The sequence below is a fragment of the Canis aureus genome, chromosome 27 (genome assembly GCF_053574225.1).
Source record: "Canis aureus isolate CA01 chromosome 27, VMU_Caureus_v.1.0, whole genome shotgun sequence".
Classification (NCBI taxonomy): Eukaryota; Metazoa; Chordata; class Mammalia; order Carnivora; family Canidae; genus Canis; species Canis aureus.
In genome coordinates, this window is record NC_135637.1 from 22,337,242 (window position 1) to 22,409,330 (window position 72,089).

Sequence of the window (72,089 nt, forward strand, 5' to 3'; positions counted from 1 at the left end):
GGGGACTCTGCTTGGGATTCTCTCTCTCCCTCTCCCTCTGCCCCTCCTCCCCCACACACTGACACAAACATGTGCTCTCATTCTCTCTGTCTCAAAAATAAATAAATAAGGGGCACTTGGGTGGCTCAGTTGGCTAAGCATCTGCTTTGGGGCCAGGTCATGATCTCAGGGTCCTGGGGTCAAACCTCACATCAGGCTCTCTGCTCAGTGGTGAGTCTGCTTCTCCCTCTCCTTCTCCCTCTGTGTTCTTTTTTTTTTTTTTTAAGACAGAGAGAGAGAGAGGGCGAGGCAGAGACACAGGCAGAGGGAGAAGCAGGCTCCATGCAGGGAGCCTGATGTGGGACTCGATCCCGGGTCTCCAGGATCACACCCCAGGCTGCAGGCGGTGCTAAACCACTGCGCCACCGGGGCTGCCCCTCCCTCTGTGTTCTCTCTCGCTCTTGATCTCTCTTAAACAAACAAATCTTTTTAAAAAACCCTAACTCCTACCCCTTTAAGTAGCTAATAATAATTTCCATTTTATAGATAAGGAAACAGAGCTAGAAAGAATTGGAATGAGGATGTGAAGTCAGGTAGCAAAGACTCTTACCTATGATCCCTGGGGAGAGGGTTGGAATGAGTGGTGTCTACTAGAGTCTGGTGACACTCTTCGTGCTTAGCAACAGGGAAGGGGCTTGAAAGGGTTCCACATATTGGGAAGATGATAAGGTTCTCAGTCCACCATCTAAGCATTTATTTTTCACTCACATATCTGAGAGTTATTTGGGGTTTGGCTGACCCAGGCTGGGCTCAGCAGGGTTTGGCTCAGGTCAGATTGGATCCCCATCTGCTCCATGTGTGCCTCATCCTCCCTGGCCTACAGTCTGACTCAAGAGTCATGTTCTACGCATGCTAAAGCGGGAGCATAAGCGGACAAACCGCACAAATGCGTTTCAAGTCATTTTGCATCATGCCCTCTAATGTCCTGTTGGCCAAACAATATGGCCAGACCCAAGGCAAGGGGTGGGATACAGAGCACTCCTTACAGATGCACGAGGGAACAGATACTTGCTGAATGATGGTCTAACATGCTACATCTTCCTTGTGGGATTTCCTCCTTCTGAGTACCTTATGATCATCTGGCCATTTGTAGGGTGGAAACCATTTCCCTGGCACAGACTAGGTCGGGGCACCTAATTATTGGTGCAAGCTTTCCCATTTCAGTTGTAAACTTTGGTCTGCTGTCTCCAGCTATAAGGTGAGTTCCTCCTCTGAATTACAGTTCTCTAAATGGGAAGCCCCTTCCTTACTGAGGAGTCCTTATTCTTGGGAGGCAATGCTCTCTAGGCTGCTCAGCAGGTGTAACCCCCTGAGGGCCCGGTGACTGTGCCTGCCCCTGACTTTGACTGAAGGGCCTCTCACACCTGGAACCTGTCTGTCCACCAGTGACCCCTCTAAGCTGATCTCTTTCTCTCTAGCTTGCGGTCTGGGACAACTCCATGGGAACATGGATTACTCACTCAGCCTTAACTTGCTGGTTTAATAAAAATCCTTAATTGGCTACTCCCTGCAGGTAAGCTCCTCTTCTTGGCTTTTCTCGGGTCCTTTGATGTGCTTCTCTCAGGCTATCCCTGTGGCCCCATGACAATGAGAGATCCACTCTGTTTCCTGATCTGCAAACACGTATGCTTTCTTCAAAAGGCTTCTTCATTTTTCTGTTTTTCTTCTTCCTTGAGTTCAAATATCCATTTCTCAGCATGTAGTGCTTGCAGCCAGGTGACTTCATTGGGTCTTCACACGGCCCCTCTCAGCAACCCAGTAACTGTGTTGGATATTTGCGGGCCCCGAAGTTTCCCTCCGGGCGTGGCAATCCCCCTAGATTGTTCCACGGGATCTAGCAGGGATCAGGCTCTATTTCCCCATCTTTCCCAGTCACCATCATCTCTCCCACTGGCCCACCAGGAGCCTATTCCAATGAGCTTAATTTCCCTAGCTGATGTTATCCATTAATCCGGGATGAAGAGCAGGGCATGAATGCCTTCTCCCCCTTCCAGTACACCCTATCAGAGGGATCTCAGTGCTACTGCTTGGCTCTCAAGCTTCAAGAAGCTGCTCCCTTGCTTCACCCTGTGACACATGTATTCAGGCGGCTGGCCTGGGTTGGGGATGCATTTGAGCAACGCTCATAATATCATAATCTTTCTACTCAGAATCCCTTTGTCCCTATGACAACTTGAGCTCTGCAGTTGGAATAATGTCATCATGCCAGACGTTTCTTCCCTTAGGGGGAGTTCTCTCCCAGAGTGATGGCAGGGGTCACACTCTAGGTTCAAGCCCAACCCCTCCTTGTCAATCAAATTCAAATCCTTGTTTACAGGAAATCATTTTGTTTATAGGAAAATAAGTTATGAATCAATCCCAGGCATGACCAAGGGGAGGGGATGTCAGGGAATTTGAGCTGGAAACAGACCCGCTTCTGCCTCAACCAGACCCCTAGCACATCCCCAATGGCCCTGAAAAGTCAATCTTTCCATGATTCGTGATTAGATTTCCATTCGGAGTTAACATCTTTCCGACTGCTGAGATCTAAAAAGGCCTCTGGCCCAAGCAGCAGGAAGATGGGAACCATTAGCATCATTATGAATGCCCTGTATGTAATTTCAAGAGAAAATGGTCAGAAATTGGTGGTGAGGAAGGAGGGGGCCACACAAACTAAAATGCCCCTGTCCTTTGCCCATGGCTGTAGCTGGTGATGTCCTTGGGTTGAAAGCGTCCCGAGCATGCCACCTCTCTAGGGCCACCATCTATCTTCCTGCCTGCATGAGCCAGTGGGTACATTCACAGGAAACCGAGGTGATTAGCACAAAACTGAAAAATATCCCTTCTGAGGTAAGAGCAAAACCTGCAATTGCACTGTACTTAACTGGCTCCGGCCTGGGAACCCACTGACTTTGCACTCACCACTATGTTCTGCTACAGAACATTCCAGCTCCATCTGGCCACTGAGCCATAAATACTATTCTCTACCACCTGACCAGAAGTCCCCGGGAGGTCATGGAATTCCAGATGGAAGGCTCAGATGATGGACAGACTGTGTCCTTCTCAGGGTCCCAGGAATCAGGGACAAATGAGGGAGCCATGATCAGAGGGGAGCCATGTCCCATGAATGGACAGAATTTTCAGGAAACCATGGGTCACCTGAGCAGCCATTTCTCAGCATGTAGTGCTTGCAGCCAGGTGACTTCAAGGCGAGGTGCGTGGAGGGGTGGGGGGCATTCCCCTTTGGGTTTCAAACAATAGTAGAAAATCATTCCCTTTACAATTAATTGCCTTTCATCTTTCATTGGTCTCTAAACTCTAACACCTGCTAATCTGTCCTGATTTAACTAAGAGCTACCAAGCCCCCGGGAAAGACCCTCAGGTTGGCAATGGTTTCCAGCCAAAGTTCGGCAACTCTTTCGTTTAAGACTTACACCTGGAAGTGGCATAGCATTGCCTCTGCCACAGGCTATTGGTCAGAGGAGCCCCAGGGCCAGCCAGATGGCACGGGAGAGAACACCGCAAAGGTGAGAATATTGGGAGCCCGGTTCCCTGGCGGCTGCTAATATGTACACATCCGCTGTGTACTCGAGTCTGAACTGCTCACTTCATGATAGGGCCATTTTTAAAGACTGTATTTTGTTTGTTTCAGATATTCCTTTAAGCAACACACATCAGCTCAGGTCCACTTTGTGCGGGGTCTGGAAATCACTGAGGCACAGTCTCATAGAAGGTTGCCAAGGCCGAGCCCCTGGGCTTGCTCTGTGTCTGGTCCCCACCGGCCCCAACCTGGCCCCAGACACCGAGCAGTGTCTCTGGGCTCAGCTGGCGCTCAGCGACAGAGGGAAGAAAGTCAGAGGAAGGAAGCAAGAGGGGCCAAGGCCCCCACATGTGGGCTGGCTGCCTTCTGAGTCAATAGCCACAGTGGTGAGGTGGGGCGGTGACAATGACAATAAGAATAGCTACGGTTCTAGAGTTCTTCTGACATGGCCAGCCTCCATCCTTGTATCATATGCCTTTATTCATTTAGTACTGGGAGATAGGTGTTCTTCAGAGGAGGAAACCAGCTCATGGGGGTGAGGTGGCTTTCCTGAGGACACAGGGTGATTAAATCAAGTAGATAGGACCCCAGCTCAAGCTTGTCTGGATCCAATGACCAAATCTCTAAATACCCTCATACACCAGGGGGATTTCTCTGACTTTCAGACCACCCCTGCCCTCCGGCCCCGCCACCTCTCCTCTGGGTTCCAGTTGGCCTGATTAGGTCCTCATTGGGTGTGAAAGGCAGAAACACTAATTTAGAAGTCCCTTCTCGGGGGTCTCAGAGCTCCCTCCCACCTCCATCCCTTGGTGTGGTTATTGCCTATTTACCTGTCCATGATCCTGCCAGGACACGGGCTCCCAAGGAGAGGACTGCATCTACTGGACCCCCAGCTCCCAGCATAGCCGCAAAAGGCAATCCAGTCACACACCTGCTGAATGGGTGAGTGAGTGAGCGTGCTCAGCTTTGCACCGGGCACACTGAGGAGTGAACACTTAGTATAAGTTCCCTTGCCTGCCTTCAAGGAAGTTCAGTTTTAGCACAAAGTTCTAGAGTAGTCAGGAATACTAGCAGCGGGTCAGGAGACTGAGTGGTGAGTCCCGCCACCCCCTTCCACCCCTGTGCCCACAGGTCAGTTAGCAGGCTGCAAGCTCCACATCCCCATCTGTAAAATGGGGAATGATGTTTCCTGGTCAGGGTCTTGTGGGTTCCAGCATGACAGCAAATGGAAGCATTTACTGCAAGCGGCCGACAGAATGAATGCATTAGTGAAAGGGGGTGAGTGAACAAAGGAACATACCCCACATTGCTCAGGGGCCAAGCACTGGGCAGAGGGCAAGGGGTTACAGAGTCGAGGGGCTAAGAGTTTGAACCCTAGTGTCAGACTATATAGGTCTGAGTCACTCTGCAGCTCACTTGCTGCATGACCTCTCCAGCTCTGTTACTTCCTCTGGAAAATGAAAGTAAGAGAGCACCACCTTCCCAGCCTGCAGTAAGCGTCAGCTGTCATCAGAGATCGGGGCAGTGGGGAGCCAGCCCTGAGCCCCTGTTTTCCTGCCCCCAGGGCGCTGGCCTTGAGAGGCTGTGAATGCCCCTGTCTTGGCAGCTACTAGTTCTGGAAGGTCTCCAAGCGTAACTCAGACCCCGCAGAGAGAATCTGCAAATGAGGCCTCCCGTAAATCACAGTTGACCACTCCAATCAGGCGCCTTGTGCCGCTTTCAGTTCCAATAAAGCCAGGCCCTGTCGCCCGACGCACGACTCCATCCCCTCTCCATGATCAGTGACCCTGGAAGGGAGATGGCTCTGGGGCTGATGTCCTGAGACCCTGTCCTTGCAGTCTGCGCAAGTGAGTTGTGAAGACCTCATGAGTCTCCACACCACTGCCACCGTGAGCCCCCGTCCTCCGCCTCCCCATCCACTTAGACTGGTTGATTCATCTCCTCGATTTAATAAAAATAGTGTCTTCCCGGGTTCCCTCCAAGGCCCGAGACAGGCAGGAGCCCTCCAAAGTTTAAACCAGGCCAGCCCTTAATTAGTCGGCAACATCAATATCACTTTTTCCCCGTGATTTGCATTTCAAAGTAAATTCCGCATCTTGGGCTGTCAGCGTCCAGGAGCCTGGCGGAAGGTTGTTATGTGCAGCAGGAAAAAAAATCCCGCCACGGAGTGCCTGGGATTTCAGAAACTCAGCGACTTTGCTGAGGCCTCTTCCCTCAGCGGCTAGATTTCGTGCCAAGGCCACTGATTGGCTCCATTTTCCCCTATTCTGTCCCTGGGGCTGATTTGCCCTCCAAGGCCTGGGTGGACTACAGGTCATACAAACCACTTAGACTAGTAAATGGAGGGCTGACTCCCCCAGTGGATGCGTTTGTGTTGTCTAGACCAAAAAAAAAAAAAAAAAAAGGTACGCAAAAACCTCCATTTCTGGCTTCTGGAAAATGCAAGATGTGGCCACGCCTAGCTCACCTTTGCTCCTGTGGCAGCATCAATGGGAGCTGAGCAGCACCTGCTGCTTTGAGATGGGCTCGGACACACCAGTTTGTCCCAGTCCTCACCAGTCCCTACTGTCTCATGCCTGGCCCTCCCATCTGCTATGGACTTGGCCCCTGTGAAAACTCAAGTGTTTGTCCCTTCTTAAAGAGGCTGGATTGGAGGAGGCAGGATTGGTTAGAGAGGTGTCAGAGGGAGAGGCAGGAAATTATCTATGGCCCATAGACCATTCAGGGGTGAGATCAAAGGGGTTGCCCCTTGAGAAGAGGAGGGGAATGGAGACGGGGTGAGGAAAGCCTCCTGGGGTGTGAAGGAAAAGCCCGGCAGACAGATGGCATAGGACACATTTAAGCTGTCCCCTTACCCTGCAACCCCAGCCTCTCCCTCCCCCCAGCTCAGACCTGGAGCTGCGAGAATCTCCAAGAGTGGAGGTGGAGTAGAATGCACACCTGGATGAGTGATAGGATAAATGGGTCCCTGCCCAGAGCTGTCACAAACCTGATTGGTCACCATGGACAAATTTCTCTGGCCTTTGGTTTCCACTTCTGGAAAATTAAGTACCCCAGCATTGGGGTACTGACCTCTGAGCTTCCTCCTTCCCCACCTCCTTGTCACTGTCCTAAGGAGGAGGCTGAGTAACCAGAGGGTCTCTGAGCTCTGAAGAGAGACAGAGTGGCCCTCCCCAGTAGACTTAAACACCTCTCCCTCCCACAATCTCCATCATCTGCCTCCACTTCTGAATTTTAGGTAAAGGGCTTTGCCCATCATGTAGCCTTGCCCCCAGCACATGGTTCCTGGTGAATGGTACCGCTAAGCCCTTCCCAGAGAGAAATTCTGGCATTAACGCTGAGCCTGCTGGGGGCTTGGATCTCTGCTCTTCATCCTGCCTGTCTACCAATAATTCACTTTTCATTCAACACATATGTATTAAGTTTGTTTTAAGTGGCTTTTATGTGCCAGAAACTATGTAGGACCCCAGGGCTTTGATGTCTAAGGAAACTGTAGAGAGAATTCTGTTGCTGACACCACTCCCTCACCGCTACCCTCTGCCATCCCCACCCACCCAGTGTTCCCCACAGGCAGAGGAGAGAATGGAGGTAATGATCATTTATTGAGTACCTGGGGTGTGCCAGGTGCTTGACTCATTCAATCTTCCATTGACTTTCCACAACAGATCTACATAGATGCTATTACCATCCCCATTTTGCAGATGAGGAAAGTAAGGCTCAGAGACGTGAACCCTCTTAACTGCACTTCACCTCACTACCAAACAATAGGAAATGAGTCTGTCCTGTAAGGTCCTTACTCTTGGGTACTAAACTGTGCTGGATCCCATTATGGTAAATAAATAAATAAATAAATAAATAAATAAATAACATCAGAATGGTAAGAGTCAGTGTTTCTCTCTGGTTCCACTGTGCTTGGAACATAAGAATATTTAGCACATTTTAAAAAATAATCTCTGCACCTAACATGGGGCTTGAACTCATAACCCCAAGATCCAGAATTACATGTTCTACTGACTAAGCTAGCCAGGTGCCCCTCACAGTGACTGTTTATAAGTCACTTTCAAATCCTTAAGAGTAAAAATGGGTGCTTATTCATGTATGAAACCCTAGAACCCAGTAAAATGTCCAGGACATAGTAAGTGCTTAAAACAAGTTGGATAAAGCATACCTGGTTGGCTCAGTCAGTGGAGCATGCAACTCTTGGTCTTGGGGTTGTGAGTTTGAGCCACACATTGGGTGTAGAGATTACTTAAAAAAATAAAGTCTTTTTTAAAAATTTTTATTTATTTATGATAGTCACACGCACACACAGAGAGAGAGAGGCAGAGACACAGGCAGAGGGAGAAGCAGGCTCCGTGCACTGGGAGCCCGACGTGGGATTTGATCCCGGGTCTCCAGGATCGCGCCCTGGGCCAAAGACAGGCACCAAACCGCTGCGCCACCCAGTGATCCCCAAAGTCTTTTTTTTTTTTATTTCTCTTCCTCTTTATTTTTTTATTATTTTTTAAAATTTTTTTAATTTATTTTTTATTGGTGTTCAATTTATAATAAATTTATTTTTTATTGGTGTTCAAGTTGCCAACATACATAACAACACCCAGTGCTCATCCCGTCAAGTGCCCCCCCTCAGTGCCCGTCACTCATTCACCCCCACCCCCCACCCTCCTCCCCTTCCACCACCCCCAGTTCGCTTCCCAGCATTAGGAGTCCTTATGTTCTGTCTCCCTTTCTGATATCCCCTACCCATTTCTTCTCCCTTCCCTTCTATTCCCCTTCACTATTACTTATATTCCCCAAATGAATGAGAACATACAATGTTTGTCCTTCTCCGATTGACTCATTTAACTCAGCATAATACCCTCCAGTTCCATCCACGATGAAGCAAATGGTGGGTATTTGTCATTTCTAATGGCTGAGTAATATTCCATTGTATACATAAACCACATGAATGGATAAAGAAAAATAAAGTCTTTAAAACAACAACAATCAAAGTTGGATGAATTGAGTTGTATTGAATCTAACTGAATAGTCAATGGAATAAAATGGGATTGAATGGAATGCAATTGAATTGAATTGAATTGAACCGAATCAAATTCTTGCCAAGTAGGTGGAGACTGAGGAGTATAGAGCAGAGAGGCCACAGAAAATACTATAACCTCTTGCGTTTTGCACCTATAATCAGCCAGGATTCTTTTGACTTGTAAGTGATAGCCAACCCAAAATAACATCAACAAAAATTAGAATATACTGGCTCATGAAATTGGAATTCCAGATTGACCTTTGAGATTCAGACATAGCTGGATCCAAGAGTTCAAATTGGACTCTGTCAGGAAACTCTGAGTCTTCATCTTTCTTCTGTTTGGCTCTCATGATGTGATGAAAGAACCATTGGCAATGCTGGATTCGTACTGTTCTGTTAAGCTACCTCAATGGGAAACCCATCTTTCCCAAGAGCTCTGTTAAAAAATCCTAGGAAGGGCTCTGGTTGGACAGCCTGGTTCATGAACTCCCCCTCAAACTGATCACTGTGACTAGAAGGAGGAGATACTTGATAAGAACACATAGCTAGAGGCCCATAGCTATGGCTGGCCAAAGTTGGGGATAGCCCCACCAAGCCACATGAAGTCCACCCCCACCACCCCAGATAGAAGAGTTTGGACTCCAGAAGAAAGTTTGGAAGCTACCAGCAGGAGCACATCACAAAATTTCACTTTTCAGACCTTCTCCACAGATGTGGGTGACCTCACTGTACACCCCTTTCCAGCAGCTACTTGAAATACAAACTCCACCTTTCCTGGGGCTTGCTGAGCCCATCTGTCTTTGGTCACTTTCTTCTATCTAGGCATGTCAGTACTGTGTTAAACTGACACTGAATAGAGACAAGATTGTGAAGCCTCTTCCCTCCCAAGCAGGTGCCAAAGGAAAATGATTTATTTTCATTCATCTAGAGGCCCAAACCAGGACATTGCTTCAGTTCCAATTCTTCACAGGAGGGAACAGAGGAGGGGCATGCTTCCTTCTGCCTCTCTGGAAGCCAGCGGCCATGGTTGGGAAACTGCCTTTGGATTTTTCCAGAATTTTTTCCCTAGTTTGCAAATACCCATCCATATCCTTCACAATCAGTGAGGATTCCTGACAGCTCCCTACACAGCTGTGGGCCTGCCCATGGGCACACGCTTTCTGCAAGGTGCTCTGTCCAAAAATAACAAAGCTTTAAAAATTTAAGTGTGATGGAGGAAAAATGTCTTCTTTTTAAAGATTTATTTGTGTGTGGGTGTGTGAGAGAGAGGGATGGAGAGGGAGTGCATGAGCAGGGGAAGAGGAAGAAGCAGATTCTCCACTGAGCTCGATCCCAGGATGCTGAGATCTTGACCTGAGCCAAAGGCAGATGCTTAAGCAACTGAGCTACCCAGGCACTCCAGAAAAATAATTTAATATTTGATTGCTTACATCTTTTAACCCTCCTCCACCTACTAAAGATAATTCTGTGGTTGCCTATTTAGCTCTCCCTCTTCTTCCCCCACACCAGTAGAAAGAATTCTGTGTTAACCATCTGGGTTCCTGAGCTTTCACAGTGCAGAATTGGGTATAAAAAGAACTGGATGAATAAGGAGGGATTCTTACTCTTGTAAGAGAAAAAGAATAAAAGTGGAAGGAAACAAGGAGGAGGAGGAGAGGCAGGATCCTCAGGTGGTTGAGTGTCAGTGGAAAGGGAGTGGTTCAGGGGTAAATATCAGGAAAATCATAAGGATGCAAGAAAATAAAAATGGAGAAAGAGGACTTTTTGAAGAGTTACTAAGGATTACAAAATGGAATCCTCTTTGATCTTCTCTAAGAATTCCGATAAATATTTGTACTGCTTTCAGGGTATATATATATATATATATATATATATATATATATATATAGAGAGAGAGAGAGAGAGAGAGAGAGAGGGAGAGAGAGATCAGGATTATACATAGTATAATAGTAGTCCCCCATACCTCTGTTTATCTAACCAATTTTCCCTATTGCTGGAAATTTGGGTTCTTTTCATTTATCGATTTTATAAATAACACTGTGATGAATATCCTTGTAACTAAATATCTGTGTGCATCCAAGATGATTTCCTTAGGGTTATTCATTGGGTCCACATTTGGTCTAAGGAAGCCATATAAAAAGCCAAGGCCTGAGGGACTCAGCCCCAGTATTTCCTAAGAATGTGACTTTATGAAATCTATTTAACCTGAGCCTCAGTTTTCTTATCTGGGAAATGGGGCTGTTCATTCCTTCTTCATGGGGTCATTTTGAGGAGCAAATAAGGTAACATGTAAAATTGCTTTGGTGGTCTAAAGCAAGTTCTACAGGTGCAAGCATCTCTTCTCCCCACTTCCCTACATTATTTGGATGCTCAGACTAAGTTCATGAATTGTTTTGATGAAAAGAGAAATTAAATATCTATTTTTTTAAGATTTTATTTATTTATTCATGACACACACACACACACACACAGAGAGAGAGAGAGAGAGAGAGAGAGAGAGAGGCAGAGACACAGGCAGAGGGAGAAGCAGGCTCCACACAGGGAGCCCGATGTGGGACTCAATCCCGGGTCTCCAGGATCACACCCTGGAGGCAGGCACTAAACCACGGAGCCACCCAGGGATCTCCTAAATGTCTGTTTAAAAGTCTGCATTGTATATTTGCATTCTCTACTAAAAAATTAATCTGAAAAATCAGGCAACTTCTCAATTTCCACCAAATTCTCCTGTTTTATTCTCTTTAAAGCCCTTATCACCACCTTAGGTTTTTTTTTTTTTTTTTAATTATTATTTACCTGATTTTTAATCTTCACTCTAGAGTTTTATCAGGTCTTTTGAGAGCAGGCACCTCTTTAGTCATATTCTCTGCCATATCCCCAGGCCTAGCACACACTTGGCACATGTTCCATAAATACTTGGTGATATATGTACAGAGATAGAGGGATTAAGAGAGGGATGGATGGATGGATGGATGGAGAGAGGGAGGAACTCCACAGATCAAGTTCTTAATCACCTCCTTGACCTTCGTATTTCCTTTTCTCTTGCTCTCTCGTCTCTCTTATCCTATCTTCTTCTCCCACCCTTTCCATGCCCTGCAAGTTGATTGAGCAGAAGAGTTCAGACCAGAGACCTGTATTGCTGCCCTTGCCCTCACTGCTCTTCGGCTCCACTTTCTGGGATCACGGACCCCTCCGCCCTGACCTTCTGGCTCCATGTGTCCACTCAGGGCTGCCAGGGGCCCCTGCTGGTCCAGCCCCTGCCCTATGGAACAGAGCCCCCAAGTGTCAGGCCAGCGCCTCTCCCATTAAGAAGCCCACTCACCCTTTACCATGGGGACCTCTACATTCCGAGATGAGTGGGAGGGAGAGCGGAAGGATAGTGAAATTGAGGATGCTTTGGGGACCTCAGCAATGGCTGGGCTGCTACTGGAGAAGGCATTCTCTTTCCTCCTTCCAGGCTCCAAGCACTGTTCTGGGCATATTGGCTTTGGCATCTGCAGGAAGCTGGCAGCAAGCAAGGACCTCAAAAGGCTGCTGGGGGATAGGGCCAACAGGTAGCTACTTTCCAAGTGAGCCCAGCTCCTGCTTGCCAGCCCAGAGTCACCTGAGGGAGGGGCTTCTCTTGCTCTTGAAAGGCAGCAGACTATACCACCCCCCAAAATGCAGTCTGTTTTAGGCTGTGTCAAAAAGAAAACCACAGGCCCCAAATGGCATCACTTCCCTTAAGGTCTTATATCAGCAAACGAAGACTTAAACACCTAACTGTGGTTTCAATTTTACAGGAATGTGACCTTTAACCAGTCAACCTGGAATTTCCTGATTAGCACTGGGAAATTTGCTGGTCCTTAGGAGGCCAACCTTACCTAAAACAACGCATTCTTTGCTACTATTTTACTATCCCTCCCTGCCCTGCCTCTCTACCTTTACAAACCTTTCCTTTTCTACAGCTCAGGGGAGCTCCTTTCTATTTACTAGATGGGACTGACTGATTCAGGAATCATTTAATAAAGCCAATTAGATCTTCGAAGTTACTCAGTTGCATTTTTGTTATTTAACAGTTGATTATTTTTCAGAAACAGCAGACATAGGAAAAACTCTGAAAACCGAGTAAAGTAGAGGTTACTCTTCATAGGAGACATGGACACAAAGGAAATCTCCATTTGTAAGAGTATCTCCCTCTCAGTAACAGGAGGAGAAAGGTGACTCGAAATTTCTAGAAACCCCTATCAATGGAAAAAGCAGATTTAAATCTGCACAACCACCTCATCCTTGTTTACTGTGTTTTTTCTGGTCACCTCCTGTAACTGGCCTCCCTCCCATCACCATTTGTGTTTAGCTGGAGATGTTATTTAAGGTGGCGGTATGGGCCACTTGGGGGAGTTACTTAGTTTTCCTGGGTCTCTCCAGTGTATATAGGAGGTATGCATGTTATTAAAGTTCCGTGTTTTTCAATTTTTTTATTTAAATTCAATTTAGTTAACATCTAATATATTATTAGTTTTAGGGGTAGAATTTAGTGATTCATCAGTTGCGTATAACACCCAGTGCTCATTATATCACATGCCCCCCTTAATGCCCATCACCCGGTTACCCCAGCCCCGCCACCTCTTCCCCCTCCAATGACCTTCAGTTTGTTTCCTAGAATTAAGAGTCTCTTATGGTTTGTCTCCCTCTCTGTTTTTATCTTATTTTATTTTTCCTTCCCTTCCCCAATGTTCATCTGTTTTGTTTCTTAAATTTCCCATATAAGGGAAATCATATGGTATTTGTCTTTCTCTGGCTGATTTATTTCGCTTAGCATAATACATCTAGTTCCATCCATGTTGTTACAAATGGCAAGATCTCATTCTTTCGGATGGCTGAGTAATAGTCCATTGTGTATATATACCACATCTTTATCTATTCATCTGTTGGTGGACATCTGGGCTCTTTCCATATTTTGGCTATTGTGGACATTGGTACTGTAAACACTGGGGTTTGTTTTTCTCCTGGTAACTTGTCTTTCATTCAGGGGGCATCTCAGTCAAAAATCTAGAAGGGTAGAGGAAAAATTATGCTTCCTCCCCCACATTCTCCCCAAGCATCTCTACACTCTGGTCAGCATCTCTCCTTCTCCTCTCCTGTCTCTTATTATCTCTGATCTCTCTCCCTCTCCTCTTCCCACGTCTTCCCCATCTCACATTCTCTTCCACAAGGTGGTATAATGTGGCCCAACAATCTGAGAAACCTCCAGGTCAGGAGATACCCTCCCCAGCATCTTGGGGAGGCCACCTGGTTAAAGTCTCAGTTCACTATGTTCCTTAGACAAATACAAACGGATTTGGGGGATCTGTGAATATCATCCCCCTATATGATACATACATTTTTCTAGGGAAAGGCCTGGAAAAATTTACCAAAGGAGACAGTCTTTGATGAATTAATGAATTACTTGGGATGAGGGCTCTTATCCCCAACCAAGCCTCAGTTTCCTCTTCCATAAATTAGTGGTAATGACTTTCAAAGTCTACTTTTTAGAGCTCCACGCTCCTAGGTATCTGTTCAGATGAGAAGATGGTTCTGGGTCCGGGAGTCCAGATCCCCACTTCTACTTCTACCTCAGGGCTCTGTGTCCATCTGAAGTACACACAGGGGACTGCCAAGACAGGTTTCAGTGGCACAAATGATTCTAAAGCTTTACAAAAATGCTCAAGTATTTAGTACTGATGTCTGAAACTTAATTTGAAATGCATCATAAATGGGAGACATGATAATGTAAGCACAGTAAGGTGCTAATGGTAGATTCTAGGTGGTGGGTTTACTCCTGGTGGTTCATTGATTTCTCTTCTCTCCTGGGACTCCTGACTCAGAGAGAAATAACAAAAAGGACATGCCTGGCTCTGGCACATTGAGGGATCAAGTGTGGGCTGGAATGCAAACCAACATGGTAACTGAAGTGGTCACCAAAAAAACCCAGGCTTTCCATCACCAAGACCTTTTAGGGTCAAGAGACAATGTCCAATGAGATACCCAGCCCATATCTGAACCAGGAAAGACAGCTCTGTGGGTCTGTAGGATACCTTCATTGATCTTATTCTGTCTCCTGTGCTCCACTTGGACAAGAATGCTGCTTTTCATGTGTGATTCCACAATCCCTGGCTACCATGCCTCCTCCACTGGTGACAACCACGTAATCATGAATAATGAGCAGTACCCCTAGTGGGTAACAGCCATGCTAAACTCTCTAGAGACCTTCAACTATTTCATTTGCTGAATAGTCAATCAGCCAGATATTATTGTTCTATCAAATTCACACCATTTACTCACTGTGTGATATAGGCAATTTAGTTAGTCCCTCTGAACCTCAGTTTCCCCACCTGTAAAATGGGAATAATAAAAGATATCTGCCTCCTGGGTTGTTGAGGGAATTTTCCATGCATGCAAAGGGCTTGGCCCAAAGCATGGCTCATGGAGGTGGAGGCTGACTTTTCAGAGAGGTTAGGTGATTTGTTCAGGGACACACAGCCAGCATTAGGGCCCAGGTTTTCCTGCTCCTAAAACAAGTGCTCTCAATTAGTATGCAATGCTTAAAAATCAGAGCTCTCTGCAGCTGAAAGCACCAGGGGAAAATCTTTGCCTTCCCTTAATTAGATTAAAAGATCCATCATGAGCATGTAAACCAGCGAGCCATAATCCACGGACGCTGTTGCATTTTAAACAGAAAGTCAGAGCAAGCGGTTCAGATGGGACTGAGCAGCTGGTGGCTGCTGACAGCACACACCGTGTTGTTAACCAGCAAATCATTCCTCCCTTTGAGAGTGAGGGCTGACGGGTGTTGGCAGCAGGGTGGTCAGGAGTGGGCTGGAGGCTTAGTAAGGCCACCTCCAAGCTGGTGAGCCACCTTGTGTGGTAGGTGCAAACCACATCTCTTAATGTTCACTCTGATTTTGAAAGCAGGGGGAAAACAGGTGAATCTCTCAGCTCCATGCTTCCTAAATCTGGCTGGGTATCACTACACTTGGAGACTTGACAAAAGTGGATGTTGTTTGGCCCCACCATCAGATGTGGTGATTCGGATGCTTCAGCACGGGACTTGAAGATCTGTATTTCAAGAGCATCATCCTGAAACATGTCTGAGGCAGCTGAAAACCACCACGTCCTTGAATTCTCATAATGATTCTAAGGATTTGGAATTTTAAAATCTATTTTGTTGATGAGATACTGAGACTGGGAGAGATTGAGGACATTTGCTCCAGGCCATACAACTAGTATATCAGGATTCATTCTACCCTGAGAAGGAGAAAATTCAAAATTTAAAGATGGCTTAAACATGATGAGAGCATCTTTCTCATTCACAGAATCAAAAACTGCAGTGAAGGAGTTCAGGTGCCCGGATTCCTTCCGGCATGTTACTCAGTCACCTCAACACCAGGCTTCCTCCTCATGGTTCAAAATGGTTGCTCCAGCTCCAGTTATCAAGCCCACCTTCTAGCTTCCAGGAAGAAGGAAAAAGAAGGTTCTTTCTACTCTAGACACCATGGAGCTTCAGTTGCTTATGACATATGGATGGGGGAGAAAGGATACAGGATGAGGTTGAGGAATAGACAGAAAAACAGAGTTTGGCTTGTTTTGTTCTGTAAGCCTTCTGTAAATAGTCATTTTTTCAGACAAATATTTATTTTGGGATTTAGTCATTTAATTTATAAAATAGCCATTCATCTTTCGTTGGACACCGAGGCTCCTTCCACAGTTTGGCTATCGTGGCCATTGCTGCTATAAACATCGGGGTGCAGGTGTCCCGGCGTTTCATTGCATCTGTATCTTTGGGGTAAATCCCCAACAGTGCAATTGCTGGGTCGTAGGGCAGGTCTATTTTTAACTGTTTGAGGAACCTCCACACAGTTTTCCAGAGTGGCTGCACCAGTTCACATTCCCACTGGGGGTTATTCTGTATGTTAGTAAATTGAACACCAATAAAAAATAAATTAAAAAAAATAAATAAAATTAAATTAAAAAAATAAAAAAATAATAATTTATAAAATAGCATTGTAGATTTTTATGCCTTTTTGAAAAGAAATGTGTGTTTATTATAGAAAAACTTTAAAATATCATCGGGCACTAAGAATGAAAAAAAAACCCACTCATCATCCATATACCATAATAGCCACCCTGTTTTGATCTTTATCCTTTTATTTCTATATTATACATTAAAACATTTTTTGATTGCAAAAATGAAATCATAGAGTGTCTACTGTTTTTAACTTTTTAGTTTTTAAAACATTTTATTTATTTATTTGAGAGAGAGACAGAGAGAGACAGAGAGAGACAGAGAGAGACAGAGAGCACAAGCAGGGAGCAGAGGGAAAAGCAAGTTCCCTGCTCAGCAGGGAGCCCAACATGATGCGGCCCGATCCCAGAACTCTAGGATCACAGTCCAAACTGAAGGCAGCTGCTTAACCAACTAAGCCACCCAGGCACCCCGTGTCCACGGTTTTATAGCCTGATTTTAAAAATTAAATGTGACTTGAATTTATTTTTTTTAAATTTTTTATTTATTTATGATAGTCACAGAGAGAGAGAGAGGCAGAGACACAGGCAGAGGGAGAAGCAGGCTCCATGCACCGGGAGCCCGATGTGGGATTCGATCCCGGGTCTCCAGGATCGCGCCCTGGGCCAAAGGCAGGCGCCAAACCGCTGCGCCACCCAGGGATCCCCTGTGACTTGAATTTAAATAAGAAAATTAAATGTGGATATGATTTAAAAAAAGAAAAAAAAAGGTGTTTCTTAGAAGTTCAAGGCACCAGAGGCTCTTACCGTACCATACTCACATGGCCATGTCCAGCTACAAGGGAGATTGGGAAAATATGGTCCTTACTCCCCATTGCAAAATCGAGAGTAGGAATTTCAAGTACCAACTGGCTTGTGTTCTGTTTTCTCATCGTAATCTTACTAACACTCAACGAGACAGGTGCTATCATCTCTGCTCTGGTGATGAAGACACTGACACTCAGAAGAGTTAGTAGCTTGCTCCAAGCAGATGGCTCCCCCATGGCAGAGAGTTAGGTTTAAACTGGATGGGCTTACTCTGAAATCTCGGACTTCCCCTTCTGGTCGTGACCCTGCAACACCAGCAGAAGGCAGCAGAGGGAACCCCCTGTTAAACAAGACTTCCCCATGGGAAAGATGCCTTCTTCCAACTGAGCATCTGGGGGAGGACATCACAGCTTCCCTATCACCCGGGCTCAGGAAGTCACGGAGGCAAGCTGGTCTGTAATGTGAGCCAACCGCTGGCAATAACCAGGGGAACGCCAAGGCGCCGTGTGTGTCCCCCAGCCCTCTGGGACACATAGGCTTGGCTGCTATGGATGAGACACCCTCTGGCTTCCCCCCTCAGCCCCTGGGAGGGCTATTGCTCATCGGGTATGGTCTCCACAACCTGAAAATAAGGAGCCACGTTGAGAGGCAAAGGAGCATTTATTTTAATTCAGGGAGCACAGATTCAGGTAGATCCCCGGATAGTGCTCCCACCTGGAGGATGGAGGCAAGAAGTTTTTATGAGGAAAAGGAAGAGGGTGGGTGATTAGGTGAGTTAAGGGGGAAACAATTGTCAGCCGGTACTACAGGCTGAGCCGCTTTGGGTCACACATTGATGGACTCCTCTGGCTTAACTGGTGTTAAACAAGCAAAAAAGGATTCCTGGTCTGTGTTAGCTAACTGTTTTGTCTTCAGAAAGTCTGCAACCAACAGTGTTATGATCAGGATATTCACGGTCCTGAAGACTTTTTTAAAAAAAATTTATTCATTTATTTGAGACAGAGAGGACTTGAGCAGGAGGAGGGGCAGAGGGACAAGCAGACTCCCCTGTGACTGCAGACCACCCCCCTAGGTGGGGCTGATCCCAGGACCCTGAGGCCATGACCTGAGCCAAAATCAAGAGACAGATGCTTAACCCACTGAGCCACCCAGGCGCAGTTGACTTTGTCCTGCCCCCCCCTTTTTTTTTTAAAAAAAAGATGTTATTCATTCATTCATGAGAGACACAGAGAGAGAGAGGCAGAGACACAGGCAGAGGGAGAAGCAGGCTCCATGCAGGGAGCCCAAGGCGGGACCCGATCCCAGGACCCCAGGATCACACCCCAGGCCGAAGGCAGGCACTAAACCGCTGAACGACCCAGGGATCCCCAACCTTGTCCTGTCCTGTTGACTTTTACAAACGATTGTCACTTTGCCCAGTCCAGAGGTTCTGGCGCAGTTCAGACAAGGCAGGTAAGGCAGTTTCTCTACGGTGGCTTCCCTGACTCCATTTCAGAATGGTTCCAGTAACGTCAATTTTTTATGATCTGAAGAGGCCGTCCCTGTATTGTCTGTAACAATACTTCTCTATGGATGCCAAGACCTTCTGCTCCCTTGAAAGGGACATTCCTTCCCACAGACAGCCCTGTGTGCTCGCTTATGAGACATTTTCAGCTTTTCTCCTTCACCTCTCCCCCTCCTCCTTTTTCCCTCCATACAGTGGCCTGGATGATGCATATTCCCAGGGGATTTGACTCGTCACCTGCTTCCACAAAAGGCAAAGGGCAAGACAGAGAAGGCAGACATCATTGTCTAGCACGGGGTTGTGCAAACTTTATCTGTAAAGGATCAGACCGAAAATACTGAGGCTCTCTAGGCCACCAGGTTTCTGTTAGGATTATTTGACTCTGCCATTGTGACATGAAACAGCCATAGACAATATATCAATGAATGGCTGTGTTCTGATAAAACTTTATTTACAAAATCAGGTGAGGGGCTGATTTAACCCATGGGCCATAGTTTGCTGACCTCTGACCTAGTAGGTACAGGCAGATTGACATCCATCAACACTTCCTGCAAATCCTGTCTTCTGGGGTGGATGGGAATTATTTGACTAGTCTACTTGGGCCTCAATTCTCTCATCTCTCAAATGGGAATAAATAGACCTGCCTCCTGAAATCATGGTAATAAATTTTCTGTTCCCCAAACAGGCCAAGCTTGCTCTGGCCTCAGGGCCTTTGCACTTGCCTTGTTAGCTTTTCTACCCCTAAGTGCCCTTCCTTCTAGCAATTGCATGCTGGTTCCATTTCATCATTCAGTCTCTTAACTCACCGCAGAGTCTTCCCTGGCACCCCTGTACAAAGCAGTGAATCTCCCAGCCTGGCAGGTAGCAGATGCAGAAGCTGACTTGTTTAAAGTATGTTGATTCTTATTTGGATGAGAAAAGGATTGGATTTTTGCAGCCCAGGAATTTCTGTGCACTGGGAATGCTGCATTTTCCCCTTTTCCAGAATCTTTAGAGAAGGTCACATGTGAGATCAAAAACTCAAGGCAAGGGCAGCCCGTGTGGCTCAGTGGTTTAGCGCTGCCTTGAGCCCAGGGTGTGATCTTGGAGACCTGGGATCAAGTCCCACGTCAGGCTCCCTGCATGGAGGCTGCTTCTCCCTCTGCCTGTGTCTCTGCCTCTTTCTCTCATGTCTCTCATGAATAAATAAGTAAAATCTTAAAAAAAAAAACACTCAAGGCAAGAAGAATCAACACCCCATTTTCCAGCCTGTACTTTTCAACCCTGGGTACTCCCTCCTTCAATTGGAATCACTGTCTGGACTAGCAGATTAAAGAAAATGAAGAAGTGACCTTTGAGGCCCTTCATCCAAAGCAGGAGTATAGAGTTTGACTACCTGGTGACCCATCTCCACCCTGCTGATGGGCCTTCATGAGTCACTCAGAATTTTCCACCTAGATTTATGAAATTCATTTTCCCTGAGACAGACTAAGCAGTTTATAGAGAACCAATATCATTAAGTTAATGATTCCCCATAAATTATTACCCACGCAGCCCAGTTAATCCCACAGATGGGGCATTAATGGTGGAGGGTCAGTGGCTGGCTTTTCAGAGTTCCCTGGCATGACCTTGGCTCAGGCAGATGGCACACCGTAAGAAAGGCTTGTGTCCTCCAAATCCTGGGTTGAATCCCCACTCTGTAATAATCTTCCATCAGCTGCTTCAGGGCTCCCACTGCAGCCTGGGTGCGATGCCCCAAATGAGCATCATAGAATAGGAATGATTTTCTGTCTCGTTTCATCCTTGGCCATGACTTTTCATTTCCCACTGATGTCTGATTTATTTATCTGTTTATGAAGCGACCCGTTTGGCTTGAAGCGACAGCAATAGGCATTTGATCAAATAGAGCTGCAAATCTCATCTTCCACCATCCTGAATTTTTATTCCATCATTACTTAACAAAATAGAATTAAGTTGGGGAGAAAGTGAGCTCCTGCATTATGCATTGGCCTCATTTCATTGGTCTTTATGCTCTCTCTTAGGGTTGCAGTGTTTTCATGTTACCCAGCAATCCCAGAGGGAAGTGATTCCATCTCCAATGACCGAAGACTATCGTTCTTCACTCCGATTTGCCTGGGTTCAGAAAGTTGGCAGAGCTGTCTAAGGAACATGGATTTCACAAGCATCTGATTGTCTTTAGCCAAGGTGGTTCCCATGGGGCAGCACTCTAGAACGGTTTTCTGTAGACTAACAGAGCTCCCCAAATTCTAACCTTTCTTAGAATCAAGCCTGTGTTTTCAATTCATCCCATATACCCGGCTATTCCTCACCCAAGCAAGTGTGGAATCACATAGGACAGACAATATTAATATCATCATCATTATTAAAATTATCAGAAACTCATTACTGAGGTCCTGGCCAGGTGTCAGACATGGTTTTTATGTTCTATAGATGAGGAAACTGAACAAGAGACAGACCTAGGATACACTTCTCATCTACCTCCCACCAGAGCCAGGTTCTTAATAACCATAGGATCTGAATTCATGAAGAGCAACTTCCTTTTTTGCCAAGGAGGAAGGGAAACTAATTAATATCTACTGGGCACCGCCCCCCCGGACTAGGCACCTTTCTGCATTATCTCATTTAATTCTTAAAGTCCCCCATGACATATGCATTAATCCATCTCACAGGCAAGAAAACTGGAGCTTAAAAATCTGAAGATAATCTGATTCTAAATCCAGGATAGCAATGGTATCCAGCCAAATCAGGGGTCTTTGAAGGAAAGGTATCATGCTGTAATTTTTACCGCAGAGGGCTAAGTCCTGAGATGACCTTCAGGGCTCTCACAAATCTTACCATGTGCATGTGTGCATGAGAGTATTTTGTAAGGAAAGCTCCATAGCTCTGATCAGACACTTGACAGAGTTCAAACCCAAAATAGGTTAAGGGCTGGGCTAGAAGATGGGAAGCTACACAAAATACAACTTTATTTTTATTTATTTAAAGATATTTATTTATTTATTTATTTATTTATTTATTTATTTATTTAAGAGAGCATGAGCAGGAGGGGCAGAGGGAGAAGGAGAAGCAGACTCCCCTCCACCCTGCCATGCTGAGCAGGGAGCCCAATGCGGGGTTGGATCCCAGGGCCCCAGGATCATGACTTGAGCTGAAGGCAGTTGCTTGACTGACTGAGCCACCAGGTGCCCTTATTTCTTTTTATTTTTAAGTAATTAATCTCTACACCCAACTTCGGGCTGGAAATCACAACTCCAAAATCAAGAGTTGCGTGCTCCACCAGCAGAGCTATCCAGTCGCCCCCCGAATACGACTTTAAATCCTTGTTGACTTCAAGCAATCAGCCATCAGCACACATATTTTCAGTACTTACTCTTCACAGATGCCAAAAAATACAAAGATTGAGATCCATCTACGTCTCCAAGGAAACAAATAACAGGTGGAACGAGATCAGGTCTGGTCATTTTTCTGCTTAAACCCTTCACTGGTTCTCCATCCATTGAGAAGAGAATCCAGACTTTGGGTCACTGTGACCCACAAGTTAGACTCATAGAATACTTCTTCTTATCCCCCTGGACTTGGAATGAAGGTCACTTCACAAAGACCCTCCTTAAATTCATGTGATTCTAGCATATGCTGGGATCCCTCTTAGTTTCTACCACAGTCTGTGATCATTTTGTCTGTGTGTTTACTTATTCATTGTCTCCCCAGCAAGAAGAAAGCTCACAGGGGCTGGGGCTTGTCTATCCTGTTCACCATCTGCTGGACCTGCCACCATGCCTGGAAGAGTCAGTGACCAACAATATTGAATGAATGAATGAATGAATGGGCATATCACTTACCCTCTATGAGTCCCAGTTTCACTACACATAAGATGAAGTCTTAGACTATGAGTCCCCAGGTCTCATATGCCTCCCCAAAGTGCCTCAAGACCCTGTAGGAAAAAAGGGGTATTCATGGTGGTGTTCCTAGTCTCCTAACCACACCCATCTATGTATTTTAAATATTATCACTTGGAATAGGATTTCATTGGAATGAAAAAGAATTTTTAGCTCAAATGTAAAGTTTTAAGCTGTTGGATGCTAAGCATCTTTCCAGCTCTAAGTCTATGACCTGTGACAATCAACCACTATGAGTGTCACAGAGAAAGAACCTTAGCATGTGGGAGACGAAAAAGGTGCCACCTGGCTGGGCCATCAGGAAACCATCAAAGAAGGACTTGAATTAGACCTTGAAGGACAAGTTGGGAAAACTGGAACAGGCAAGCATGGCATTCTGGACCATGGCAGTGAACAGCAACTAGAGGGGCTATTAAGCAAGAATAGTTCTAAGACCATGGTCTCAAAGGATGGTCCATGCATCAGCAGCATCAATGTCTCCTGGAATTTGTTAGAGATGCAAATTCTCAGGCTCCACCCTTCACCTACTAAACCAGAAACTCTGGGTGGTGGGACCCAGAAATCTGTATTTTAGTAAGTCCTCTGGATGATTTTATGCATCCTCAAGTCCTAAGGTCATAAGGTAAGGCAAGAAGGGTGAGAGGTCTGCCCAAATCCAACTACAGAGCAATCATGACACAATCCTCAGGGATAACTTTCTTCATCTTAATTTTCTCAGCCCTGGCTACACATTACAATCACCTAGAAAGATTTTCAAACTCCTGATGCCCGGGCCCCATGAAGAACACTTAAACTAGAATCGCTAGGGTTGGAGCCAAGGCTTCTGTATCTTTTTAAACCTCCTCCATGCAATTCCACTATACAGACGTGGTTGAGGAGCATGGCATCTATATGTTTTTGTAGAATGGGTGGCAAGGGTAGCCAGGACGCAGTATACCTGGAAATTCTGTCAATAATTAGCTTGCTGGGGTTCACCGAGCTGCAGAGAGTTGATGGTGGTACTGCTCAGGAGGGGGAATTAATGTATTTCAAAGGGAAGAATGTATTGAGTTAATTAAAGTGGTAAATGTACCTCATAAGTAGTTCTGTGTGAGACAGAGAGAAAGAGGGGGCAGGAGGAGAGGAGAGGTATAATTGTGTGGTTGTGTAAGTTATCTCTTGTTGCTAGAAATAGAATATATTGGATCAGTAGAATTAGATGAAAAGTCTTAATGATAAAAAATAGATGAACACCAAGGACATCCTACGAAAATGGGTTTCAAGTAGAATTTGGGAGGATGTTATGCAGAAGATAAGGAAAGATCAAACCTGTATCATAGAGGTCAGGACTCTGAGATCTGGGGTTCAAAAGCCATCTCACCCATTTCACAGCTATGTGACTCCAGGCACATCACTTTACCTCTCTATTCCAGTGTGTTTGTAAAATAGGGGTAACAATAATTTCTATCTTATGGGGTTTTTGTGATGAGTAAATGGGTTAACCTATGCAACGTGTTTACAGCAGAGCCCAGTACTCAGCAATGGTTGCTGTATTTATTGTTGTTTTTGTTTAGAGGGTTCTGAATAAAAAGGGATGCACTGAACCAAGAGCTGGAGGATTTGTGGTTTGGGATATGCTCCTTTTCTTCCCCCAATAACATGGCTGTGACTCTTGCAAATAAGCCATGTGTACATGAATCCATGCCATCGCAAGTGTTCTATCTATGTTGATTTCTTTTTTTTTTTAATTTATGATAGTCACAGAGAGAGAGAGAGAGAGGCAGAGACACAGGCAGAGGGAGAAGCAGGCTCCATGCACCGGGAGCCCGATGTGGGACTCGATCCCGGGTCTCCAGGATCGCGCCCTGGGCCAAAGGCAGGCGCCAAACCGCTGCGCCACCCAGGGATCCCCTCTATGTTGATTTCTTAACAGGTGCAATGATCATTGCTTCAACTACTGTCCAGCTTCTGGCCATCATCAAAGAGTGTCAGATCAGCCCCAAGGGTGTAGGAACAGCTCAGAGACTGCCAGCCAACATAGAAGCTGAGTTGACATCAGAACCCTCTCAACACTCCAGGGACATAGGAATGCAGGATAAAATATAACATCAAAAGCTTCAAATACATAGCTTGGATCAAAAAATAAACATAAAGGAAAAGAGAATCCCAGGTGCCAGAAAGGATGAGCAAAACTAAATGAGCCATACGGTCCATGTGATATCAAAACTACATACACCTAGAAAGTCATAATATCAATGCCTGGAGAGCAGAGTTGCATCCATAAGATAGGAGCTAGTAATGCCCAAAGCAGGAAATCATAAAGGACTTTCCATCCATGAAAGGGGCAATAAAAACCTCTACCCACTGGCTTGAGCACATGGCTTCTAGGCAAGTTGGCAATCCCAGGCCACAGGTGGTAAAAGATTCTCAGGGATAAATTTAAAAATCAAGCCTGTGCCAAGAGCTTCCCCAATCTTGGCCCCTGGTAACCTCAAAGAAAAATTTCCCACCAAAGATGAGTTCACAGTTAGAAATCATAAAGCACATAGATAACCAAGCCCCATGAGAGTCCGAAGATACAACTAATTAAGGAACTCAAACCATAGAAATTACATGCATGAGACTGTTCAAACGTCTCTTTGAGGGTATTCGAGGATACAATCAATAAAATAAAGGGAAGAAATAGAGTTGCAGTGGCTACAGATCATTAATCATAAGACACAAAGTCTGTATGAAGGAATTTTATATGGTGAGCCTTGGATGGTCTTCTGTTCCATCTTTGCCTGGTGGCTTCAAGGAGATGAGGCAGGGGAGTGAGAAAAGGACATTCATACCCATGTAGGCTGATACAGTCTTTCCACATAAGGCAAGTTACCAATATGGATCAGAAGCCTTACATTTTTTGCACTCACTTTGGAGAGATTCACTTTTAGGGATTTGTTCTAAAAAAATAAAGATTGATATGAGCAAAGATTAGCTATAAGGATCTTTTTTTCAGTGATGAAAAAAATGGAAACATTCTATATGTCCAGCAGCAAAAGATTTGTCAAATAAATGAGGATATATCCAGATGTTGGGATTCTAGGCAGGCATTATAATGGATGCTGTAGAAGAATGTTTAATGGCATGGAAAGACGTTCATAACATTGTAAGCAAAAAGGCAGGCTTTGTTGTGACTGCGTGGGCAATGCAAATTCCATTTTTATAAATACAAGATAAATACTGTGGTTTAATATTTAATTGTGGAAACTCAAATTATGAAAAATAGATGTAATACTGGAAACAAAAGTCACAAACAGGATTATCTTTGAGTGGTAATACATTATGTTGAGTTGTAATACATTATGTTGTTGATAGACACCACTGGCCCAGCTGAAAAACAAAAATTGCCTTTAGTAGGAAAAGACACAGAAACTGTGGAGATGTTACACGAAGCAGAAAATAACAGAGCCACTCACAGACAGACAGAGATTTCCAGTTTTCCTGAGGTTCTCCCTGAGGATGACAGCTGTCAATAATGTGTATGAAGTCTCTCCCTGTGCGCTGCTCCAATTTATCCTCTCATCTGCCTATTCTGGAGACTCTGGTTTCCTGCCTGTGTGAAATCTGGTGATAATCACTGATTCAAAAGGGCCCAGCACATTCCTGGGATCCCTGGGTGGCGCAGCGGTTTGGCGCCTGCCTTTGGCCCAGGGCGCGATCCTGGAGACCCGGGGTCGAATCCCATGTCGGGCTCCCGGTGCATGGAGCCTGCTTCTCCCTCGGCCTGTGTCTCTGCCTCTCTCTCTCTCTCTCTCTCTCTCTCTCTCTCTGACTATCATAAATAAATAAAAATAAAAAAAAACAAAAGAAAAGGGCCCAGCACATTCCTGATAGTTCATTGAAGGGTTCGATTAAGAGATGGAGTCTTCAAGAACATTCCATAGAGTACCATGGCCACCTGAAGTCCGGTAGGACTATAGATTTTTTTATATTTGCCAAATATATTACTCTGTGAATTAGTTATGACAAGCTCTAGGGGAACAAAATAACCCTTAAATCAGTAGCTTGGTACAATAACTTTTCTTTTTCTAAACTAAAACCCGATGCCATCTTGTAACTATGCCATTTAGGATACACAGCTCTGAAGGGTGAGGCAGCAGGAAAGAGAGGGCATAGAGGTGCCACACCTGTCCCTAAATACTTTAGGACAGAAGACTCAGGTGTCATTTCAGCTTACCCTTTATTGGTTGAATTAATCATGTGGCAAGGCACTGGGAAGTATGTTCTTCACTTGTATTGCATAGTCTACTAAACCACATATAGAGGACTTTGGTAATCCTGATCATCCTCTCTAATGAATAGCATTTTTAACACACTCACCAGGGTGGGGGAAATGGTCCCACTAGAATTAATCTATGAAGAAAATTATGTGCTATCTGTACAGGGAACCATTCACAAAGGTCATTGGCTTTTGTAAAATAAGTGGGTTACAGGTCTTGGGAAGCTCTCAGCAATCTCTTTGCCAGCCTCCTCCCACAGATACCTAAACTTTCCCATTCTGGAAGAAAGAGAATTGAGGGCACAAATCCCTGTATTATGCAATGGAGACAGGCTGGTTAGCCCCAAAGCACAATAGGGTCACCTTGATCCCAGGTGCTTCCGTCCTTTTACACTGCCACTGTCCTTGTGTGGCCTCAGGATGGCTGCTCCTGCCTGAGATGTTGGCCTTACAGAATTTCATCCAAAGGCAGAATGAGACTTTTCTCTAGTGCAACAACTTTTATCAAGAAAGGACACCTTTTCCCACGATCTTCACACTCAGCACACTTGCCTTACATTAGCCAAGACCACATACATGAGTACACTTAAACCAATCACTGGCCCAAGTTGTGGAATTACCACTGGTTATATTTAAATAACTAACATCCATTCCCCTGGAACTGGGAAAGGGCCATGTATCTAGATCAAATTGGGGTTCCATTAGCAAGAAAGAAGGGATAAGGGGCTGTTGAGTGGAAAATCAACAGTCTTCTATGGATAGAATAGGCAATGCCTGTTGTAGGTCAGGTTTCATCTATATATTCACTCCACAAACATTTCTACTTGGTCTCAAGTGTCATGATTAGCATTCTGGAATTAGAGAGGAACTAGACACAGCCCCTACCTTCAGTGGATTTTCAGTTCAGGAGAATTGGTCAGACATGTAATTAAATAATCAAAACAGATTGTGATAAATACAAAGATTAATGCCTAAGATATATGTAGAAATATGAAAGAGAGCATGGAGGAGAAACTTGAAGGCAGTCAAGGAAGGCTTCTCAGAGGAGGTGACATTTGAGTTGGACTTTAAAGGCTGACGATATGCAAAAAGCAGTCCAGGGAAAGGTGGAAATGAATGAACAAATGAATGGATTACATTAATTAAAAAGACAACAGGAGAAGATTTTTCAAAAAGAGGATAGTGTCAGCTTTGGAAAGGCCTTTGAGAATGTCAAGAGGAGTCTGTGGGTTTTAGTATCCATGATTATATGCACTACTGACTGTATAACTTCAGAGTAATTGCAGGGAAAGAAAATGCAGTACATTCAAATATAGGAAGACACATTCAGCAGAAGTAATAAATCTGAAAACCCTTCCAAACACAAACCTTTATGAGTATGAAGTATCTTAGGAACAGCTAAAATCAGGTACAATGGAGCTACGCATCCTAATGCAGTGGAACCTGGGAACCACTTCTCTCTCATTTTGGATCTTTCCAAAGAGTTCACTCTTGGTGGCCAGTCCTCTTTCAGGCTAGGGGAGAGACTGGAGAGGTTTAATCAAACCAAATGGGAAAAGTTGGATGACAAAGATGGCCAGTCCCCATGGAGAGTATGTCCTTATTTACATGTCACCCTGGGACTCTGGAAATGTGTGGCCACAATGTATTGCCACACTGGGGGCTCCTCTGGCCTATGATATTTACTTGCTTTTTTTAAGAGTAGGAAGGGGCACAGGGAGAAGGAGAATCCATGCCCAGCATGGAGCCCAATGCAGGGCTCAATCTCACAACCCTGAGATCATAACTTGAGCTGAAATCAAGAGTCAGACACTCAACCAACTGATCTACCCAGGTGCCTCTCCCTGTCTTTTTCTTCCTTTTTTTCTGAAAATGATAATTAGCTGTCTTCAATGATTAATATACAGGCTCACCAGGAGGGAGGGGGATAGACAATTTGACCTCTTAAGCCCTTCCTTCAGCCTTTTATTGCAGGAGACAGCATGGTAGAGGGAATGTGCTATAATAAAGGACATATATGCTTTGGTCTAGGTTCCTGGCTCTCCTTCAAAAACTTTTGGAATTTCCTGAGTGATAGGAATATATTTTGTTATTCATGATGAGCCCTCTTGTGGGGCTGGGAAGTACAAGAAGGGGAGAGCTAGATAGCTTCAGGAGACAGAGGGCTGGTTTCCAGAAGAAACTTCCAAGTGATTAGAGGGTTGAACCTTTCAGCCCCACACCCCATCTCTGGAGAGGGGACAGGGGCTGGAGATTGAGTTCAACCACATGGTTTAAATTAAATCAATAATTTAATTAATTCTTCCTAAAGCTCTTGGGTGCCAAAGCTTAGGGGAGCTTCCAGGTTGGAGAATGCATCAATGTATTTGGAGGGTAACAAACCCTGATTCCATGGGAAGATATCATGGAAGCTCTGTGCTCCCTCACTCCATCCACCTCACCTTAGACATATATTCCATTTGTCTGTTAATGAGTTGTATCCTTTATAATAAAACTGTAATTGCAAGTATAATGCATTCAGTGAGTTCCATAAATTGTTTTCATGAAGTACTGAACCTGAAAGGGAGTTGTCAGAGCCTCCAAATTTGTAGCAGAAGCATGAGTGGTTAAGGGATACCTGAGGGTTGTGGTTGGTGTCTGAAGTAGAGACAGTCTTGTGGGATGAGCCCTTTAACTTATGGTGTATGCAATAACTCAGGGTAGTGTCAGAATTGAATTGAGCTCTAGGACATCTAGCTAGTGCTAGAGAATTGTTGGAACCTAGAGAATGATGATGATGGGTGACATTTGTTGACCACTTATTAAGTGTCATGTGTATACAAATACTTTCATGTGCATTTTCTCAGACAAGAACCCAGGTCACACCCTGATCCCAGCATTGATGGTTGTAGGTATGCTTCTCTTTACCTTGTGGGTAGATTCCTCCACATGTATAGCTTTAAGTCAGGTCACACATTCCTTAGAATGCCCTTCAATGGACCAGGAATTCTGCAATTTTTGTTTTAGGTTTCCCTTCTCATCTGCAGCCCTTCCAGCAAGCAAGTTACAGATCTGTAAACACTTCAAGGGCGCTATTTTAAGACAGCCCTTTATAAATCAGAGAGCTTCTGAAACACAAATGGATGTAATCACCCCCTAATTTGCCTGGTTTGTGGGTTTGGATTTGCTTGCTTGCTTTATTTAGACTGTTTTGAATCCTGTTGTGGGCTGAGAATCAACAATCTCAGCCATAAGCGAGCTAGCTCTGTTATGTTTTGTTTTGTGCAACACCAGGTGTGATGCCAAATGAATGATGGTTATTTTTTCCCAATGCTATAAAGTTATACATTCAAGTGAGCATTGTTTTTCAAAGTTCTCACTTTGAGAAGGTAAATGCTTCTCCCACCACTCTGCCTTGAGTACCTGAAGCACCCCTGCAGCATCCCTCCTCTCACCCCCTTCCCTGAGAGCCTGAGGGTTCTTCCAGTACCAAAGTGTGCAGTTTGGTTTTATATTCTCACAGGTAGCACATGACTGGGTCTTTCTCACCCCTACCCTCTCCTACATGGGACTCTCCATTTCAGTTGATGAGCAAGAACATAAGTGAAGAGAAAAGCATTGCGAGGGTTCAAGTGCAAGAGGATCAAGAGGTGACAGTGGGGATCAGGAGAGATAAACTACTTTTGGAGTCCACCACTCATTGGGTATATATAATGTGACATTGAAGAAAAACCATGTCACTTCTTATAGTCTCTTGCCAAAACTCTTAGTGACCCTTAGAGCCTATGTCATACTTCGGAATCAGAGGTATTTGTGATTTTTTTCATTGTCTCCTAGACTGTGAGCTCCAGAAGGGCAATGGGTAGTGGAGGGCTTAGCATACAGGAGGGCCAAATAACTATTTGTGGAATGAATAAATGAAGGAATATCCTCCCTGACTAGTAGAAGCCTACACACAAACATAAACTTGCTGCATCCAGTGATCGGGCCCCCAATTTGACTCTTGGAAGGTGAAATCACTCATAGTCCTCCTAAGCCCCCATCATGAGCAGTCCAGGTACAGAAAAACAACTCTCTAGACTCACAGAAGACATTGGAATCATGGCCTGATTTAGGATTGAACTGAGATTTAGCAATTGATCAGTCCAAGAGTTTTCCAGCTTCAGAGGGCATGAACACTTGAAAATCTGATGAAAGCTGTAGAGCCTCTCCCCCTCCCCAAACGCACATACAAACATAATTAGCACAATATTTCAGAGATTACACTGACCACACATGAATCACCCAAAATACTTGGTTAAGGATTTCTGATCTCTAATCTGAGGCTCTAGTTTTACAAGTGTGCCTAGAGAGAATTGACTTGCTCATCAACACACAACTAGATAGAAAGAAGAGGAAAAAAACCCCTCCTTTGAGCTGTGAGCAGTCAGGACTTCCTCATCATTTATGATCCCCTACTTCCTTTAGGCAGAGACAACCAGCACATTTTTCCAGAGCTGGACTTTTCCATTTAAAATTCCTCATTTAGGGGATCCCTGGGTGGCACAGTGGTTTGGCGCCTGCCTTTGGCCCAGGGCACGATCCTGGAGACCCGGAATCGAATCCCATGTCGGGCTCCCGGTGCATGGAGCCTGCTTCTCCCTCTGCCTATGTCTCTGCCTATCTCTCTCTCTCTCTCTCTCTCTCTGTGACTATCATAAATAAAAAAATATAAAAAAATAAATAAAATTCCTCATTTAGAAATGCATCTTCAGAAATTTCTTTTTACCAAAATCCCCTGAGACTGGGTTTAAGGTTTGGAAGAGAGAAGAGCTGCACAGTAATGTGTGTGTTGGAAGAGTCTGGGGAGGGTGGTTTCCGTTGTTAGTTGGGGGGGAAGTATTTTTCTTTTTTATTTTCTTTTTACTGTTTCCCAAGTATTTTCTAACTCACAGGTGAATCAGATCTCAGTTCTGCTCCAAAGGATTAGTTAACAATCTTTGACAGTGCGGCATTCTCCCTGGAAGTCAGAACCCCTGCAAAACACTGAATTATTCACACCAAATAGGTCACATTTGCTGATGGAGCAAGTAGAATTTTGTGTGTCAAAGAAAGACTCGTTAAACTGAGTGCTTCAGTAAAGCAAGCATCACTGGGGTATGATTTATTGGTGTTGCTTGACTGCTTCACAAAAATGATGGAGGCTGCCTCTGTCCACGTGGAGTAAGCCCATTTCTGGCTGTGACCAGGACCTATGTCTCATGAAGGCAAGCTCCAAGCTCTGTCCTTCATCCATGCTACCGGTATTTGGATATTGGAGTCTTCCATGCCCAAAGCTCTATGGGTGGCAGAAAGATAAGACTTGTCATTTATTGGGTGAAGGTTCCTAATCCAACGATGCTGTCTTTATCAGGAATCATTTGGTTTCAAGGAATGGAAACCTCCTTAGACTGACTCAGGTAAAAGGAGGTTGATTGAATGGATAAAGGGGAATCTTTTGGATCCCAGTGGTGGCGAAAACCACTGGACCTTGTAAGAATCAGGAGTTAGCAGGTAACTATGTTTTCTATCCTTTGCTCTCTTTCTCTCTAGGGCTATATGACAGAATAAATGAATGAATGGAGTGAATGAATATATAGGAACCCAGTGCATCAATTATGCCAGATGGCCCCACAATTTCTGTTTAAATAGGATTCCTGACAACCTAGGGCCATTAATGAATGTAGCCTGATGATGTAGTCTAATCCCAGCAGCCAAAGGAGGTGCAAATGCATGTTGCTGTCCGTGGTCCTAACCAACCATTGTGCACACGTATTTTTTCCCCTAGCATTGGGATCCTGGTGACCTCATCCAAACTGGCCCAGAACATCTTAATCAGATTTTGAAAGAGGGTAGAAAAGCTAAAAAAGGAAGGGTGAAAGAAAAAGGCTATGACAGGCAGACGTGCAGGGCTACAGTCTGCTATCAGTGACAGGAACCGAGTAGGACCCTTGGAGAGTCTATTCCAATGCACTCATGTTTGTTTGTTTTGTGTTATGGCTGTTTAATCCTCTATACTAATGAACAAATTTGGAATTTTTCACAGTTGTAGAACAACTAGATTTAGGAATCCTGTGGTGTTCTGATGTCATGCTTAGAAGTATCAGGAAGCTCACCACTTTGTAGTATAGCCTAATCACAACAGTATTGGAAGCTCCATTTTTGAAAACATTTCCAACACCAGGCTCAGTCTGCCCGTTTGTGAACATCACCCTCTTCCACAAGACAGACCTTCAGACAATTGAAATCTGCTCTTGCCTCCCCCCAGGTCAGCCCTTCTCCAACAGCTCACTCAGTCACTCCCTGGCTGACCCTGGGACTCCTGCTATGCTGCATAAGCACATCCTGCCCAAGTAGCAAGTAGCCCATAGATACTGAGGCAAAATGGTGAGGTGGGAGTCTGGGCTAATGCCAGCATCTGGATGCTTAGTTCCAAGCCATCTCAAGTCCTGCACGGTTCCAGGCTACAAGAAGGTGTCCTGAATAGGCTCCAGAGATCAAATAACCCAGTTATCCTGTTTTCCATTCTGGTGTAATTTGCCAGTTTTTATGAATGTACATGTATGCACACAGCACCTGGACATTCAGAGGGTGGCTGGCTGTTCATGTCAGCTTGTCTGCAGGTAGAATGCTTCCACTTTCTCTAAGCCTGCCTCCCAATTCATTAGGAATAAGCTGAAAAGATTTGAAATCCAGCATGTGGGTCTCACTCCATAAAGTCTTACTGCCGTTGCCAGGATCCTGTGGCCCTGTCAGCCCCTCAGATGGGTCTATAAAAGGTGGTGTTCAGTTGCACCATTGCTATTCTAGAGTATAGACTTTGGAGGTTGGAGTATCCAGGGTGAAATATCAGGGTGCTTTTCCTCACAAGCTGTAGTAAATAAACACTTGAAAGCCACTTGCCTCACCTGTCTTCCTGCTGCTCTGAGAACTGTAGCCAGACTTTTGCCATCATCCTGCTTCCCTCACTCCTCCTCCTGTCACTGCTTATTGGACCTGGAACACGTTGGCAATGGTATGAGTTGGGCAGCTGTGGAAAGAAGGGGTGTCTTCTTCTGGGAAGCCAGTCTGCAGACATACTGAGAAGGAGAACAATGAAATAGAGACCAGAGCTGGGCCCAGAAGTATGTGGCTGAGATAGGGACAGGGTAACAAAGAGACTTCCCTTAGGCCCAGAGTAGCAGAGTCCCACCATTCAGGAGAACTTGGACTTTAGAATGCATTCTTGCTTTCCTAGAAATGTTCTAAATCCCCTCTCTAGAGCTTGGAGTGTGCTGGGGCTGGCAGGACCATCCAGGAAGGGCACTTTAAACTCAGATCAGCACCCATAGAAGTTCCAGTCTCTGCTCCTCCACTGCAGGGATCCTTTGCCACATGTATTGGGTTGGTCAGATGCCCCAAAGATTGTGTGGTCCATGGCCCTGGAGTTTCACAAGCTAATGGTTCCCACTAGTTACTATGATCTTTCTTTTAGTGGCACTACAAGCAATTGGTCCACAAAAATATGCCAACACACTGGTATGTATGTATGTATATATGTATGTATGTATTATTTGCCAACGTGCTTTTTTGGATTGACTCACATTGTTTGTATAGATAGGAGATCTGCAGAAAACATATGCCCTGGGACCTGCATACCCTAGTGACAGCCTTGATCTGCAGGTCCTAATACCTTCCATTTTATTCTTCCAGTCCTTCTGGAGGCCTTGGCCTCTATAAGGGGTGCAGTACCTCTCTGTAAATCCCTCTGTTTGTTTCAGCCATCTGAAACGAACTGTTTTCTAGAGTCCCAGAAGCCCAGGAGCGGAGCTTCAACAAACCTCTCCCTGCTCAGGGCTTCCACTGTCTGATCTAAGAAATGGAATAATAATCCCAAATATCTCCTTTGCAGAGCTGTTTGAGAGTCCACATACTTATTCATTTATCAAATACTGAGTGCCTACTGCATTCCAGGAGATACGTCAGGCACTAAAGATACAATAGTGGACAGACACAGCCTAATATGCTTTCTCACAAACCTGACACCTAGCAAGAGGAGACAGACAAGAACACATTTAAAAATATATGTCTGTGATGGTAAGTGTTACAGAGAAAAATCAGGCAGGATGTGAGGACAGGAAATTCCTGAAGTTGTGGTGTTGCTATTTTACTTAGGGTGACCAGGGAAGGCTTTTTTTTTTTGATAAGATGACATTTGATCAATGACCTGAAATGAGGAAATGGACCATGTGGACATCTAGGGAAGGTTTATCCTTGCAGAGGGAATAGTAAGTGCAAAGGCCCTGAGGCAGGAACATGTTTGGCATAATGCAAGGAGAACACAAAGGGCATGTGGTTAGAACACAGTGAAAGAGGAAAGGAAAGGTCAGAAACAAGTCAGGAGGTGAGAAGAAGGTCAATCCTACAGGGCCTTCAGAGCCATCATAAAGACTGCTTTTTCCTTTGAGTGAGACGGAAAGCATAAGAAAGTTTTGACAGAGGAGGAATGTGATCTGAATTACATTTTCATAAGATCATCCTGACTTCTGGATCTAAATTAGATTGGAAAGCAGAGAAGTGGGTATTGGAGCATGGACAGAAGCAGGGAATCATTTATGCGGATAGTATAGTCCTCTAGGCAAGAAGTGGTAGAACAGAGCAATATCTGCAGATGTGATAAAAGTGGCAGGATTCTGGAAGTATTTTGAAGGTAGAGTTCATAAGTTTTTCTAACGTGCATTGTAAGAATTATACCCATAAAGTACATACCTACCACTGTACCTGGCTAACGTATGGAGATGTGGTGTGTCTAGGTCAAAAATCCATACACTGTATTCAGAGAGCAATACTTCCTCTGCTCCTGGATGTGGGCCATGGCACCAAGACATGAGCCCTGGCCTTCCCTGTCTCTGTAAGGTTAGACAAGGCAGGGGATGCTGTAAGGTTAGACAAGGCAGGTTAGACAAGGCAGAGAGGAGAATAAAGTGATGCCCTTCCTCTCAGTCTTCACTGGGTCTCATAATCTATCCCATCATCCCAATGAGTTAGAAAATACAACTATCTTGACGGTGTCCACTAATCCGTGGCCCCAATCATAACACATAGTCTCTTATCCAGACAGTGGACATTTGTTGAACTGCTTTTATGGGCCAGGCACAGATGATAGAAAGGGCCCCAACGTCCAGACCCTACTCCAAAGAAGCCCTGACCTGGTAAAGGAAACAGAAACATAAAAAAACAAATGAATACAATAAAATAGTCCTTTGAAATAAGGACCAAACTGGACATATAAACAAGGAGCTTAGAGGAATTGTATAGAGAGGATAGGTCCTGCTCAGTAGATCAGAAGAAAACTTTGCAGAAGAGAAAGCATTTGGTCTGAGTCTTGAAAGGTACATCAGAGTTTTCCAGATGCCTAAGGATGAAAATAAGATTCTAGATGGTATTTGCCAAGGCATACAAGTGTAAGAATCCATGGAATGTCTGGGGAGGGACTGATGGCCCCATGGGGCAAGAATGTTGGATTCACACCACTAAGTCGACCAACAAAAAGGAATGAACCCCGCAAAGAGCCAGGTCCAAGGATATAGTGGTGAATGTGCCAGGCCTGACTCATAACTTCCCAGAGCCTCTACTGCTTGAGGGAAAAACTTCAAGGAATGATATTCCTTAGATCCTCCCATGGAGATGCTTCCACAACACCCTGCATGTCCTAGGTAGCACAGCTGTCATCTGGTGATTTGTCATGGTCTCCAATTAAGCCGTGAGTTCCTCAGGAGCAGAATGCTGTTTACCCCTTCCACATCCCTTATGCCCAACACAGTTTCTGGCATATTGTGGCCACTCAAGACACATGTGAGGAAAGAATAATTAATGAAAAGGTGGTAGGGTTAGTTTGTAACTGGCCTGTCTTGGCTCCCAGGCCTCTTGAGGGAACTTATTACTATTACTTGTATTCAATGCAACAGGGCAGGAAGTTTCCTTAAGCTGCGATAATTGCATTACCCTAACCTAGTATTGAATTAAACACAGCCTTTAACATGAGTGATTAAAAATGCTTCACATCTCCCGCTGGCACTTAGAAGTCAGCTCTCCTCCTGAGCCATTCTCTTCCTTCATTGACTTCTCCTTATCAGGGACGTCAAGATCATTGGCATTTAGAAAGCACATTATGTTGGCTCTTTTCTTTCCCAATGCTGCAAAAAGAAGCAATTTGACCTTTCATAAGGAAAATGGAACCTTGAGCTTCCCCTACATGGCAGCGGTGTCTGGAATTTCTTATCTTCATGTCAGGAGACCTCCTCTCCAGCCAGGCAGGAATAAGGCTAGCGAGATAGATGAAGACTATCTGATACTGTTTCCTCAAGAGAAAATGCTGAGGAGAAGGTTTATTAATAGAGTAGACCAGCCCTGCCAAAGGCAACCATGAGGAGAAGAAGGACAGTGAGGAGGGGAGCACCCACCCTCAGGGTCACAGTGAACTCTACTGACATTTCATCTCGGTGACATCTGTGCAGAGGATCCCAGGCTGTTGTCCTGGGAGATAAAAAGAACAGAATTTTCTCAATCAGAAAATTAAAATGAAAAGAAATGGACCGACCCAGCAGCCAGAAGGGACAGAGTGGTTCCCCTCTTGGAAAAAAAGCAGGTCTCCCTGAGTTTCCTGTTTGGGTGGGAGAGATAAGAAATGTGACTGTTGCCATCATCTGCTGATTAGAGCTCTCTTTTGTGGTTACTTTTACCCCTTGGAAGAATTAGAAGTGCTTGAGTCATTGGAGTAGATTGTCAAATTGCCTCAAATCTTCCTCTCCCTGTGCCCATGCCCTTTGCAACCAGATTCTTCTGCTGCTCCTATTGAGAGGCAGAGACTATTTCTCCACTTCCAGAACCTTCTTGGACCTTGTGACTTGCTTTGGCCAGTAGAACACCCGCAGGAGTGCCAATTCCAAGCCTGAGCTTCAAGAAACTGTGCGCATTTCCATTCTCTCTGGAGAACCTTTGGGCTGTCCCATGAACAGTCTGGGATAGACTCTGGGAGGATGAAGGACACAGGAATCAGACTCAATCCAGAACAATAATCCATGCTGAGGCCTCAAATATGCAAGAGCAGCCAGCGTCAGTAAAACTGTTTATCCAATCTGTGGCTGAACACAGATATAAGAATGTATTCAGCTGAGATGAGAAGGATGCCCCAGCTGAGCTCAGCCTAAGTTGCCAATGGCAGAATTTCAAGCTAAATAAATGGTTACAATTTTAAACCACTGGGTTTTGAGGGCATTTTTGTTATACAACAATAGCTAACTGATACACTCTAGTCTTATTCAAGCACTCCTAGAGGACAGGAGGATTTAGCACTTTAGAAGATACTAGAACTCTAGGATGAGATGTAAGTGCTGTGAGGGCAGAAACCAAACAGGCCCCACAAGTGACTCAGGGCAGGCGACGAATAAATTTGGTAGGACTGAGTTTGAAGACCATGTAAAAATTAAGAGGATGCTCTTGGGGCACCAAGGTGGCTCAGTCAGTAAAGTGTCTGCCTTCAGCTCAGGTCATGATCTCAGGGTTCTGGGATCATGTCCTGCATTGAGCTCCCTGTTCATGGGGAGCTTGCTTCTCCCTCTCCCTCTGACTGCCACTCCCCCTGCTTGTGCATGCTCTCTCTGTCAAATAAATAAAAGAATAAATTTTTAAAAAAGAGGATACTCTCATAAGAATATATGCAATTTGCCTCTCTGGAATAATTATCATCCTGATTCAAGCTTCAGTAAGAATGGCTTGCAAAATCAATTGAGCTTCTAGAACTTAATCTAAAGAGGCATGTGGCCTGGTTAAGAAGAGCCATCTAATATTAAACGTTTCTACCCCATAGAAGCCCTGCCCCACAAAGAGGCTCCATCATCCGCCTGGTTCCTAAACCTGGATTCAGTCCTGACATCTCACCTCCTCCTCTCCACTGGGCCTCCATGTCCTGTTGCTTATGTCTTTTAAATATATCTCGATCTATTCCCTTCTTGCCACCACCTCGTTTAGATTTGAATGACCATATCAGCCTCTTAAACTAATCTCTTAACTAATCTCGTAACGTCCAATTCATTCCCTGCAGAGCATCAAGTGTGATCTTTCCAAAACACCATTCCAATCACCCTCCCCTTCGAGCCTTCAATGGCTCCTCATCATCGCAACCAGGTTTCTTAGTCTGTGTGTGTCCCTGCTGACTTTCCTCCCTCCCTTCTCCCTGTTTTGTCACCAAAAACACACACCTTTCCTGCAGTGCCAAACTATTTGCAGTTCTCCAGGTCTGGGATATTCTTGAGCTGAGACAGTCTTCTCATTCCCTATTCCATTTCCCAGCTGTTTCCTCTCTTCTTTTTAGAACTTGCTTCAGATGTCAGTTTCCTTTCCTGATCTCCAGGCTGGGCAGGGTAGAAGCATCTCCTTTGAGGTCCTTTGGCTTCCTGTGTGCTTCTGGAATCTCACCGTGGTGTCAATGCCTGTTTCTTTCTCCCCTTGTGCCCACCACTAGACCATGAGCTCCGTGTGGCTGGAGCTGGTTCTTTCATCTCTGTGTCTAGTACAGGCCTGATTTAGACTGAGCGGTTTATTGAATGGATGAAGGAAGCTAAAACAAGAGAGTTGGAGCAGCCCCTCTGGGAATGAATCAGATTTGAGGGCAAGCTTATAGAGAGAACTCCAAAAACCAGTTCACCAGTTGCAAGTGACACAATCTTTCGGGTAGTGCATCACAAGTAAAGATGAGCAGTAAAGTCAGAATCAGGCACAAACATGGAGCAAATACATGAATTGATGGTTCTCATTAGACTTCAGTCATCAAGGGTGAGACTTGCTAAGTAAGTGTTGGTGTGCTTTAAGGTCCTGTACCTGGCACTGTGCTGAGGGTTTTACAAGTCTTATCTCACTTAACTCCTCTCAGCCTTGGGATGTAGGGTCTATCATCATCTTCCCTTTTCAAATGAAAATGCAAAAGCACAGAGAGGTTAATTAACTTGTAGAAGGTCACTCAGTCAGTGGACTAGGTTAAGGAAATCATTTTGCTTGAGTGTAAGCTATATAGTCTTTACCTGATACCCTGCTATGAAAGGTAGGATTTGGAAAATTCAAAACAATGGCACCCTTGTAACATATTTTGCTTACTTGCAGATACAGATCAAAATAAAGCAGCACACTTAAATGATTAGTCTAGCCAGTACAAGAGTAAACAGGATCCCAGTCAATAAACATAGTTTTTTCCTTTCTGAGATTATAATCATCAGTGCACATTTCTTACCAAGATATAAGCATTTCCTTCCACCAGACTCCTAAGAGTGAAGTGAAAATTATATATGCACTTAATGTAGCCAATTAGCACATTCTCTATTTGTTTCTAGTAATATTAATGTTGTTTTCCCTCATATTAACTAGGCTTTACTATAAAACTAGTCATTTCTCCTGCATCCTACAAACTGTCAGCTCCTGGGCCTTCACTTATGTGAATTCCCTTTTATCAAAACCACCTTCATCTGTCATTTAAGGTCAAGTCCATGACCTACCTCCTACTATCTTGCCATATCTTCCCATCCTAAGAAACATTACGTGGGGCTCAGCGCCCTCTCAGCAACGTCTTGTGCTGATCAAGAAAACATTTGCTCACACGCATGTTTTTGTTTGGTCTGCATGACTTGGCTTCACTGAATTTTTTTTAAAGATTTTATTTATTTATTCATGAGAGACACAGAGACAGAGAGAGAGGCAGAGACACAGGCAGAAGGAGAATCAGGCTCCATGCAGGGAGCCCGAGATGAGTCTCGGTCCTGGGTCTCCAGGATCATGCCCTGGGCTGAAGACAGGCACTAAACCGCTGAGCCACTCAGACTGCCCTGAATTTGTTTTTTTTTTTTTTTTTTCTTTAAGATTTATTTATTTATTTATTTATTTATTTATTTATTTATTTATTTATTTATTTATTTATTTATTTATTATAGACAGAGAGAGAGAGAGGCAGAGACACAGGCAGAGGGAGAAGCAGGCTCCATGCAGGGAGCCAGACGCGGGACTCCATCCCGGGACTCCAGGATCGCGCCCTGGGCCAAAGGCAGGCGCCAAACCGCTGCGCCACCCAGGGATCCCACGAAATTCTATATAAAGATCCAGCCTTCTGATTTTTCTTGGGAGGACACAAGAATTGATAACTCCATAGTCATATTCTTTCATGGCTACAATGATCTAGAATTGAGAAGCTGCTTTCTGAGGCAGGAGAGTAGATGCTGGGGTGCCCCTTGCACTCCCATAATCCATCGCCACTTACCACTTCTGTGCACCCAGCTGGCCAGCTGATTTCCAACTACTTGCTGATCAGATTCTTTGTGTCAAGTGTCCCTCTGCCCATGGAACCTGCTCTGTCTTATTGCAGGACGGGAAGTACCAGGGAATAAATACCTCCTCACTTCCCTCCAAGGGCAGCTCTCAACCAAAGACTGCAATAAACCCCCTCATCATCTAAAAATTTCAGAATACTAACATCCTGGTGGTCTGCTTGTGATCTAGTGACATGGAATAATCACCCCAAACGTACTGGCTTAAAACACTGTATCATCTCTCACTATTCTATAGGTTACCTGGGGAGTTACTTTGGCTTACCTGGTGTCAAGTGATCACTGGGGGGCTGCATGCATGTGCAGGCTCATATAAACTGGACCGTTCAAGATAGCTGGAGAAGGTGATGGCAGTCGGCTGGGAACACAGCTGTATTGGTCTAAGAGTAAGCATTCCAAGAGACCCAGACAGAAACCACAGGCTTCTCATGACTTGGCCTCAGGAACCGCACAACGTCCCTTCCCCCATAATCTATTAGTCTAGCAAGTCACGGGACCAGTCCAGACTCAAGGGGAAGAGGATTAGAGCCCACCTGTCCAGGGTGATATGATGGGGAGTTTGTAGATATCTTTAATCTAGCACCTGGTCTACTTGAACAAATGAACACTGGCTGCCACTTTGTTACTTAAATCACTCATTCATTCTTTAATTCAACAATTAGTGAACACTGGAGAAACAACATGAATCAGGGCGGCCTGGGTGGCTCAGCGGTTTAGTGCCGCCTTCAGCCCGGGGTGAGATCCTGGAGACCCAGGATCGAGTCCCACGTCAGGCTCCCTGCATGGAGCCTGCTTCTCTTTCTGCCTCTCTCTCTCTCTCTCTCTCTCTCTCTGTGTGTGTGTGTGTTTCTCATGAATAAATAAATAAATAAATAAATAAATAAATCTTTAAAAAATACTTATTAAAAAAAAAGAAACAACATGAATTAGATATGGTATCTACCCTGGAGAAGCTCATTTGGTAAATTGGTTTGTGACCATAACAGATTGAAGTTCACCTCCACATTCATCAAGGCTCACATGGTTGCACTTAGAATCATCTGGACTTTGTTTAAAAAAAAATGGACACTTCACCAGAGGAGCACCTCTCAGTATCCCAGGAACCCTTAGAATATTGCCCTGCCTGCATAGGAGTGGTCTTCAATGGCACTATGCATGGAAACAGCCTTGGGTGCTTGCTAGAAGTCAGATTCTTGGGCTCCTGCTCTCTGAAATACTTGAATTCATAGATATAGGGTGGAGATAGAGAGTCTACATTTTTATGAAGGATTTCAGGGGATTCTGGTGTGAATTGTCCATGGACCTCATTTTGTTGTGTTTTCCAAACTCCTCATTTTAAAGGAAGCGTGTGTGCATGTAATCTGTATGAACACCTGTGATCAGTTGAGTTTAATTGCACCACAGCTGGTGTTGATTGCATATTTTTTAATGTGGCTTTTCAATACTCACTCCCCCTAGCACAGCCTTTATGACTGAAAATCAGCATTGAGCCCAACCCTGGCTGTCGATTTTAAGGTTTATTTAAAGGCACATGACAGCGGAAGCTGCTCATTCTTTAGCAAATGATGCTACATATGGACTTAGGAGTTTAGGGGCAGCATGTTGAAAGTGGAATCTCCACCATGACTGAGCAGCTGTCCCAGTTGGTTTTAAAAACTGTGAGGGGGCACCTAGATGGCTCAGGTGGTTGAGCATCCAACTCTTGATTTCAGCTCAGGTCATGATCTCAAGGTTGTGGGATTGAGCCCCAGGTCCTGCTCTGCACTCAGCATAGAGCCTGCTTGGGATTCTCTCTCTCCTGCTCTTCTCCTTGCTTGCGAGCTCTGTCATTTTAAAAATATATAAATAATGGGGACACCTGAGTGGCTCAGTGGTTGAGCATCTGCCCTCAGCTCAGGGTGTGATCCTGGGGTCCTGGAATTGAGTCCCACATCAGGCTCTCTGCAGGGAGCCTACTTCTCCCTCTGCTTAGGTTTCTCTCTCTCTCTCTCTCTCTCTCTCTCTCTGTGCCTCTCATGAATAGATAAATAAAATCTTATAAATAAATAGAATCTTAAAAACAAACAAATAAACTCTGAGTTGCTTGCTGCTGCCAAAGTCAGCTTGGGCAGATTATGTCACAACCTCAGTCCAGCAGAAGGTTCTATCCTGAAAATAGTCATCAAGGCTACTGCAAACCTACACAGGTCTCTGAATGTGAATTGAAAAAAAAAGTGCTTTCCTCAGGCAGAAACAGCCTGCCCTGGATTTAATGAGTGATTAAAGAGTGAAGGGAAGGGGCTCCTAAAACAAAGCAAAACAAAACAAAACCGGGCTGTTGTTACTAAAAGGGGAAGGGATATTGAATGTGTTCACTGCTATTGGAAAAGAGAGCTCAGTATGTTGACTTTGTATATGATCCACTCACCCTTGTAGCCAGATATCCCTTATGCAGTACACAACCCATACAACTGCACATGATAGCCATGTAGGAGTTAATACAAGTCTTGTTCAGAATTGAGGAATTGGAAGAGCTCCAAACGTCAAATTGGAGGCTGTGAATGTTGGTGGAAAAATAAAAAACACAGTGGCAATATTCTTCTAAATAATCCAGATGGTGAAGGCCTCTTTTTTGAAGGGTGACCACATAGAGAAACCTCAGGTGACATTTACCCCTGAGTGGCCACATGAGTTTCTCCCAAAGGCCACAGCGGATCACTGGGATCCATCTGAAAAATGAGTTCTCCATCAGAGAACAGCCTTGTGGAGGCCTGTGTCCAGCAGGAATGGACACACTAGGATCCCTTCCCCATTTCAGGTACCAGTATCTCATTTGTCCTTTGAAGAATTGCCTCCTTCTATTCCAGTTTTAATGATTTGGATACTAATGACCCACAGCAGCTCCAGAGGTAAACAAATGACCCAGATTCAGCTATCAGGATAAATCTTCCAGGAAAAGCTTTGCTTTGGATTTCATTGACTGTAGATGGGGCAGCTGATGGGACAGCACAATATTAAGTGTGGCCTCTGAAGTAAGATCCCAACTCCACAAGCAACTAGCTGAGTGCCCTTGAGCATCTTAACCCTTCAGGGGAAGATAGGCTTTGAGGTGGCCCCCATGAACCCCACCTCCTGATAGTCATGCTTCATGTGACCCCTTCCCCTTGAGTGTGGGCAGGACCCGTGTCTGGTTTCTAGCCGATCACTGCCACGAAGATAGCAGAATGGTGTCACTTCTGTACTAATGCTACCTAAGACTGTACCATCTGTCTGGTTTAAAGCCTCTCTCTCTCTCTCTCTCTCTGACTTGGAAGAAGTAAGTGACTGTGTTTGGAAGGCCTATGTGTCAAGGAAGTGAAGGTGGTCTCCAGCCCAAAGGCAACCAGAAACTGAGGTCCTGGGTTCTACAGCCCACGAGTATATGGCTGCTGGTAACAACCAAATGAGCTAGAAGCAGATCCTTCCCTGGTCAAGCCCCAGATGAGACCACATTCTGGCCAACACTGTAATTGCAACCTTGTTAGACCCCAAGCAAAGGATTCAGTTAAGCTGTGTCCAGACTCTTGACCCACAGAAATGGTGAGGTAGTAAAGTAAAGCTTACAGGTAGTTGCTGTAAGCTGCTAAGTGTATGGTAATTTATTATGCAGAATACATAATGGATGCAGATACACTCTCTCAGGAAGCGAATGGAGAAACAGTCTCATGGTGGAGAGTAAGGGTCATCAATATGACATCAAGTACCCTGACAACTGTCATGAGGTTTAAAATAGGATATCGTAGAGGTGTGTTTGGTACACAGTAGGTACTCAACAAGTTGCCCCTCCTTCCTCTTCTTAGCTAGACCAGTGTCTTAAGTTGACAACTTTAGAATGCCAGACATATTGGAAATGTTTAAACTGGACCCAGTGCCAGGGTCACCCCAGAAAATGCTAGAGAAAGTTTAAAAGCCAAATTTCCTTTGTGGAGGGTAAAATCATTTTACATCCTATGAGAGGCTGTGCACAGCAAAAACTGTTTCATAATCCTGCCATGTAAACCAGCTGGGATTTTCCTTCGCATAAATTGGATTTTGATTTATATGTCAATACATGCCCCCAGAAACCTCATCATTGCGAAGTTCATCAATCTCAGTGGGAACTGCAGATACGGCCCTCGAGGTACCTCCCAAGGAAATATAGCCCTTGAGTACCAGCCCCACATGCTGACAGGGCATGTACAAGGGGATGGGAGGCAGGAGAAATGGGGTCACCTACTGGGGCTTTGTGGTGTCAGGCTGAGGACTCCATTCCCCAGAAGAGTCTGAGAGAGCCTGGCACTTTGCATGAAGGTGTGCATAGCTGGGGCGAGCAAGGACTAACAGCCTAAGAATGGGTTGCAGGGGAGAGGCCAGGTTGTGACAAGCACTGAATGCTGGGGTGTAGGTTTTGGGTTTGGAAGTAAGAGTATGGCATATCAGATTTGAATCTTCAGAAGAGCATTCTGGCTGCAGCGTGGAGAACAGGATGGAGGGGCAAGACTGAGGGCAGGGACACCAGGCTATAGGTCATTGCAGACCTTGTGTGAACACAGTGGGGCTCTGGGACAGCAGGGATGTGAGAACTCTTGGGGAATTTGTGATGGCAATCTTGGTGACCCATAGGAAGGGACCAGGAAGGCTGCTAGGGTGACTCTGGTTTCTGACTCAAGTGGGAGAACCATGATGGCGTGTACAACTGGAATCATGGTTGAGAAATAACATAGTCCTTGACCAATAAGAAGTCTCAAAATAGTCCCAGTGGAGGTTTTTACGGAAGAGAAAGAGAGATCTGAAGTCAGGAGAGCACAGCCTCTAGCTAGGAGAAAAGTGCCCTGAGTCAGCTACATCATGCATTCGGCTCTGTGAAGCCCCTGCCACAGGCATACCTTAGAATGATCTCCTGGGGGACATTACCACCCAGCTACAAATGAGTCACTTCATCTCTAAATCTGATAAGGCTCTTCCCATACAAGCCATGACTACTTTGGCTGTTGGGGCATAGGGATCAGATTGATTTGGCTGAACATTTTTCTGAACTAAGGAGGTGTTTGACTGTCCAGTAAAATTGACAAATATGTGCTCCATGCTGGAGGCTTGTCAATTCCATTTTCATTGTGCTCCCTGAATTGACCTGCATCAAGTCTCAATATACTGTGATCGTTACGTCCTTCAATCTGTCTGGCACGTGGATTCTAAACTCAGAGGGTCATGGTGAGGATTTAGCAATTTTTTGATACAAAGGAAGAGCTCAGATTCCCTGTTACCACACTTCCCTGGCTCCCTGCTGCACAAAAGAGCATCCACACTCATCCTGGTCATCACCACATGACATCATCATACCTGTCTAGGTTTTGTATCTTCAGTTGTCTAGCACATGTCCTACATTTAACCATAAATCACATAGGTATTTATGACATTTTGCCAAACAATAAGGAAGGGAATTAGACATGAATTAGACATTCTCTGGCCTCATGACATGCTCTATTTGCAGATTAAGATACCCTAGTGAGAGTCTAGGGAGAGCTAAATACGGGGTAAGGGACTTAGACATGAATTAGACGTTCTCTGGCCTTATGACATGCTCTATTTGAGGATTAAGATGCCCTAGTGAGAGTCTAGAGAAAGCTAAATATGGGGCAAGGACCAACTTTATAAGTACCTGGGGATTTAGTTCCTGACCCAGGAATAGGTTCCAGTGGGGATATTCCCTGATGGGCAGGAGAGAAGTCTGTGGAAAATCCCCTTGCCTAGACCCAGTATAGGGCATTCATTATACTGGGCATTTTAATCCTCATTCAGTTTGGGGCCAGGCACTATTCTAGGCACTTGGCATATATTATCTCATTTAATGAGTCACAATTCTATGAAGTGTATGATTCTGTCCCCATTCTGTAGAAGAGGAACCTGAGGCTCAGTGAGTTTCAGTAACTTGCCCAGAGTTACCCAGTGAATAAATGGCAATGCCAAACCAAGTCCAGATATTTTTAACCACTGGAATGGCTTTCAGATTCAGCTTGTTACTGAAATTCACAAGACGTATGGTAGGATCACCAGGCATGAGTTTACTTTGCCTTGAGAAAGGATACAAAATATGGAGCAGAGCAACATGTTAGGCTAATGTCCCAATGTCCCACATCCCAATCATCATTTTAGTCTCAAGAATGAATGCTAGTATATGACTGTGGATCCAGAGCCAATGTCCAATGTCCCAATCATCATTTTGGTCTCAAAAATGAACGATAGTGTGACTGTGGGTCACATCAGCATAAGGAAGCTTCAGAGCCTTGGACCCCCTCAGTTTGAATACCTTGATCATGACATGGTGCCTAGAGGAGTGCATGCTACACTATCATCCCTCAGCAGCTGCACTCCACAAACTACAGGCCATGTCATAAACAAACCTGACAACCAAGTACAATGTACTCCAGGATATCATTGGGTCAGTGATCACTGTATAGCCACCCTAGCAAGATGATCATTTACCTCTAATGGGTACATCCCTTCTGTTGACATCACAAAGAGTCCAGCTTCCTTCAGGCATTCCTGAGACTGGCAGATTTATGGTTCACCTGTTAACACCTCCTCTTCCTTCTGATGATGGTAATGTTGATGACAATGCTGGTAAGCAATGCCTATTAAGAACTCACTATGTGCCAGTCCTGTGGTAACCTTTTCCTTGCATTATATCAACTAATCTGCATAAGCCAATGCAATAAGTCCAAGTGTTACTGTTCCCCTTCTACAAAGGAGAAAACAAAAACTTCAATAGAGAGGGTCAGTAACTTTCCTAAAGTCATACCTCTAGAAAGTGAGGGTAGCAGGATATTACTCTGGTGCATTTGACTCCCTAGCTGGTGTTCTTCATCAGTCTATAAAATGGGGTCATGGATTCAAAACTCAATTCATCCCTTAGAGTTAAGTTAGTTGTATACATGAGTCTTAAATCAAATAATAAGCCAATTCAAGTGGGAAAAAAAAACATTTATCAAACTAGTAAGTTGTCTAATTTGGCCAATTGTTAACAAAATTGTAAGTCATTTCACTTAAAGTAATTAAGCTTTCAATTGTGTATAGGTGATACATGGCTTAGTTACAGTGATTAATAGCTTTGTTCAGTTTTATCACTTGCAAGTTGTATTTCTGAGAGCATTCTCTAATGCACCTGAGTTCTGCAGGTGTTGCCCTATGGTCAGATGCTGGGAAGGGAGTGGAAGTTGAGGGAGTTGGTGGCTTTACCTTAAGAACCACGCATCCTCCGCGGAGCCGCCGCCCGAGCACCGACAAATACCCACCATTTGCTTCAACGTGGATGGAACTGGAGGGTATTATGCTGAGTGAAGTAAGTCAGTCGGTGAAGGACAAACATTATATGTTCTCATTCATTTGGGGAATATAAATAATAGTGAAAGGGAATATAAGGCAAGGGAGAAGAAATGTGTGGGAAATATCAGAAAGGGAGACAGAACGTAAAGACTGCTAACTCTGGGAAACGAACTAGGGGTGGTAGAAGGGGAGGAGGGCGGGGGGTGGGAGTGAATGGGTGACGGGCACTGGGGGTTATTCTGTATGTTAGTAAATTGAACACCAATAAAAAATTAAAAAAAAAATAAATTAAAAAAAAAAAAAAAAAAAAAAGAACCACGCATCCTTACACTGTGAACCTCCATGGTGGTCAGAAGTGCAAGGATTTTCCAAATCCCGCACCCTTGGGCCCTTCTTTGGGTGGGAACATAGAGTTCCATCACACACAGGGAAATCCTGCTACATCTTTCTCCGCCCTGTGTTCCTTTGGTTTCTCTCCTTCCAGAACTGAGGCACCTCTTTTGCCCCCATCAGTCAGACTCACATCAGTTCCCTGCTTCCCAGAGCCCCATCTGCAGCACAGCAGACATCAAGAATAGTACAGTTCCCTGGGGAACAGGACATGGACTTTCCTTGCTTATGTAGACCCAGCTTAGCCCATGTTGAGTACATTGGCTCAAAGAAATGATTTACAAAGATTACTAGAACAAAAGAAATGTCAGCGTGTACACGTGTGTGCACACGCACACATGTAACATGCTATTGGGTTTCATCCATCAAGATGCCTTTGAACAGATCTCATAAACATAAAAAAATGTTTACTATGGTGAACAATGCACTTTAACACCTCCTAAATAAAAAAAAAAAAAACTCCTAAATAATTTGTGTTGTCAGGAGCACCCACTGCAATATTTTTTCATTTTTGTCCTCCCTGGCTGCAGCTGACCACTCCAAAAGAGATGAGCTTCCAACTATATTAATAGCTTTTTCATCTTTCTGCCACTGCTCCTTTTAAATGGCTTGCTGTTATCTATTCATGAAATAAATAACCACTACCTTTCATGCCTCCTAAATTCTCCTTGTGCCTAGCGAGATTACAGAAATTGAATCTCTCCAAGGGCTCTCCAAATCCCCATGTTGCTGGAGAACTTTGGAAGGCTGGCTCTGTATGAAGCCAGTGGGAGTTAGAGAAGTCTGAATATCTTTTTGTCACAGAGAAGTTTCTACACGGCCTGACTGTAATGTGTGCTTGTTTGTAGGTGTTCACCAGTTGGGTGAAGACTTCACTGGGTTCATAATCCTCTTTACAAGTTCCCTGTACATTTTATAGCCACTTCTCTCTGGCAGGTAGACACTACATCCCCAGAATCTAACAGACATGGGTTCAAATCTCAGCTCTACCACTTAATAGCTCTGTGACCTTGGACAAGTTGCTTTGCCTCTCTGATGCTCAATCTCCTCAAAAAAAAAAAGCTATAACCTTATTTTTTTATTTAGTGGTAATTTTATCATCCTCACATCACATTTGAGCATATGGACCCAGATAAGTTCAGCAGTGTGTTTGTGTCCACAAGTGAGTGTGAGTGACAAAGGCAGGAGTTGAATCCAGTTTTGTCTGATGCCAATATTTGTGTTCATTCCAGCTAGATGGTTGGAACCAGATTATCAGGCTGTTCCTGGTAACCAGAGAGAGCCAGGCCCATAGGAAAGGCCCAGATATAACTCTTAACCAGCTCTTGTGATGCAGCAGGCACCATTTTAAGGACTTCCTAAATATATGCTAATTTAATCCTCACTACTATCATATAAAGTTGGTGCTGGTATTATCCCCATGTTATAGATGAGGAAATGGATGGATGGATGGATGGATGGATGGAGACCATTATCTATTTCCCAAATTAGCCAGATCATAGAAATCACCTAGGGTCTTATTAAAAATCAGTTTCCTGGGCTCCCACAACTCCCTCTAACTCCTGGAATTCTATTTCAGTATGTTTCAGTGGGCTCCAACCCTGGAATGTATACACAGTAGAGTCCTCTCATAAGATCTGTTGAGGGTTTTTTGTTTGTTTGTTTGTTTTTGTTTTTGTTTTTTCTAAGCAAAGGTCTGTTTCTCAAACAAAAATTTTGGTCCAAGGATGACCGCCATTAGTGGCTGGATAAAGAAGCTAGTTTCCATAATTTAAGGAGGGGCTCTAGCAGATTCGGGTCCACTTATAAGTACTGTACTCATGAACTATAAGGTTGGCAGCCAACAAGAATGGCAATGTAAGAACAACTTACTGTCAAAATTCTGAAACCACCTGGGAGATGACATGGGTGGATTGGGATGAGAAGTGGCTAGTGTTTGATGTCAGAAATACTTGGGTTTAATTATGTGGTTTGTCTCTTGTTACAGTTGTGCCTCTCTGAGCCTCAACATTTCTATTTACAAAACAAGGGTGATAATGCTTACCTTAGAGGGATATTTTGAAGATAAAATAAGGTAGTAGGTAGAAAACCCTTAGCTCAACACTCCTCCTCCTCATCATCAGTAGTGGCAGGTAAATAATATAGCACACTTACAAGAGGACCCAGCTCATCCTCCTGCTGACCAAGAGCCACAGTGATCTCAGTTGCTGTCTGGTAGGGGGAAGCCAAAGAAAATATTTCTCAGCAAGTAAATTGGGATTGGCCTTATGAAGGTGCCCAAGTTCCTGAACCAGAGATCACCAAAGTGGGGAGCCTCCCAGGATGCAAGACAATATATTCACCGCAACATGTTGTAGAAAGAGATTAAAGTGGTTCTCAATAAATAAAAAGACATCTTATGTTGATTTAAGATTTTTAAGATGGCAATGTTCCTCAAAGTGATTGACAAATTCAACACAACACTTATCAAAATCTCAGAAGGCTTTTTTTCTTTCTTACAGAAATTGACAAGCTGATACTAAATTTCATATGGAGGGATGCCTGGGTGGCTCAGCAGTTGAGTGTCTGCCTTCGCCTCAGGGCATGATCCCAGGACCCAGAATCCGGGATCAAGTCCCACATCGGGTTCCCTGTGGGGAGCCTGCTTGTCCCTCTGCCTATGTCTCTGCCTTTGTGTGTGTGTGTGTCTCATGAATAAATAAATAAAAAAAATTAAAAAAATAAAAAAAATAAAAAAAAATAAAAAAAATTTTCTTTTAAAAAATAAAAAATAAATAAACTTCATATGGTAATGCAAGGAACCTAGCATAGCCAAAACAATCTTTAAAAATAACAAAGTTGGTAGACTCTCACTTTCTGGTTTCAAAACTTACTACAATGTTACAGTAGTCAGGACAGTGTGATAGTAGCATAGACTAGATATATAGACCAATGGAACAAAATTGAATCCAGAAATAAGCCCTTACATCTTTGGTCAACTGATTTTTGACACGAGTGCCAATCTTCTCAACAAATAGTGGTGACATAACTGGATTTTCACAAACAAAAGAATGAAGTTGGATCCTGTCCTTATGCCACACACACAAATTAACTCAAAAGGTATAGTAGACTAGATCTAAGGGCTAAAGTTATGACATTTTTGAAGAAACCACAGGAGTAAATCTTTATGACCTTAGATTAGGCAAAGCCTTCTTAAATCTTGCAACAAAAGCAGAAGTGACAAAAGAAAAAGGTGAATAAATTAGACTTTATCAAAATTAAAGCCTTTTCTTCAAAGGATGCCATCAAGAAGTTGAGAATACAGCCCACAGATTAGGAGAAAAATATTTGAAATCATATATCTGTTAAGGGACTTGTATCCAGAATACATGAAGAACTCTTATGATTCAATAATGGATAGACATATAAGCCAATTATAAATGGGCAAAGGATCTGAATAGACATTCTTCCAAAGAAGATAGGCAAATGGTCAACAAGCACACAGAAAGATGCTCAACAGCATTAGTCATCAGGGAAATGCAAACCAAAATCATGGGGAATGCCACTTCGCATTGGAATGGCTAAAATTAAAAAACACAAGACAATAACAAGTGTTAGAGAGGGTGGGAGTATGTCGGAACCCTCATACATTATTGGTGGAAATGTAAAATGTAGTAGCCACTTTGAAAAATAGTTGCCCAGGGATGCCTGGGTGGCTCAGTCAGTTAAGCATCTGCCTTTGGCTCCAGTCATGATCCCAGGGTCCTGGAATCAAGTCCCATGTCGGGCTCCTGCTCAGCAGGGAGTCTGCTTCTCCCTTTGCCCCCTCCCCCCTGACCAAGCTCTCTCTCTTTCTCTCTTTTTAATTCGAGTTCATTTTGCCAACATATAGCATTACACCCTGTGCTCGCCCCATCAAGTGCCCCTCTCAGTGCCCGTCACCCAGTCACCCCCACCCCCCGCCCGCCTCCCTTTCCACCACCCCTTGTTCGTCTCCCAGAGTAGCAAGCTCTCTCTCTCATTCTCTCACTCACACTCTGTCTCTCAGATAAATAGATAAAATTTTAAAAAGAAAAATAGTTGCCCAGTTCCTCAAAAGGCCAAACACAGACTTATCAAATGACTCAGCACTTCCACTTTTAGTTACTTAGCCAAAAGGCATTTAAAAAATACCCTCACACAAACACTTGGGCACAATTGTTCACAGCAGCACTATTTGTAATAATCTCAAGTGGAAATGACTCAAATGCCCACCAGCTGATTAACTCCTAACTCTGGGAAACGAACAAAGGGTAGTGGAAGGGAAGGTGGGTGGGGGGATAGGGTGAATGGGTGATGGGCACTGAGGGGGGCATTGACGGGATGAGCACCAGGTGTTATACTATATGTTGGCAAATCGAACTCCAATTAAAAAAATATATACCAAAAAACCGAGATAAATAAATGTGGTCTCTTCATACAATGGTATATTACTCAGCAATAAGAAGAATCGTACATGCTGTGGGGACGAACCTTGAAAACATGATCTTAAGTGGAAGAAGCCAGTCACAAAAGATCACATATTATACAATCCCATTTATATAAAATATCCAGAAGAAGCAAATAGAGGGGGTTGAGGGAAAATGAGGAGTCACTGCTAATATTACAGGGTTTCCTTTGGGGACAGCGGAAATGTTCTAAAGTTGACTGTGGCAATAGCTGTACCACCCTGTGAATGTACTAAAAACCATTGAATTGTAAATTATAAATGGCTGAATTGGATGATGTATGAATTATATCTCAATAAAGCTTATTTTAAGATTTTACTTGTTTATTTAGAGAGAAAGAGAAATATGCATGCACAAGAGGGGCAGAGGGAGAGAGAGAAAATCTCAAGCAGACTCTGCACTGAGCATAGAGCCTCATGGAGGCTCAATCCCCCACCTGAGACCATGACCCAAGCTGAAATCAGGAGTCAACTGCTCAACTGACTAAGCCCCCCGGGTGCCCCTAAAGTGGTTTTTAAATAAACAATCCATTGGGAGTGTAGGAAGAAAATGTTAGAATATTTCTATTTATCTTATACCTTTAATATTTCATTTTTATATATGTTTCATATATATATGTTTCATAATATTCATATTATGGGTTAAATTGTGCCCTCCCCCAAAATTCCTATGTTGAAGTCCTAGTCCTTAAAATCTCAGAACATGACCTTATTTGGCAATAGGACCATTGCAGATGTAAATAGTTGATGTGAAGTCATACTGGAGTAGGGCTGGCCCCTCATCCAATTTAACTGATGTCTTTACAAAAAGGGGGAAATTTGAAAACAAACACCCACAGAGAGAAGATGGTATGAAGAGACATAGGGGGAAGACTGACATCTACGAGCCAAAGAGAGAGGCCCAGAACAGATTTTCCTTAGAAGGAACCACCTTTCTGCTACCTTGGTCCCAGATTCCTAGCCTCTAGAAATCTACAACACTAAATTTCTGTTGTTTCAGCCACCCATTTGTGACGCTCTGTGATGGCAGCCCTGGAAAACGAATACAGTCCATATTCCATTAGTAGAGTGGTACATCCATACACTTTATACATACTTAATTAAATACATTGACATGTGTAGAGGTACATTCCTTTTCTCTGTAAATGAAGCACGCCTCCTGCAGTGAGTGCATTGGCTGGGGAAGAACAGGTCTTGGTGTCCAGCTGACCTAGATCCTACTCCCCATCTGCCCCTGATGGGCACCAAATCCAAGTAAACTAGCTATCAGTCTCCTCAATTGCAAAGCCTGAATAATCATCCCTTCCATGAGAAGTTACAGTAAAAATTAGCAATAATATATTTATGATGCCTTTGAGATGCCTAGAACATGGGGGGCATTCAACAAATGATAGTTCTGATTATACATTGTTTAGGATTAGCAGTGTAATATGTAAAGGAAGCTATGGAACTAGGCATTCATTCTGCAAATATTTACTGAGCACTTACTGTGTGTCAGGGGCTGTGCTCAGACCAGTGAATACAGCAGCTAACAAAATAAATACAATTTCCTGCCCTGGGAGCTTAAAGTCAAGTAGGAGTGAAGCAGACAATACAATATATGCATGATAAATAAGTAAAATTATACAGCAAGATAGTGTATCGAAGGTAAAAAGTGCTTTGGAGACAAGAAGGAAACAGGGTGAGGGGGAACAGACATGCAGGCAGAGGCCAGGATTTGAAAAGGATGGTCACAATACATGGAGTAGAGAGAGGGATGCCTGGTGAGACTATGGAAGCAAGGTCTGCTCTATGCCATCTCTGGCATTTCTGTTTCCTTTCTGCATGATGTTGGGAAAGCCATCTTATTTCTCCAAGTCTCTGTTTCATGATCTGTAAAATGGGAATAGTGGTGCCCACTTCACAGAGTTACTTATCTGATTTCATAATTATGTGTATTAAGTTATTCTGGGCAGAAGGTATATTTTTAAAGATTTTATTCATTTTATTTTAAAGAGAGAGAGAGCAAGTGGGGAGAGGGGCAGAAGGGGGGGAAGAGGGACAAGTAGACTCCATGCTGAGCATGGAGCCCAAGGCAGGATTCAATCTCACCACCCTGAGATCATGACCTGAGCCAAAACCAAGAGATGGACACTTCACTGACTGAGCTTCCCAGGTGCCCTGGGCATAAGATATTTTTAAGAAACCTGGACAAATAGTGGCTAACATTTACTGGATACTTCCTCTACTTCCCAGGGCCCCTCCTCAGTAAGCACTTTATATGCATTAGCTCATTTTAATCCTCACCATAGCTCAATGATGTAGGTAGCATCTGTTCCCACTTTACAGATGAGGAAACTTGAAGGCTCAGGGGTTTGATATCGCCAATGAGGAAGTGATACAGGCAGGACACGAACCTAGGACTAGCTGACTCTGGAATCTACTAACCCCTTTCCCCACTCACTGGCTATGTGATCTTTGACAAATCTCACCTCTAAATCTTCATTTCTCATTATTTAAGAATTAGAGCATCATTTCTTTTTCTATTGGATGCCTTGGTTAGCATCTGAACTTAGTCCACTTTGGCCTGGATCCAAGGCAGCCTGATGGGAAAACATGGATGCCTAACTGACCTCACAAAAGACATAAAAGAGGGAGGTGGGCAGGGGGTGGGGGTGACTGGGTGACGGGCACTGAGGGGGGCACTTGATGGGATGAGCACTGGGTGCTCATTATTATGCTATATGTTGGCAAATTGAACTACAATAAAAATTTTAAATAAATAAATAAATAAATAAATAAATAAATAAATAAATAAATAAATAAAGTATCCAGCCAGGCTTAGCACACGATTTCACCTCTAATCCAATTCTGACTAGTGGCGGGAGGCTGCCTAGCACCCTCTCCTGGTTGTAAGAGCACAACCCACCTGAGCAGGTCAGAGTGCCAGTGCCATGATCTATTAGTGATGTCTGCAATGGATGAAGATGTGGACAGAATAGGTCTGCATGATGCAAACGAAACTTCTGCAAAATCCAAGTGTCTCAAAAAATTAAAGCCTACCCACTTATTTTCTTTCTTCAAGGTAGAAAGCAACTTGACTTACCTGAAGCCAGTTACTGACTTTGACAGTGTGAACATGAAATTCCAAGAATGTGAACATGATTCAATCTCTCCATTCTCTGGGCATTATCTGGTTCTCGATCCTTCATTGATTCGAGCGTCTTTGACAATACGTTAAAGAAACCAAAAACTTTCCCAGTGCTTTTGAATTGAACATAAAAGGGAACCAAAGGCATTTTGTTGGCCGAAAAGGAATCTGGTTCTTTCATGGATCACTTAATGAATGGCAGCCCAAGAAAGGCAGAGAAGAGAGCATTCCCCAAGCTGCTGACTCAGGGACCCGTCCATCTCAGTAAGGGTTTCCTGATTTACAACACAGCGCACCAAGGAGATCATAAAAAAATATATATCAACCAAGGAATGCACCAAGGAATGCAGACTCCTTTCTACCTTCAGGGAAAGGACAGGAACTCGCTAAAAATAACTCCCAGGTGTGACAGGCTGCATTGCACCAACCACCTCTCAATTACCATGGATGGAGGCATCCTAGAACACTGGCAAAGCAAAAAAAGAGGAAAACCCAGCATTTCTGTCTATTTAGCCTCAGGGTTCAGTGCAAAGGCTTGGGAATACCTGACACACTTAGGTCCAAATCTTGTTTGGATCGCTTTCTGTTGCGTGACCTTGGGCAAGTCATTTCACCTCTCAGAGCTTTAGATTCCATATCTTGAGAGTGGCGCTAGTTACCTACCTTCCCTGTGGTATGTATGGTGATGATTCAATGAATTGAAGAATATGTAGCACTAGTAGAGTGCTGACAACACGGTAACCCCCATCCCTGTCCCTGTGAGTGCACTTATTGCTTTCCAAATGAGGAAGGAGAGTATATTTATATTTCTTAATGAGTGTTATGCAGATTAATATTAAAGTGAGTCAGAATCCCCGTATTAAATTTGAGAGATGAGGTAGGGAAAGCTGCAACTAAGAGACCTAGTCCTCACTCTGTATTCACTTGCTATTTAGCCTTGGGGGTTTTACCACACTCCTCTGAGCCCGAGTAACCCCTCGGTCACATAGAAGATGCTAGCACAAGGTTTAAGGCATGAACCCAGGGGTTCAAGTCCCACCTCAGCATTTTCCATCTGACTGAGCCTCAGTTTCCTGATCTGTAAAATAGGGGTGATGATAACAGCACCAGCTTCCTAGTGAAGATGAACCTCCCAAAAAACCAATAAAACACAACAGCAATATAAATTCTTAGCTTCTTTAATTACATTAATATAATTATATATTATTGTTATGTATCATTAAATGATTAGATCTCAGGTTCCACCTTGCTTCAAGAGGCCAGGAGCAGCAGCAGGATGGAAGCAAACCAAATTGCAGTAAACAATTTGCCACACATAGGGAGCTGAGAATGACTCACTGACCACCAACAACCCAAGACTCTCCCTCCCTCACAGGCTCCATACTCCTCCTCCTCCCTCCAAAAGCAGCCAAGACTATTCAGAAAGTTGTAACAACGGAAACGTCTCCTTCCAGTGCTCTGTAGTTCAAATTCTAAGAGAAAGCCAGGCTCCTATATCAGCATTAATTAAACTGCCAGCTAGTAAGAGTCCCATTTGTCAACCAATAAATCTAATTCCTATCTGTTCTGCAGGAATCCTTAAGCCACATAAACCCAGGCCAGAGTTTTATGTAACCTTAAAGAACTCTTGATAGCTTCTGGAGTCTTTCCTCTCCCCACCCATCTTGCAGTATGGAGAAGGTCTACTCTGCACGTTAATGGGAGAAATAGCTTCCCTCGGCACTTTCCCCATCTGTCTTAATTTTTTAAATTATACTTTTATTAAACCCTTAAGGAAAATGGACTTGCAGAGTTCTCATTAAACAGGGAGCTATGCAGTGCATAAAACAGAGAGATGAATTTTTTTCTGAAAGCTACCCTCACAATTTGCCTTAATGAATTCTCCCTCCGCTGCTATATTACAGAGAGTGTGCAAATAAATAGAGCACTTTGTGAGTGGTGGATGGGCAAATGGATATTTAAGCAGTCGATAATAGTTCTTGCAGCCTCCAATTGGGATCTTTCTTCCTAGGAACTCAAAGCATTTGGTGCATTACGACGCAGCCCTCTCTCCCTGGAGACTGACTGTAGGCCAGGATGGGAAGTTAACTCATCCCTGGAACCCATCATGGATGGAGAACAGCTCCCATGCAACAGCCTCAGAGGACGCTGTGGGAGTGATCTTTCTAGAGGAATACACAATGTTTATTGAGTACCTACTCTAACCAGGCACGTGGCTAGGTGCTTTTCCTAGTATTCATGGTTCTCATCTCTGGGAAACTGGATTATGGTTTCCACCTCCACATGCCTCCTTGGCAGAATTATACATCCATGATCTTTACCCATGTGACTTATAGGTGCAGTCTCCTTGCATGCCCCATGGTCTTTTGGCCATGTGACTTGCCTTGGCCAATGAAATGCAGGAGGTAGTGATAGTGTTACCATTAGAGGTAGCGATGGTGTTATGGTTCTAAGCTGGGCTTCAAGAAGCATCATAATGTCCTGCACTCCTGACATCACTATTAGAATGAGGGCACGCTCCCAGAAAGCTGCTGATCCCAAAATGAGACTCACAGAGCAGATGCACAGCCTAGAGTGACACCAAGTGAAATTGACCAAATATTAGCCCATCCACAGACATAGAATTGAGAAAAATACATGTTTGTTATTGTAACTCACTGAGATGTGAAATTATTTGTTTCACAGCATTATTGCAGCAGTGGCTGACCAATACATCAAACGTGACCCAGAAGCACAATTTTGATGCCTAGGCCCCATCCTAGAGATCCTGACCCAGATGGTCTGAGGTGACCCAGGACCAACTGAGGCAAGTAAGTGTTAGATTTCTGATTGTTAGAGAGTTAGCATCCAAGGTGGAATCCCACAGTGACTGGGGACCAGAGTGGATTGGCTGAGAGCTTTAGGAGATGTAAATTTCAGGACCCCTCACCTGAACAGATCTGCTAAATAAATATGTACACTCATACTTCAGTTTTATTAATAACTTTTTTGAGGGTATTATGCTGAGTGAAGTAAATCAGTTGGAGAAGAACAATCATTATATGCTTTCACTCATATGGGGAATACAAAAAATAGTGAAAGGGATTATAGGGGAAAGGAGAGAAAATGAGTGGGAAAAATCAGAGAGGGTGACAAAACATGAGAGACTCCTAACTCAGGGAAATGAACAAGAGGTAGTGGAAGCGGAGGTGGGCAGTGGGTTAGGGTGAATGGGTGATGGACACTGAGGGGGGCACTTGACCCGATGAGCACTGGGTGTTACACTATATGTTGGCAAATCGAACTCCAATAAAAAATATACAAAAAATTAAATTAAAAAAATAAGTTAAAAAATAAAAATAAAAAGTTATCCAAACTGTAAAAGCTTTAGTACCCAAGTCCTGATCTGATCCTATTAGGGACTTAGGCCAAAGTTCACCAAGACCTTAGGTCCAGCGGATGAACTTGCACATGTCCTGCAAACTCTGCAGGCAGTAATGTTTTACCCACATCTACTTGCCTTCTTATGGAGGAAGTATTTTTTTTAAGATTTTATTTATTTAATCATGAGAGAGAGAGAGAGAAAGAGAGAGAGGCAGAGGCACAGGCAGAGGGAGAGGCAGGCTCCATGCAGTGAGCCTGACGAGGAACTCGATCCGGGGTCTCCAGGATCACGCTCTGGGCTGAAGGCGGCGCTAAACCGCTGAGCCACCCAGGCTGCCCTTACGGAGGAAGTATTATGTGTGTAGCCAGAAACCTGAAGTGGAGCCTCAGCAATGTTCTCTACATGTCCATCTTGGATGCAGCTGTATTTCTGAAAGCCTTGATTTCTCCATCTGTACAATGGACAGCATGCATGCTTACAAGTATAGGGAGAATATGAGCCAATGGCTCTGTGTAGAGCTGGACGTTTAACAGAGGCAGTATGTAGTGACTTAGCACTTGGCTTCTGGAGACTGAACATCCATGTTCAAATCCTGCCTCAGCCACTAACCAGCTGTATGACTTTGCAGGGTTCCCCACATTTCCAAGCCTCAGTATTCTCAACTGTGAAATGGGGCTAATATAACTCCATCCTGAGGTCACTCTGAAGATTAATAAAATGATGCATGAAAAGGGTTAGCTGACTCCCTCGTGCAAACTGAGTCTTCATAAATAGCAATTGTTACAGTTTTGCAAACACAGGTAGGTAGGTGATGGCTCTGTTCTGAAGTATGCAGAGAAGATATCAAAAGGCCACGGTCAAGATTAGGCTGAAGGATCCCATGACCCTTGAGCTGAGTTATGCCGACAGGCCACCCAGTGCTCAAACCCATAACCTCACAATGTGGTGCAGACATGGCCTACCCCCCACAAAGGCAGCCTGCCATAGGCCACCAAGCCTGTTTCCCTCGGCAGAGACCTGGCAGCCACGTGCACTAGTTCTCAATTCATTCCCGTATCATTTCCCCTAATATCTCCCTGGGGGCTGATTGATGGCGACAGGCCACAATCTATAGCTGTGTGACAGAATGTTTACTACCAGCCCTCTAGGAAATGATTACTTCGAGGTAATTTTGAACCTCCAGACTATGATGCAGTGTCTCATATATTAAACTGCAGCAAGCAGTGTATAAAAGTATTACAAGGAGACCTTGTATTTCACAGCTTACTGGGGAAGGAGCACACGGGGGCAAATTGGTTTCAAGGGAAGGCAAGCACAGAGGATTCAAATTCTTTGCATCCAGCTTTATGGAAGGAACAAGAATTAAGCTTCAAGTCTACATGGCCAAGGGCAATGCCCATCTTATACCCCTGGATTGCTCCAGGGGAGATCCTACAGCTAACGGCACTGAAGCCAAAGCCAAAATTACACACAGTAATTCATACTACCACGGCTCTAGGACCTTGCTGCAGCTGCTTCCAGAAACTGGTTGGATTTCTTCCTGCCTCTCCCTTGACCATTACCAATAATGGATTCTTGGGGGTATCTCTTTCTTCACAGATCTCTCTTCCATATGAAAGTGTCTTAAATGTTAGATATATAAACCCATGAAGCAAAATAGAGTCCAGAAATGGACTCACACATATATAATCATCAGATTAATAACAAAGGCTCACTGGAAACAGAGGAGAAAGGATGTTGTTTTCAAATACTGGTAATGGTTCAGTTGGATGTGGATAGCCATATGGAAAAGAAAACTTCATCTTGGAGTTTTCTCACTTCATGTTCAAATCCTGCCTCAGCCACTAACCCTACCTCACACCATACATGAAAATAATTCCAGGTGGGGACGCCTGGGTGGCTCAGCGGTTGAGCATCTGCCTTTGGCTTAGGGCATGATCCTGTAGTCCCGGGATGGAGTCCCACATTGGGCTCCCTGCATGGAGCCTGCTTCTCCCTCTCTCTATGTCTCTGCTTCTCTCTGTGTCTCTCAGGAATAAATAAATAAAATGTTCAAAAAATTAATTCCAGGTGGATCATACAGCTAAATGTGAAAGGTAAAACAATGACACATTTAGGGAAAAATAGGAGAATGTCTTCATAACCTTGGGATAGGCAAAAATTTCTTTCTTAAACAGTTCACATAAGAGCTAACCGAGGGAAATTCCAATAAATTGGACTACATCTTTTGATAGTAATTAAAACATGCCATAAAGTGAATGAAAAGACAACCAGTAGATTGGACATGGATATTTCTGAATTCAAAATAAACTTTTATCCAAAGTGTGGAAAAAAAAAAAAAACAGTTGCCCCTTGAACAACATAGATTTGAACTGCAAGGATCCACTTATACACGTATTTTTTTCAATATAGTACAGTACTGTAAATGTATTTTCTCTTTCTTATGATTTTTAAAATAATATTTTCTTTTTTTCTTTTCTCTAGCTTACTTTATTGTAAGAATACAGTATATAATGCATATAACATACACAATATGTGTTAGGTGACTGTTTATGTCATCAGTAAGACTTCCACTCAATCATAGGTTGTTAGTACTTAATTTTTGAGGAAGCCAAAAGTTATACACAGATTTCAATTCTGCAGGGAGTCAATGTCCATAACCTCTGCATTATTAGAGGGTCAACTGTAACTCCTATGACTTAGTAAGAGAAAAGACCCATGACCTCAAAGAAAAATGAACAAAAGACATGAACAGGAAGTTCACAAAAGACGATACCCAACTGTCCAAAAGGTACATGAAAAAGTTCTTAAACATCAGAGAAATGCAAATCAAAACTACAATGTAGTATCTCTCACTCTTACCATACTGGGTTAAAATTAAAAAGATAGACAACACCAAGCATCCAAGCAATTGAAAACTCTCATAAATTATTGGTGGCAGTATAAATTGGTATAAACACTTCATAAAATGATTTTACAATATCTGCTAAAGCCAAGCTTGCATAAAACCTATGACTCAGCATTTCTACCCAGAAGAAACACACACATCTATTCACCAACCAACATGTGCAAGCATATTCGTAGAAGCCCTACTTGCATTAGCTGAAAACTGGAAACAACCCAAATGTCAAAAAACAGTTGAATGAATAAATAAACTATGGTTTATTTAGGCACAGTGGAATACTACACTAAAATAAGAGTGAATGGCCTACAACTAATTCAACAATGCAGATGAAACTCACAAACAAAATGTGGAATGTGGAATGAAAGAAGATAGACACAAAAGAATACATAGTTTATGTATTCTTTATATCATTTTGCTAAATTATATTTATATTGCATTCCATTTATATTTCCATTATATTTCCATTATATTTCCATATTTCCATTAATAGAAATCCATTTATTTTTCTGTATATATAACTTTGCATAATCCCATTTATCTGAGGTTCAAAAATTAGCAAAACTAGCCCATGCTTTAGAGGTCTAGACAGTAGATATTTTTGGTAAATAGTGATGGGATGTGGGCTCAGGAGGGTCTTCGGGCGGGGGTGGGAGGCTGATAACATTCTATTTTGTGTTTTAGGCATAGATATAGGGATATATTCAGTTCGTAAATATTTAATAAGTGGAAGCTTTGTGTGATTTTCTATACGTACGTTATTCTTTAATAAAAAATTTGCAAGAAACAGAGGCGCCTGGGTACCTCAGTTGATTAAGCATCTGCCTTTGGCTCAGATCATGATCCTGGGATCCTGAGATCAAGTCCCGCATCAGGCTCCATGCTCAGCGGGAAGTCTGCTTCTCCCTCTCCCTCTGTCCTTTGCCCTGCTAGTGTGCTCACTCTCTCTCTCTCTCTCTCTCTCTATCTATCTCATCTCTATCTCTATCTCTATCTCTCTCTCTCTAATAAATAAAACCTTTAAATTTTTATTTATTTGAGAGAGAGAGAACGAGAACATACATACCCATACTATGTAGAAGCAGCTGTTCTTCTACAGCCCCGTGTTTCAGTAAACTCCCAACAGAAATGTAGGGACCACAGCTGGTCAGAAAAGGCTGGGCTTTTCACCAGGCACACACGCACTGCCCTCCCGCTCAGCATCATCTGTGCCTTTAATTGGCATGACCTGCTCCACAAGAGGAAAATGTTTACAGTGTTAACAAGGCAAACTGTTAATTAAGACAGCAGTACCTTCAGGGGATTTTAATTTAGGGTAGGCACCAACCGGGATAAAAAAGACATTCAAACCATCCAATTTGTGCGGTTTCTACACCCAACTGGTTACCACGTGGAATTTAATAAAGATGACGGTTGCTTTTTAATTATGACTTCCAATGCCTGCAAACAGGGCCTTTACCATCTCAGAAGGGTTCAGAGGCTGCTGGTGGGTGCTAATAAATTAAGAAAGGGAGGATCTGGGTAGCCCGGGTGGCTCAGCGGTTTAGCGCCGCCTTCAGCCCAGGGCCTGATCCTGGAGTCCCAGGATCGAGTCGCATGTCAGGCTTCCTGCATGGAGCCTGCTTCTCCCTCTGCCTGTGTCTCTGCCCCTCTCTCTCATGAATAAATAAAATATTTTAAAAAGAAAAGGAGGATCTATGAGGCAATAAAGAGGAAGGGGAAGAGGTGAGCTGCCCCAGTTTAAATCCCAGCTCCACCATGTACTAGTTATCATGTTATTCACCCTCTCTGAGCCTCGGGTCCCTCATCTATAAAATAAAGACAATGTACCTAGCTAATAGTGTTTTAGAGATTATTAAATTAGAATATATCTGTGTGTACACACACCCACATTTTATATATGTACATATACATATATACACACACATCTTATTTAGCACATATAGCAAATGCTAAGCATTTAGCAAATGCTCAGTTATTCCACTCACAGCTCACTGTCCTGGGTTTGGCTTTGGGAAACTGACCTCAATGTTTTAAAGACCTTGACTTCAGACAAATTATGTAAACTGCCCAGGGGCACAGAGCTCATAAGGCTTGGCAGTGGGCCAAGGTGAGGTTAGGTCCCAACTGTACGTGACTTCCGAGAGTCCCTCCTTCTTTACTGCACTCTATTCCAGATGTGAGCTGAATTTAGACCCTCTGGTGCCAGCCCAGAAGCCTTGAATCAGAGTAATTTGCATGCAGGGCCCAGCTGGGCACAGAATGGGAACCTCTGTTGTTTCAAGGCAGATTGCCTTTACACTGTTGGTTCTCATGGGACTTTCCACTCTGGCTGCAGCTCTCCACCAAGGATGAGATGGGCTTTGGATTTCACAGCATCCAGAGGACCCGTTAAGGGTTGAGGCACAAAAAAGGTAAAAAAAAAAAAAAAAAAAGGCAGATTTATTAGAGCCTCTAAGAACAACTGCAAGAGCTCCCCTCAATGCAATCATTCCCTTCCCATGTTCCCAGTGAGTGATGGAGTGACCAGAAGAGACTGAGCCAAAGCATTCAAATGCTAGATTCCAACATAAACAAGCCTGGTCCCACTAAAGCCCAGATTCCCTCTGCTTGAGGTGCATTGCTGCCCATCCTAGCCCTGGCTTCTCTGGAGGACTTGATTCCACCCATTGTGGCTCAGAACTCAGATGTAAGTTCAAGTTCATCTGTAACCCCTAGGGAGTCAAAAAGATGAGCTTTTTTCCTAACCATTTAACAATTTGTTGTTAAACTGCATACATAGTCTTGTACTAATATGTATAGTATGGTGAGGTGTCTATTATAAAACATGGATAAAACACATAAAATGTAAAAGGAAGAGATGGAAAGCCTAATACCTTCTTACTACACCCTTGAACATATAGTCAACACTAAAAGGGATGCCTTTTCCCCTCTCTTTCCCATGCAACATGCCCATTCACAGAAGAGCTCCAAAGAATTGCCCACTTCTCCAAAGAATTATCCTTGGCCAAAGGGAGTGGCCTCACTTGGAAGTGGACATTCCTCATCACTGTAGGGTCAAGTGGCTGCCCAGGGGTACAGAGCTTATAAAGTTTGATAGTTGGCCAAGGTGAGGCTGGGTCCTCACAGGTCAACACCTTGTGGTGCAATTCACTTTCTAAAGCCCCCACCTGGACCAAGATGAAGCTATACTCCAGCTGAGACCACACATTTGCTTAGCTTTTTCATTCTACTCCGTCCTGCTTCCCTTACTCTCTCATAGGTGCCTCCTAAGTGCAGTGCCTAAATAAGTCACATGCATCCAGGTCCTTGCCTCAGGCTCTGCTTCCAGGGAAATTGAAATAAGGTAGTACATTATAAAACATAACCAGAAACATAACTCCCAATACAGATACAATGGAAAATAAACAGAAATAGAAGGTTTTATACCTTCTTCCCACACTCAGGAGAATCATCCTACATTGCCTCCACTTTGTAGATGCCTCACTTCAGAGACCAGAATATGGTAAACTGAGCCTTGATAGTTTGAGGCAGAGGAGAGACTGCGTCAGATCTGTGGTTTAAACAGTGATTCTGGTTGTCCAGTAGAGAGTGGAATGGGATGGGGCTAGGCTGAGCAGTGAAGAGATCATTACAGGCATCCAAGCAAAGCTGATCACAGTTAGACTAAGGTGGTGGAGGAATAGGGAAAGGTGGCTGATGGGAAAATAATAAAGAAGTGGAACCTCCAGCACATGGCAGCTGAATGACTGTCAGGGGACAGGAAAGGAGGAGGGAGGAGGAGGGATGCCCAGTGTCTCATGTGAACTGTGGATTCTGCTATGCCCACTGAGACTGGAACCTAGAGAAGGAGCAGGCACATGGAGGCAAAGTACAAGTTTCATTTTAGGCACCACCACCTCCATGACTTCAACCAGGGTCACTTTCCTTGCAAAGAACCTGGAGTTCAGAGAAGAAGTACATACATCCTTCATCACAGACGTACGTACAGGGGCACAAGCCACAACGCATACTCAAGAAGGCTTCAAATCAAGATTGAGTCTATTCTGTTGGCCATTGGTTGAGTACTTGCTTTAAACAAAGCTCTTTGCTGGCTCTGAGGTAGACACAAGGGGGCAGGTTCTCTGGAAGCTCGCAGTCCCCAGAGAGAGACAACACACACTCAGAAAAGGCTCCAATTGACTTCATCTCAATGGGCTTTGGAGAGACCTACTGGGGTGCAATCCTGACTCTTTAATGTTGGCTTCATTCTTCTGAGCCTCAGCTTCTTTGCCTTATAAAATGGGGATGAAAACAGTGGGTACCTACCTCTCAAGCTGTTGCTATAATAGCAAGAGCAATAATTAGCACTTCTTGAGCCTCAAAATATCCAGCACTATATGTATCTGGCACGCAGTAGGTGCTTCATGAATATTTGTTGAATGAATTCACTGAGCATTTGCCATATATGCCAGACACTGGGGAAAAATTGGTGCCCAATAAATGATATTATTTTTTATGATTCTTAAAGTTTTTTTATTTTTGAATTTTCTTAACAACTCTATGAGACAAGTATGACTGCTTTCCCCATTTTCAGGAGAGGAAACTGAGGTCCTGCCACTTTAAGTTCATCATCCAAGATCACACTGTTTGTAAATGATAGAACAGGATCCCAATTCAGGCCATTGGGTCCAGAACCTGTGTCCTTAGCCCAAAGACTACTATTCATCTGATATATGTAAATCACAGAGCCACAGTGTTCCCTGATTCCAGAAGCTTCTCTGAGCCAGGCTTGGGCATCTGGTCTCTTTCCTGTATGTAATAGGGAGCCTCCCAGAAGGATGGGATCAGAGGCCTGACATAGGAACATGTGTGATTTAGGTAATAATTCTGCCTCCATAAAGGGTCAGGACTAGGGTGAGGCTCACGAGACACAAGCCAAAATAAAAACAAAAAACAAAACCAACAACAACAACAACAACAAAAAAACCAACTCTCAGTTAAGAAGATAAAGATGAGGGTATCTGGGTGGCTTAGTGGTTGAGTGTCTGCCTTTGGCTCTGGTCATGATCCCGGGATCATGGGATCGAGGTCTGCATCGGGCTCCCCATAGGGAGTCTGCTTCTCCTTCTGCCTATGTCTTTGCCTCTCTCTCTGTGTCTCTCATGAATAAATAAATAAAATCTTTTTAAAAATAAAAAATAATTTTAGAAAAACCCTCAATCCTTGATCATACTGTTCCCCATCCTGTTCTCTCCTCTGCCACCTCCTGACCCCACTGCCTACCCAGTAAAGACAGTCAGACAGAATGGCTTATTCCTAAAAAGTGTGAGGGCCAAAAAAAATCCTCCAAGAATTTGTTGAAAAAAATGTGTTCTTGTTTTTGGCAAAATCCATTCTGAACTAGGCAGTTGAAAACAAACACAGCTCCTTCCCGTAGTGTCGGAAAACCATACATTGTGTTTTGAGGCCTCCCGGAGTGGGCTGAAATATTCTTTTTCTCAGGGGAAATGAAACTCGGCTTTGTACACTACAGTTGGGACCATTTCCAACCCTGCATTCAGGACATTTGCTATTCTGATTGTATAAGCCCAAGTCAGGTACACACGCTGGGGCTTCTGAATATATTTACAAGGAAATCAGCATAATGCACAGTTAATATTCAGAATGTGATTAATCCAAAAGCCCCACTCCATATTCCAATTACATCCACTGCTCCCCTACGTGGGCCGGGTTTTGCTTAAATGCATATGGAGTCAATTGGAGCGCCAGATTTATGGAGGCTGCCGAAAGTCTGGCGCTCTAACAGTAATAAGTTATATTCCTATTATGTGGTGGGCAATAAAAAATCTGATATTTATTCTGCTGGATTTTGAGAAACCCTTGGAAAGATTCTAGGCTGCTGGAACATAGTGACATATTTCACAAACAAATGTCTCCACTGAGGTTTGACTGTTTAGAGGAGATGGAGCCGCCATGGAGCCCAGTACCCAAATACTGGAAGAGGCCAACCAGCGTCCCCAACATGGCTTATAAGTCCTTATTACCCTAAGATAGGAATTTTGTTCTGTCCTCCCAGAAAGGCCTAGACTGTGACCTTGCCAAGATCCTCAAACCTCTCTGAGCCTCTTTTGCTCCATTTGTAAAATGGGAATAGTAGTAGCAACCTCAAAGGTCTGTTACAAGGATTAAATGAAATAATGAGCATGCACATGCTCAGGCCAGTACCTGATGCATAGGAATCAACTAACAGATTATTCTTTTAAACAGAGGATTTAAAAAGAGGAAATAGAATTTACAAATGAATAAGTGGATCATTAATTTTTTTCTTTTTTTTAATTTTTATTTATTTATGATAGTCACACAGAGAGAGAGAGAGAGAGGCAGAGACACAGGCAGAGGGAGAAGCAGGCTCCATGCACCGGGAGCCCGATGTGGGATTCGATCCCGGGTCTCCAGGATCGGGCCCTGGGCCAAAGGCAGGCGTCAAACCGCTGCACCACCCAGGGATCCCAAAGTTAATTTTTTTTTCAATGCATGAAGGCACTTATTAGAATGGTGCATCCTTAAAGTGTGGTTACCATTCCACTGGGGGAGGAGGGCACAGGGAATGATGGTTCACGGTACATGGATAGTGATTTTTCCGTTTAAAGTTGTGCACTTATTTTAAGGTGTCTTGAGGGGAAATGACAAACACATCAACCCCGTGATTTCATGATTATTATTGGTAGGTCAAGACTATAAAGGTTGGCTACTGGAATAAATATTTTTAAAAAATAATAAGGTATAACTAAAGATGGGGCAAAAATCTTGAAAGTGATATTAAAATATCTGGAGTATATGAAGAATTATTCTAGAAGGAGTAAAAATGGTGACAAGAAATCTTGAGTTTAGCCAAGGCCTTTCAAAACATAAAAATAAATCGGGAACCATGCAGGATGAGACTAAGTCACGTGGGTATCCTAGGGTCGTTCAGAATTCCCCAGATGGTACCCACGGCCCATTGCTACCCATCCATCACCCACAGGAAAACACATCGGAAAACAGGGCATTGAAAACAGTATTGTTCTAGAGGGAAATTTAAACATTCTCGAATTTAAATTTTTAGCAGATAATTTACCAACTTTGATATTTCATCACTAGTTCAAGTTATGTCCCAACATCCCAAGTAAACTGATGGCCATCTAGCAGCAAGTGAGGCAGTGCAGTGGTTGAGAACCTTTGGTGTCCGGAACCATGACATGTGGTTGAATTAAAACTACCCTGCGTACTGAGAACCCAAACTCAGACCAAAAAAGGAAAGAATTGGCTCCAGCTTCTTCTGCATGCACGCCAACTGCTGGAGAGTGGCTAAGGCCACTGTCATTCGTTATCCTAATTACAGAGTTTCCTGCTCCCTGGAAGAGAAAGGCATTTCAGGCTGGAGACTATGCAGAAAGATAAGCTTCTGGAACAGCAAGGGGTGGGTTTGGCTGGTTGGAAGTGTACCTATTTTTACATAAATTTTTGAAGTTTTCATGTGCACTTGGAAAGAGCAGAAGCTCTTTTCCTTTGGCAAATGCCAAGGTGCTGAAGGCTTTTCAGATTACCAATGGCAGAGGTTCTCACTCAGAAACTGCGGGTAAGATTCAGGAGGTCTGCAAACTCCATGAAATAATAGGCAAACCAATGAAGTGTGTGTGTGTGCGTGTGTGTGTGCATGTGTGCATGCACATATGTGGGTATCTGCATTCACATGCATGTACTGGAGCATTTCTCTGAGAGAAAGTCCACAGCTTTCACAGACTGTCAAAGGGGCCAGTTTGGGTTTTGTTAGCTCTGTGGAGCTTCAGTGATATGAAATCTTAATGCAGAAGGGGAAAAAGTGTATCCGTCAAGAGTACAGAAGGTGGTTTGGGGTCACACTGCGATAGAAAATGAGGTTTAAGAAATACTTCCGTGGACTATGAGACCACAGTGTTGGAGAATTACAATAAGTGAATATGACTCATTTTTGCAATTATTACTATGATTGTTAAACTGTTCTTTTGATCTCAACACTTCTTTAAATTGGTTCACATGGATTCCGAGTTATCAGTATTACACTGACCCTTCCCTCAGGTCTCTGGGCTCTCCTACCAGATGCTAATCTCCTAGAAGGCAGGAACTCTGGCTAATTTCACAGCACATCCTCCTCCATCTCTGAAGCTGCCACATAGTAAATACTTGATGAAGGAAATATTGTGCCTATTTTCAGGAATCAGTGGTCAAAAGATCATTAGCATTGCATCCGAATGGATGTAGACTCAAATTGTTATCTTCATTACATAGTCGTAAGGTGTTCTTGGGCTAGTTTCTTATCCACTTTCATCCTCATTTTCCCATCTGAAAAGTGGGGGTGAACGTTCCCAGTGTCTATGGTTATGGAGATAATTGAGAGAAGTCTGCGTGCTTAGCGCCACCCCTGGCACATAGGAGACATGCAGCCAATCATGATTATTGTTCCACAAACACGTTTGAAAGACTAACCCTACTTAATTGCTTAAAAATCATTTAGGGTCAGCAGCATAAAGCTCAAATCGCCACTAACTTTAACAAAATATTATTCCATCAACTAAATCTTTGCTGAGAGCTTCCAATATGCATTCTATGTAGGGTGGCAATGGTGCAGTTCCTGCCTTCATAGGCTCTCAGAAGGGAGAGTGGGGTGGGTGGCTTTTGCAAGCTCCATGTAAGCTCTAAGAGAAAGAACTAGATGCCATGGCATTCACCTGGACATGGGATCAGAGAAGGCATCCCAGGTGAACAGATGTGTGAGAAGACAGTATAAAGAAAGAACGGGAGGGGTGCCTGGGCGGCTCAGTTGGTTGAGCATCCAATTCTTGATTTTAGCTCAGGTCATGATCTCAGGGTCAGGGCATCGAGCCCTGAGTGGGGCTCCACACTCAATGCAAAGTCTGCTTGAGATTCTCTTTCCCTCCCTGTCTCTCCCCAACTCATGCTAAATAAATAAATAAATAAATAAATAAATAAATAAATAAATAAATCTATCTTTTAAAAAGAGAGAGAGAGAGAGAGCTGGAGAGGTAGCTAGAGAAAGGGGCTGAGGAAGATTATCCTCTTCATCTTTGAGCGAGTGAGGCAGCACTGTGTGGGAGACTTTGAGGCAAGAAAGAGCTTGTCAGTTAAAGGCCAGGATTCCCGTGTAC

The 72,089-nt window shown here is 43.8% G+C and overlaps 2 long non-coding RNA genes across 2 annotated transcripts; one reads left to right on the top strand and one right to left on the bottom strand.

Moving 5' to 3' along the window:
- Window positions 1-32,116: 32,116 nt before the first annotated feature.
- On the bottom strand, window positions 32,117-56,109 carry LOC144299508 (uncharacterized). The gene is made up of 4 exons (XR_013366215.1): window positions 55,998-56,109; window positions 51,106-51,272; window positions 33,912-34,082; window positions 32,117-32,302 (listed from the first exon to the last, which is right to left on the bottom strand). It is a non-coding gene; the product is annotated as an uncharacterized LOC144299508 (long non-coding RNA).
- LOC144299507 (uncharacterized) lies at window positions 47,805-51,749 on the top strand. The gene is made up of 3 exons (XR_013366214.1): window positions 47,805-47,969; window positions 48,524-48,687; window positions 51,563-51,749. It is a non-coding gene; the product is annotated as an uncharacterized LOC144299507 (long non-coding RNA).
- Window positions 56,110-72,089: the final 15,980 nt, after the last annotated feature.